Source organism: Amaranthus tricolor, chromosome 10, assembly GCF_026212465.1.
Source record: "Amaranthus tricolor cultivar Red isolate AtriRed21 chromosome 10, ASM2621246v1, whole genome shotgun sequence".
Taxonomy (NCBI): Eukaryota; Viridiplantae; Streptophyta; class Magnoliopsida; order Caryophyllales; family Amaranthaceae; genus Amaranthus; species Amaranthus tricolor.
Genome location: NC_080056.1, coordinates 9086400 through 9147347, shown reverse-complemented (window position 1 = coordinate 9147347; position 60948 = coordinate 9086400). Strand labels below are relative to the sequence as shown.

The 60948-nt window shown below is 33.5% G+C and overlaps 4 protein-coding genes across 11 annotated transcripts; 1 reads left to right on the top strand and 3 right to left on the bottom strand.

Annotated features, from left to right (window-relative positions):
- Positions 1–5195: 5195 nt before the first annotated feature.
- Positions 5196–14798, bottom strand: LOC130825288 (uncharacterized). 2 transcript variants are annotated; one of them, XM_057690436.1, is made up of 9 exons: positions 14386–14798; positions 12058–12600; positions 9597–10832; positions 8563–8887; positions 7717–7978; positions 7434–7626; positions 6628–6974; positions 6395–6538; positions 5196–5500 (listed from the first exon to the last, which is right to left on the bottom strand). In XM_057690436.1, exons 1-9 carry the CDS (start codon positions 14503–14505, stop codon positions 5461–5463), a joined length of 3210 nt encoding a protein of 1069 aa, XP_057546419.1. In that variant the 5' UTR covers positions 14506–14798; the 3' UTR covers positions 5196–5460. The 2 variants fall into 2 exon arrangements, with proteins under 2 accessions (XP_057546419.1, XP_057546420.1); XM_057690437.1 differs by lacking the exon at positions 12058–12600.
- A 1649-nt stretch (positions 14799–16447) lies between these two features.
- On the bottom strand, positions 16448–26134 carry LOC130825287 (uncharacterized). Of its 4 annotated transcripts, XM_057690434.1 has the most exons (13): positions 25927–26134; positions 25629–25808; positions 24062–24111; positions 23528–23580; positions 23291–23405; positions 22412–22476; positions 22223–22284; positions 20195–22137; positions 18702–19900; positions 18358–18479; positions 17536–18227; positions 17334–17449; positions 16448–17080 (listed from the first exon to the last, which is right to left on the bottom strand). In XM_057690434.1, the coding sequence occupies exons 8-13, from the start codon at positions 22079–22081 to the stop codon at positions 16759–16761; spliced, it is 4338 nt and encodes a 1445-aa protein (XP_057546417.1). In that variant the 5' UTR covers positions 22082–22137; positions 22223–22284; positions 22412–22476; positions 23291–23405; positions 23528–23580; positions 24062–24111; positions 25629–25808; positions 25927–26134; the 3' UTR covers positions 16448–16758. The 4 variants fall into 4 exon arrangements, with proteins under 4 accessions (XP_057546417.1, XP_057546416.1, XP_057546415.1 ...); XM_057690433.1 differs by having other exon boundaries at positions 20195–22284; XM_057690432.1 differs by lacking the exon at positions 22412–22476 and having other exon boundaries at positions 20195–22284.
- A 2527-nt stretch (positions 26135–28661) lies between these two features.
- LOC130825286 (non-symbiotic hemoglobin 2) lies at positions 28662–31773 on the top strand. Its single transcript, XM_057690430.1, has 4 exons — positions 28662–28971; positions 29364–29478; positions 30802–30918; positions 31507–31773. The coding sequence occupies exons 1-4, from the start codon at positions 28874–28876 to the stop codon at positions 31645–31647; spliced, it is 471 nt and encodes a 156-aa protein (XP_057546413.1). The 5' UTR covers positions 28662–28873; the 3' UTR covers positions 31648–31773.
- A 427-nt stretch (positions 31774–32200) lies between these two features.
- On the bottom strand, positions 32201–54360 carry LOC130825284 (vacuolar protein sorting-associated protein 54, chloroplastic). Of its 4 annotated transcripts, none has more exons than XM_057690427.1 (19): positions 53088–54360; positions 50076–50138; positions 49486–49565; positions 49150–49267; positions 48789–48863; positions 47639–47828; positions 47444–47532; positions 46602–46867; positions 43918–44089; positions 43728–43811; positions 43253–43638; positions 38903–39056; positions 38490–38571; positions 35914–35993; positions 34591–34734; positions 33896–33963; positions 33243–33323; positions 32906–33160; positions 32201–32546 (listed from the first exon to the last, which is right to left on the bottom strand). In XM_057690427.1, exons 1-18 carry the CDS (start codon positions 53904–53906, stop codon positions 33022–33024), a joined length of 3090 nt encoding a protein of 1029 aa, XP_057546410.1. In that variant the 5' UTR covers positions 53907–54360; the 3' UTR covers positions 32201–32546; positions 32906–33021. The 4 variants fall into 4 exon arrangements, with proteins under 4 accessions (XP_057546410.1, XP_057546412.1, XP_057546409.1 ...); XM_057690429.1 differs by having other exon boundaries at positions 47672–47828; XM_057690426.1 differs by having other exon boundaries at positions 32201–32555; positions 53088–54324.
- Positions 54361–60948: the final 6588 nt, after the last annotated feature.

The window sequence follows — 60948 nt, the reverse complement described above, 5'->3', positions numbered from 1 at the left end:
AAGTTATTAAATATTGAAGTGATTTTCTTGAATATATGAGATTTCATAATTAAAAAAAAATAATAATAACTTTTGTGACATTTAATTATTTAGTACAAAATAATATTTTATCTGCTAACTATTTGACCAAAATTTATATAAAAAGATGTAAAAGTATTTTTAGTAAACTTGTTCTTAAACTATGTGTGAAATATTGATTTTTTGTGAAATTATAAGTTTTATTTGTTTTATAACTAGAATGTTGATTTTCGCGAATCTAATAAGTTTACTTGTTTTTCCAAACTTGAAATAATTATTTTTTTTGGTAAACTTGTTGAATTTTGAAAACTTATCCAAAGGTTGCAGTTTAACTTGAATTTTAATTAGAATGTTTGATTTTGTGAGGAGAATAAAGTTTTATTTATTTTAAAGTTGGAAATTTTGATTTTGGGAACTTATTTCAAGAGAAATAGATTTTAGTAGCTACTTGTGGAAAATACTAATTTGGAGACTATTAATTAAATATTAAGCTATTAGTGTGAATTTAGTGAACTATTAAAATAAAGTTATAAATAAAATTTAATGTGTAAAAATTAAGTAATGAACATATAAAGACGTAAAGGTGAATTAAACGTTATGATTAAGAATTATATTAAATAAATGAAGTTACCACTTAGGTTGGTCAAATTCAAATTCAAAGTCAACTTGGAGTAATAAAAATGTGATGTACTTGTGTGAAATGTATTGATTGAATGACCCTGATAGTAAGGTAATGTCGAACTATGGACCGGCATGTAAAATCCCGGCGTCCGTGTTAGCCGGCACGTAAAATGCGGTGTAAGACAGGGGGTTCTCTACCTATCCTGTAGAGCTCGAGCATAAATATTGTATTGGAGGGCTGGGAAACACGGACACGTCACCTAACTGGCGTGTCCCGTGTCGGACACGTGTCAGACACGGACACGCGACGGACACGCGAAAATCCGTGTCCGACACGCCAAATGAAGTGTCCAATATTTTAATATTTTTTCGGACACGTGGACACGGCAAGGACACGCGACGTACACGGCAAGGACACGTGTGTTGTTTTTATTTAAAAAAATAAATTTGAAAACAAAATTAGTACACAGTACACAGACACAGTAAGCGAACAGCCGAACAATCGAATTCCTTTTTTTGCATTTCCCTCTCAATTCCCTCTCTTGCTCTCAGCCTCTCACTCCTCCTCTAACCCTAAAAACTCGAACTCACCTCTTCCTCCACCTCCATCACGCCACCGCCACCGCTGCAACTACTTGAATGTTATGTGAGTTTTATATTTTTAAAGTGTTTATTTACAAATATCAAATGAAAGATTGTAAAATTATCTTTAATTTGATATATTTATTATATTACCATTTACGTGTCCCCGTGTCCGTCATTTTTAAGTTGGCGTTTTCCCGTACCCGTGTCGTGTCCGTGTCCGTGTCCGTGTCCGTTTTAGTGCAACCTAGTTGGAGGGGTGACGACTCCCACCACAGTTAGGGTTTAGGACTACGGTTCTCACCTAACCAGACCCTTACATATATCAGGTGTCATATTGATGTGCTTGTTGATCACTGATAAACTTGATTAGTGTTGATGCTATAATGCATGGTACGGTTATGAGTATTAACCAAATGAACTTACTCAAGTGTTAAGATTACCGAATTGTATAAGTGGCAGTAACGTACTTCTGTCAAGATCGAGAATGGTATCTTAATGACTTAAAAGTATGTAACAGAAAAAGAACATGGTAAAAATATACGGTGGTGTCAATTAAGTATAAATTCGTACTTAAATTATTATATTGTAAATGTAGCGTATAATTTTCGTATTTTGAGCTGGATAGGAAGTTATGCTCGGCGTTAAGTGCTGACGGATTCAATCGGCTGTCATCCGTATCATGGATGGCAGCATTTTGCAGGATTTAGTTCAGGTTCCGATCCAGGCCGCAGCAATTACTATTTATCGAGAACTTAGCTGTTTTTTGTATCTTTATTGATCACTTGATGATGATGTATTTTTTTTTCTTTTTGAGCAAACAATATTTCTTATCAGAGGTAATATTTTACTTCTGTTTTAAACAGTTTAAGTTTTATGATTTAAAGTTTTTAACAATTCGGCATTTTGAGACTTCCGCAATATTTTTTTTGTATTAAACATTATTATTAAATGTTAATTATGTATCGAGATTGCCTCTCTTGTTACAATAGGCCTTGTGATACTTCACACTTACCCCAATGTCCCTAAGAATCAACTTCATGAAGTATTTGAGCTTCAGATTGGGGTCATCCCTAAAATGGTCTAAATACCTTTCAGCAAGAAATTCAGATGTAACTTTGGGGTTTGCACTATGAAATCCACAACTATGTTCACTGGTCATACTTTTAATCTGCCAAGTTTCCTCCAATTTCAATTTTCATCTGCGGCACCATCATAGAATACATCATCCTCTGGTTCAATCTGGGGTTCTAGTTGTTCAATGGTTTCTTGTTGAACAGAAGCCTTTGTTTTTCTCCTCAAGGTTGCTAGTTTTTCTGCTTTTTTGGACTGAGGGTTTTTGCTTTTATTTCCCATTTCATTGTGGTCTAACTCAACTTCTGGGCCAACAAAAGTACTTTGGCAACCTTCTAATACCTTAGGCCCAGCCCAACCACAATCTTTATTGTCCATATTCTTTCCATCATCTTCATAATCAAAATTGTCCTGACATCCATCATCATCATTATCCTCCTGAAATCCATCATGATCATTATCCTCCTCAACTCCACAACCAGCATCAAAAGATCCCACATCAAACATACTCTGATCATACTCAACATATACAGTAATGAAATCATTCTCATCTTTCGTTGCCAATACATCAACTAAAGGTGTGTTGGGTGTAAATTCAATTAAACCATTCATCAAGCTCCTCCCTTTACACCTATAATATACAGTAAAGTCAGCATCTTTCCTCTCAATCACCTTCCTAACTGATTGTACAATACCAAAATAATTAATTTCAAAACAACCCACTTTGATATCAAGGCACCCATCATCATACAACCTCGTTTTCTTCTTAAAAACAAACCGTCCCTCATGCCATATTTTTAGGTTGAAAATGCTTTTGATTCCAGTTGAAGGATTAAATAAAGGGTTTTTTGTCCTCATCTGCGCAATTACCAATTACAAACCCTAACTTCAGAACTCCACAAAAACAAACCGTAGCAATTGAACAATTCAATTGAACAATTCAATTAACAATGCAATTGACACCAAAAAGACATTAACTTTAATGGGAAAAAAAACCTTACCTTTTACTGTTGAGAGGAAGTAAAATCGCTACGAATCTTCGGTCACAATCAACAATGGTGACAAATGAGAAACCAGACAAAGTGAAGGGAAATGTGGAGGGAAGGAGATGGAGTTGAGGAAGAGGCAGTAGAAACTCACGAAGTATTGTGTCTCATTATACTTCCCTGCGTTTGCAATCACTCGCGTATTATGCAACTGATATACTATAGTCAACGCCAGAAATTACACAAAAGCCACCGAAAATTGAATTAAGGTATCTATTTTAAAAAAAAGTCTCTTAAAAGGTTTTTTACAAAAAAGATTATAAAAGGTGTTTTTTTACAAAAAAAAAAGGTTTTAAAAGGTGTTTCTTTGCAAATTTCCCTAAAAATAAACATATATTTTAACCAACCACACCCTACAGGCCCTACAAGCCCTATTGGCCCCTACCTCTAATCTATCCTACGAACCTTATTGGACTTTACTCCTACCCTACCCTACGAGCCCTGTTGGCCCCTATCTGTACTCTATCCTATAGGCCTTAATCGCCCTTTCTCCTACCCTACACTACAAGCCCTATTAGCCTTGTTGCGGTCATGCTCGTTTGAGCACAACATATGTTCAATCGAGCAGGTTTGAGCTAACAGCTATTGTTACCTTTCTTGATTGCTTCCACGTATCCATTTGGTCGCCTTCCTCCAAAGCATATTCAACAATTGTTCACGCATCCTAGTGCACCATGTAGTAACCCAAACAAATCAATCCACACTTGTTTCTTGTATCACCAAATCATGGTATAAATATTTAAAAACCAATGCTCTAAGCTTTGATTCAACTAGTTACACCTATCTTTAAGTCCAAAATTCTTCTATCAACAAATGCCATGTAATAACCCATTAAATAAAAGAGAGTTCAAGATCAAATCATACTCTAATTATCCATGATTCATTCATAGAAAATGGGGATTGTGTAAATAATGATGCTAATTTAGACATTTGTTACTTGTAAATTGTAATTCTCTTTTTATATCATTATTAAAATATTGAAGAAGAAAATTTATGAGCTAAAAGAATTATAGAAGCTAATAGACTTAATTTAATTGACAATTTAGAAATTTACTGAAAACATAGGCCATACAATTATAAGAGAGCATTTTAACCCCATTGAAGCAACTTCTTGGCAGGGTTGGCCCTGGGATAAAATTTATTGGCCTTAATTATATTTTTTTTGAAAGGTATAGGTCATAACTATATTATTCCTTTATTCCATATTACTTACAATTGATAATGTTATTTCTTCAAACAATATGTCGCTATCAAATAGAATTAAAATAGAACGAAGTAAATATAAGACATTTATAAAAAAAATTAAATCTATAATGTTGGAAAATAAAAATAAAGTATGCACTAATACATAATATAAAATCAAACAAAGATATTTCTAGTAGCAATTTTTGATGCAGAATCACTAATATCACAATGTCTAAATCAAAAAAAGTTTTCTTATACTAATTATTGAAAAACAATTAGTTAAATGGGTCTGCATTATATTGATAGAGTCAAGACAAAAAAAATATATGATTTAAAAAATGAGATTGCACAACTTAAAATTCACTTATCCTTACAATAATCAATCAAATATTTTATCAAAATATTACAACTTCAAATGACCACATAAAAATCCATATAACAAATTGACAATTCCAAATAGCAAAGAGAAAATATTACGCATTTACATGTTTAGCTTAAATCAATAAATATAAAATTAGTCAAAAAAAACACAATAGCAATGTATTATAAATATAATAGAAGGAAATAATTAGAAAAATCATAAATTTTGGAGAGTTAGTCACACAATGCAACAAGTAAACCTGCAAGAAAACTAAAAATATTATAATTGTTAAATAATATATAAAAATATTATAATTGTCAAATAATATTTATTGAAGGTGCGTGTTCCTTTGTGCTTATTACAACAGTCACTCTATTTAATTATCTTCAACTATGAAAGTTAGCTTTAACTTTGACGCAGCTTGATGGCAAAGCATTAAGCCTTTATACATGCGACTTGGGTTTAATTTCTGCCAAAAATAATAAGGTAATTTTTTTGGTGGCTCTGAGCGTAAGTCCAACTTATCCTTGCCGAGGGCTGGCACTGCTTCTTGGAATGGCTGCCAATGCCATTCTAGCGTTGTATTGGTTTCCATACTGCAACACAATTCTTTCTGCGAACGAGAGGACATAAAACAAGGGTAAGAAAAAAAAATGCATGTTAGCAAAGACTTAAGAAACAATTATGACAAATAAAATGATGTTAGATAATTTAATTTTTCACAAAAGTTTATTGGTTTAAGCTTAGTTTTCAACTATCAGCTTAAGCTTTTGGTTGAGTTGATTTGTTGGCTTAGTATCTGAAACCAACGTGATAAAAAGGTTACGAATTTGAATCTCATCCATTCCTTATTTCAAGTTGTAAATAAGGGCATGTGGTAAATCCATAATTCTAATCCAAAGCGCTTTCGTGTAAGGTGACTTATTATTATATAGTATAATATATACCAGGGCCTTTAAAATCATCTAGTATCATATGTGTCGCATCCACACTTCTAGCCAAAAGAAATACTGTATGAGGGCTTGATAGTGTATAATATGTCCTATGGTTGAACCATCAACTTAAGCTTTTGGTGGTGCATCTACCCTTCTAGTCAAAAGGACTCTCAATATTATAACATATTTTGGATCTTCAACCATCAGCTTAAACTTTTGATAAAGTTGATTCCATGACTAATTGATACAAAATTCATAAAAAAACCTGAATAATAATAAAATGTAGGAAAAATTATCGAGAATAATTTACCCTTTTACTCAACGGCCGCGAGTAATCCCACTTTTGATTATTATCTAATAATACAACATTTTGATATATATTTGCTCCCAGCAAACCCAGTGGGTCTTGACCACTACAACCCCTCCCCTCCTCTCCCACTTCAGATATGTTGGGAGCAAATACATATTAGAGATGAGATTATTATAAATAATCAATAGATGAGATTATTCGCAGCGAATAAGTGAAATGTTCGATTATTTTCAACAATATTTCCTGAAACGTAATAACATACCTAACGCTTGAACTTGGTTTTCCTGGATTGTCTTTTACATTCATGGCAGCAAATTGGTAAGACAAACAATCATCTACAAGATCAGTTGTAAGTGGAGCTTCACAAGAGGAATGAAGCTTCCATGACTTAGGCACAACCAAGTTCCTGTAACACAGAAAACATATTACCTTAAAACATAACTACATCTGCATAATTGCACATTCTTCTAGGAAATAATTAATTTTCATCCATACCCTTCATAAGATTTGTACTTGCACAGATTAATAAAGTTAACACTATATCCTTCAAACAGAATACTTAGATTCTTTGCAAGATCAGGAACCTTGGAATCTGGTAAAACATCCCAAACCTTGATGACTTGTATATAACTTGATTCTTCCTCAAGAATGTCGACTGTCCAAGCGAGATTAAGCGTTTTATCAACCTTGTAAATCACCAACAACTCATGGGTCGCGCCATCATCAGTGATGGACTGCCGCCAGCCATCAGCAATCTTGCGCAGCAGATTTTGTACGCGTTTCTGAGCCTTGACACTCTTTATGCTTGATATAGATTGTTTAAACTCATTGCTAAAGGTAACCTGCATAAAGATCAGAGATTCAGACTAGTGATGGAATAAATGCTAGCCATCTATGGTTTAGAGTAGAGGTGCCAGGTCGGGGCGGGGTGGGTCAAAATTTAAATGGGACGGGTCATGTCAAATGTTAAACGGGTTGAGCCAGGTTAAAGTCCGTTTAAACCCGATCCATTTTGACCCGTTTTTAAAAAGTTAATAAAATAATTTTTTTATTATAATTTTAAAATGATAGTAATATCCGGCCAGGTCAAATGTATATAATAGTAATATCGTTTTAAAATATATAAAAAAAATGATAAATTTTTTCCGGCAATTAATTATTATAATTATCCGGCCCGACCCTTTGCATCAAGGCCCGTTATTGACTTGACCCGTTAAAATGTGACCTGATCCTTGACCAATTGGGTCGACCTGCTCCGTTGAATTAACAGCTCTAGTTTAGAGTAGTGATGAAATAAGTACCTTCCATCTTGCTTCCTCGAGTTTAAGGTGGCTGAAGAAATCAAGTTTATCAACTGGTGTTTCGTGATTAAGATTAACGATCTCATCAGCATAATAGAAGCAACCACGATTTTTTGCATCGCGTATAAGGTTTTTCCACACTGAAGAGCTGTTACCTAAAGTACTTCCACTTCCAACTATCCAAAGACAGTACCTAAATTTTACATCGACATAACAGAAACTGTTGTTATTGTTCGTAATCTTCCAAGAAACGAAAACATTGTTAAGGCATACTGATTAATACCTCGCCCTGGTGAGAGCTACATTAGTTCTCTGACGATCAGACAGGAACCCTACCGATCCATTTCCATTGCTTCGAACAGTTGAGATTATTATGATATCCTCTTCACCGCCTTGAAACCCATCAATTGATCGAATGTTGATGCAAAACTTTTCCTTATGTTTCGTGTATTTCTTCTCCAGTTTTTCTTGAAGCAAACCTACTTGACCCTTATATGGCGATAGTACTCCCACACTCACCTTCTGTTTAGTGATGCAATAATGTTCTGCACATACAAGAAATGTTATAATAAAAGGCTCCAAATATTCTAGAGTATAAAATATATTCAGCACCGGGTATGAGGAGTTGTTAGAGTATATAACATATTATAGGGCCTCCTTAACCATTAGCTTAAGCTTTTGGTTGAGTTGGTTTCTTGATATGATATCAAAAGTCAACGTGACCATAGGTCACATGTTCAAATCTCAACTACCCCTCAAATTCAAATGGAATATTTCGCACTAGGTATGAGGAGGTCTAAGTTGCATCCACACTTTTAGCCTAAAGGACTCTCATGTAAGGGAACGTGTTAGAATATATAACATATCATAGGGCTTCGACCTTTAAACTTTTAGTTGAGTTGGTTCCTTGACAAAAGAGTAATGCGTTACATCTACACTTCTAGACTAAAGGACTTTCGTACAAGGGGACGTATTTAAGTATATAGCATATCATGGCGCCTCAATCACCAACTTAAGCTTTTAGTTGAGTTGGTTCTTTGAAGTATCATAATGTTGATTCTTGTACAATAAGGATATTTTCCATTCTTTAGAACATTCATACTAATAAAAAGAAGTTTCAGTTCCATACCTTTGAAAAGCTTTGCAATGATCTGATCAATAACCTTTGCCTCCTTAAAATTTCTAGGACTATGCCCTTTCTTGAAATTCTCCTTTCCATCAGTCACATGTACGAAAGAATAAGATCCAAACATGCTCCCTTTGAGATAATTCTTAACATAGTTTCTTCCTTCGACATTGGGTGCATTTACAATCTTGTTCTGATAAAATTCTTTATTCGGAAACAAGCTGATAGAAGGGTGCATCCGATACTGAATGTTCAAAAGATGCTTTTCTTTCCCTAACCCTGCCAGCCGTTGAAATAAACTCCTTCCGAAGTTCATCTTTCCTAAAACCTATATAAAAAAAAAAAGAACCTTAAGATTTTCATACTTTAAATGAGAGGTGTTCAACGGGGCAGGGCGGTCAAAATTTAAATGGGCAGGGTCGGGTCGAGTCATGTCAAATATTAAACAGGTCGCAGCGGGTCAAAGTCCGTTTAAATCCGACCCACTTTGACCCATTTTAAAAGTTGATAAAATAGTTTTTTTTATTATACTTTATAACCCGTTTGGTCGATCCACTTATGTATATAATAATATCATTTAAGAATATAAAAAAGTGGTAAATTTTTTTCCGCAATTAATTCTTATAACTATCCGACCCTGCCCGACCCTTTACACCAACGCCCACTAATGAACCGTTAAAATGTGACCCGATTCTTGACCTGTTGGATATACTTCACACGTGAGACAAGATCCCACATCAATAAAATAGTGGGTTGTTGACTTTGCATATATATTGGGTGAGCTAATCTTCCTACTACTATATAGTTTTGGGAAATAGTGAATCTCACTAAGTGTATGTGCAAGTAAACGCTCTTGACTCGTGGGTTTGTGGGCCCGAGCCCACGGGTTTTCTGTGTCCACACGAGTGGGCTACAGTGAGATTATTTGACAATTTGTCACGGCCTAATATCACCCATTGGGTCGACCCTCCCCGTTGAACACTTCTACTTTAAATGCTAAAAAGATGCAAACATTATGTAGGGAGACATTATCTGACCTTGCTCCGAACCATTGCTGGGAGTTGCCGATCATCCCCTATGAGAATCACAGTTTTCAGACCAAAAATCTGTAAAGGAATCGCTGACTCGCATTCTTTGAGCTGTGCTGCTTCATCTATTATCACTGTTTCAACATCTGAACCTATTTTAATCGCGCCTGAAGCAGTGCAGAATATCAATCGCGCATTATTCAAGCAAAAATCCTTAACACTTCCCTTAATCTTGGGCTTAGGAAATCTCTTATGAAGTAAATTCAATATACCCATCAATCCTTCTCTATTCATCATAACCTGTTCAGTGAAATTACAACTATTTTTTCGCGCATTTTCTACCAGGGTATTAAGCATACCAACTAATTCAATCATCTGTTTAGCCACACGAAGTGGTAAACTTGATGTCGGTAAGTGAGTATACAAATTCTCTGCACAAAACACTAAACGATTTGCTAAAGAAACGAAACTCTTCCTCACAAACTCATCAAATGTCGAAAATTCATCGGTTTTTATATCCGCCTTATCATTACTTGCTTGGCCCTTTTTTTTTTCCTTCATCTTATTTTTCTTCTTCTTTATTGGTATAAGTTTCCGTTTTTCTTCCCTCCCCAGACCCTGACCATAGTTTTTATGAGCAGAATAAACTGGGTTTGATGATGATGAATCTTCATTCATGTTATCCTCTTTCTCAACCTGTACTAAGTAAGTATCATGCTTCGCCTTAGGGTCTTCGAGTAATGAAATCATAGACTCCAAACTAGTCTTCCAACCAGTTAACGGTAAGATACACTCTTCAATAAGCTTCACACGATATTTGAGAAATATGTCGACTAGCTCAAAATCATCATCGATCTTCATTCTTTTTTCATTTCCGACTAGGACTATGTCTCCTAACCCATAAGTATCATAAGCCAAGGACTCTAAGAAGAGTGTTACTAGTCTTTTTGCAACCTGAATCACTGCTACATTGGTGGGTGCACAAGTTAGTGTCCTACAGTAGTTGAGTTTTAGTAGTACAAAAAGTAATGAAGCTAATGTCTTGGTCTTCCCAGTTCCTGGTGGACCCCAAATTAGCTTTGAATTGTATTGCTGGTGTGTGCATTTAGTCATGGAAATGCTGCTTAAAACTGCTTCTGTTTGAGATTTGTCTAATCCAAATGAACTAATAAGGTCAAACACTTCTGTTTGTGTAACATTGAAGTTTTCTTCAGAGATGCAAAGGGTACAATAACCATCATCCACCTGAGAAACAATTGAGAAATAAACACTATGAATTAGAAATGATACTTTGTCAACAAATATCCAAATTTTAGCAACTAGTAGATTACTTAACAGTTACTAAAAACAATTAGCAGAGCTAAAAAAACACTCTTAATTAGCTGGTGTATTGCAATTAGCTCTTAGTTGTTCACCAGAGGCTTTTCGACCAGATGCTACCATTGGTTGTTTGCTGTTAGCATTGTGTTGGTAAATGAGATCACACAGGGGTGAATGCTAAGTTAGAATGAGGGACACATGTGTAGGAGTCACGAGAGTTTAGTTTGAGTCGGAGGAAGACAGATTACATGAAGTAGTTACTTCAACAAAAAAGTGATGAACATTAGCGAACCGATAAGAACGATAGAAAGTTGGAACTCATTAGACTTAAAAAGAGGGTGAGGAAGACCGAAAATGATGTAGGAAAATAAAAAGTAGAATAAAGTAAAGATATTATATTTCAGAATATTATGTTTTTAGGAAATTAAAATCTTTTTTAATATTTAGGATATTAAGGTTATTTTGTTTCCTATTATTTAGGTTTATGTCAATATTTTGTTTCCTTATTTTTAGTCCTAATCTCATGCATGAATAGAGGTGTTTTCCTCATTGATAAATTAACAAAAACCAATTATTCAAAACTCAAATCAGTCTTATTTGTGCATTATGATTTTCTATAAATGACTTAGTGGACAAAAGTGTAAAATAATATGAATAACCTAGACTTACAAATTAAGATAGTAGAAAATTGAAATGAATGGAGAACCGGAGAAAAAATCCATATGAACGACTATTGGAATTAATATATTGATTTATGCAATCAACCCCAATCTTTTGAGAATAAGACTAGTATTGTTGTCTTTGTTACATGTTGGTGCTTCGGATACCTTATGTCAATATTCTTAAGTACTGGGGATGCCCAATTAAGTCAACAATAGAAACAATAATTATTTGTTTGACCGATCAATAAATTAAAAGTCAAAAGTAGAGGTGTTCATTCGAGTCATCTGGTTGATTTCGGGTCATGTGTATTGGGTTAATTCTAAATCGAGTTTTATGCTCACATTGATTTTTATATATTTTTACATACATTTTGAAGTCGGGTTAAATCAGATTCAAATTACAAAATCGGGTAAATATCAACTAATCGATCACTTTTAAAGACTTATTCAAAAGTCAACCAACAAGCAAAAACAATAGATATACTTACAGAAGAGTCATGTTGTAGCATCTTGTGAATGGGACCCAGTCTTCTACTATGAGGATCAGGATTCAATGCCCTCCAAATCCTCATATTGGTAGTAATATTCATCAAAAATGTAACAAAAAGCCTCACATCTTTCTTACTTAATATCTCCCGATCAATTTTTTGTGACAGTAATATCTCAAACTTAAGTTCATCTTCATCATACTCTGACACATACCCAAAATGAAGGGGTTTATCCGGTTTGATCAAATCATCAATACTTCTTGGCCTTGAATTTGTTATAGCAAATATATCACCTGTCTCTGGCTCGTAATGTGCGGCATGATTATTAACATCATGTATTATTTTCGTGGAAATGCCGTAATATAATTTTTTAGGAGGTTTGTATTTCTTAGAAAACGAAATAGATGATATCTCACAAGCAGGTGCATGGCCAACTGATTCTAAGCCTGAACAGAATTCAGCGCGAGTCTCCTCTATAAGTGGCAATTTAAATGAGTTCATGAAATGTTCAGTTGATGAGAATATGTTCGGTATGGGTTTGACCTGTTTATTGTATACAATGTAAAAAATTTGAGAAAACACAATATAATTCCAGCAGGTCTTGTGAATGATCGTTTTATTGTGAGACCAATAGCTTAATCAGTCCAATTATGATTTTTTACAATATGCGATCAGTGTTGGTGGCGCCTTATCCACATCTTAGATTACTAAACTCGTTCCTCTTACCCATCGTTTGTTATTGTTCATTGCCTTTAATCATTGCTCTTTACCTCCTTTACTTATCTTTATTTTTAGTTATTTATACGTATTCTATATTTCTATTTATTAGGTTTTTGTAGCTATTTGATTACAGGCTTTTGGGTAGTTGCAGGTTTCTCTCCCTTTGAAGACCCTTATCGAACCGAGAGATTCTTTGACCGCACTCTCCTCTATGGGTATAAACTGTCGTCTTTTTTCCCTCTCCAGACCCTGACCATAGTTTTCTTTGAGCGGGATACACTGAGTATGATGACGATGATGATCTGTGATTGATCGATTTAGTGTCATAATTGACGTCGTTAAGGTCAAAGTTGATTTCTTTTAAAGTTATAATTGATCATTTATAATATATAACTTAAAAGCATAATAGACTATTTTAAGATTATAATTGATGCTTTTAATGTTATAATTGAACTTTTCATTTTAATTGATCCATTTAAGGTTTACTTTAAGTTGAAATTAATCGTTTTGATGTTAAAATTGATACCTTTAAAGTTAAAATTGATTTTATTTTTAACTTTGAGTTTGGTCCAACTTATTAATACCCGCTTCATAATAAAACGGTCTCTTATTGCGTTTTTGCATATAATATAATTGAATTTGAAAATTGATTAGTTCTCTATGCTCCGAAAGATGGAACAAAAATACACAAAAAATTAGCATAGTTAAATTGCTTTTATGTAACAAGGGTGCAAATACACAATAAATTTGGTGTTTGCTATGCTCTGAGGTTGGAAAAAAAATATCTGTAGATATTTATGTAATTGGCATTATTGAATTATGGATAATATATAGTTTTTATAAGTGATTATATTCTTCATTTTATTTTTATGTTATTTGGGATGATATATTCTTAGCTTATAAAGATGATATGTGCACATATATTTACATGTAGTGTGATTTTAATAAATAGTTGAAATTATAGGGTTTAAATTTTCAAATTTTCATAGTTTTGTTTGGTAAATTTTATCTATACACGATTTTAACATTAGACCTTATTTAGTTCACTACAATCACATTCTTAATATTTGTTGTTAAATCCTCACTTTTGTAATTATAATTTATATTCACTTTTTTAAATTGGAGTTTTTAAATACTAAAGTTTTTTTTTTCCATCTAACTTTTAATAAACTTAGTTTTTAATATCTTAAGTATCAATTATAACATTCAAAATGACAATATGTGTTAATTATTTTGTGATCAGAGAGTATTTCAAAACTGAAGATGTAAATTTTAGTTCTTTTACTATCACCTTTTTTTGAATAACCATATGATGATTTTAATTTTTTTGTGTATGTTTTATATAAGCGTAGAAATATATTCAAATAACCAAAATTTTTAATAAACAAACAAAGAAATATATTTAACTAAGAAAAATATTTTATTTCATATATATATATATATATATATAACTAATTTCATAATTTCCTAATAATAATCAATATCAAAATAATTCCCAAATACATATATATATATATATATATATATATATATATATATATATATATATATATATATATATATATATATATATAATAAGTATTAAAAAAATGAGTATATTATAATTACCTTATTAACGTAGAGATTATTGTTAAGAACATCTTTGATTGACCATAAGAACACAAAATCTAAAATGTCAGGGAGTCGTTCCTTTTTTCCATTGTTAAACTTCTTCATTTTCGTATTCATCAATTGCAGAAAATAATCGAATTTGAGTAATATAAACTTCAAAATTAAAATAATTCTATATTTTTTTAGGTTATTTTTCCTTCTTTCAATACACAAATAACATAAAAAGATGCATTTGCATTAAACTTTATGTAGCTTCGTGAAATTAAAGAGGTTAGATTATGTAATGGAAGGTGCTTTACTTGACGGAGACTTGGTACTTGACGAAGACTTGGAGATTGCTTTTTTTATTTTGGAGTATAGGAAGGAGAGGGGTAACTTAGAGTCGAATTCAAAATCTTATTCGAGAAAAGTATTATATTTGTTCTAAATGACACCCTCCAATTTACTATTAATGTGTCATTTGCTTTACGCACTTTTTCTAATGTATTTATTCAGTTTTTAATATCTCCAATTAGGCATAATTAAAAATTATGAAAAGTTGATATAAATAATCCTTATATTAAAACGAATTAAACAAGATCTCACTTGACTATATTTTAACTTATAGATTAATTATAAAGTACAAGTTAAGAGTAAGCAATGAATAGTATCCAAAAAGCAAATAGAACATTAGTAATGAATTGGAGGGAGTATAAGATTTGAATCTCTCGGTTTAACTATTTCTTAATTCTTACCCTTTGAATTTTACTTCTAACAGTTAAATATTGTATGAGTTCGTTTCACCATGAGATGGATCAATAAAATCAGCTTACTTTTCAAAGTGGTCACTTTAAGATGGTAACTGAATAAGTGATCATTTGAAAATTGCAAGTGATTACTTTAACACTGTAAATGTACATTAGGCTAACTAAATAGAAAAAATCTTACCGTAAGATATTTTCTACCTTTTAATTATTGAAGCTTCATGCTTGATTTCTTCTCCTTTAGTTAATTTTAGCTTGCTTTAACTATTTCTTCCTTTAAATTTTAGCTTTACTTATTGAAGCTTCATGCTTGCATTGATTTCCTCTCCTTTAATTAGTTGTTTTGTTTACCACTTTTTCATGATGTGATTATCAATTGTTCATTTTGTATTACTAGTCATGGCGCAGTGTCGGCAAAAAAGGATCCTGCGAGTAAATTTCCTTTGATGCTCCCTCATTTTTTAAGAATTAATTTTTAATTGTTTTGAAGCTTTTACTTTTTTTGTTATTTAGGTCGGGAGTGTAAATAAAAATCAAACATAGGTCGCACCAAGAAAAATAGTAGTCACCATCAGTGACGCAAAATTTAATTCTCTTTGAAATTTTTATTTTTAAACTATCGTAATTGTAATTGAATCAAATATAAAATGAACCTTTTAAAATACTTCTTTTATATTATATTTGCTATATTTCACTTTTTACGCAATCTAAAATATTATTTTATTCATTTATATATTGAATTATACACATCTAAAAATTATAAAAAATTATTATGAAAGTATGCGATTAGACGATTCAAACAAGAATCCACTAGACTATATTTTTACTTACACATTAACCGTAATATATATAATAAACTTGAATAATAAATAGTGCTCATAACCAAAATGTTGCAAGTATTTAAAAACGGAGAAAATATAAGTGAAAGAAAATATACCTACTATGCAAGAAATTCTAAAATAGTTGGGCTAATATATCATGTATTCTCCACACTGTTAATTCAGATTACTTACACTCTCCTATTCAACCTACTTGTCTTGTCTACCTTATTTGTACTTATTAAGGTAATATTTTAATCCTTAATATTTCTAATTGTGAAAAATGAAAAATTATAAAAAATTGATAACAGTAATCTTTATGTTGAGACGAATTAAATAAGATTTCACTTAACTATATTTTAACTTTATCAATAATAAGACACAATTTAAAAGTGATTAATAAATAGTAACCAAAAAGTAAATAAAACAAGTAGCAAGTCATTCCTAATATTTAATATCAATAACCAAACAGACCGTTAAGAGTAATAAAACTAACAATGGAATCAGAAGTTCTCATATTTACTCTTTTTCATTGTATAGCATTATACCAAGCATCCCTCGGAACAAAAACAAGGAGCATGTTCGAAAAACCATACAATGTTAAAAATCTTGATCTGACATCTTTATGTCAATTCTTTCGGGAGCCTATTTGCTCAAGCTAGAACCTAACATCTAGTCAAAATAAAACTCGATCAGTTACAAAATCAAGAGATCTCATTCTATAACTTATACCGTAGATTACACGTAAAAGATAAAACTACCAGTAAAAATGCAAAATCGCCCTACTTACAACATGTAGGCAACATGAACTATGCAGCTAGTCCTGAATCAAAACTCAATAGACTAGCCAAGGAGGTTGCTTGTTTGCTGCTAAGAGATGAAAGAAATTTGCTTACAATATCATCAGATGGAGATGATGCAGAATGCCAATCTTTGGATGAATGAATTACATCATAAACCTTCTGAAAAATCTCATGACCTTTCGGACAAAGCCCAGTCACTCCATAAAGGATGGCCATTGGTACAGCTGAATCACACTTCGATGTGGTAGCCTGACATAAAAGACCTAACAAATGGTGTCTTATACCCTCAACTCCAGCGTCATTATAGCCACGTGCTTCAACTCCCAGTCTGAAACAATAATGTGTCAACGAGGTCAGAAGCGAAGGAAAAGTATCATCTTCCTTTGAACAGCTAAGTGTTACAAATTCCAGTAAGGCGGGCATAATAATTTCAACATATTTTTACAGTGTTCCAATTACATCTATAAAAATTATTTCGGGGGGAGTGGGGTTGACCAATGAGAGGTCCTGCACATATTGATATATATCCTGAAAAGGTGAATGTGAAATCAGCCAGAAATTATAGCCAAAGAAAACCTCACCTCCCGATATAACCGAGAAGCACCACAAGGGCAGTAGAAAAGACTTCATTCTGACAACTTAATTCCAACATGTGAAATAGCTTTTGTACAATGTTCTCGCATACCCAGTCCCAGCACTGCAAATTTAAAAATTAATTAGACACTAGCCTGATAGGTTTGGAAAAAGAACAAGGAATTACTAATGGCTGACAGAGAACAATACCATAATTGATGCAATGAGTTCCAAAGAAGACAGGACATCACTTAGAAGGCAAGAAACAGCTTTGCTGTTCAATGAATGAGCCGTTGCACCTGGAATTTGAGGGACAAGATGTCTTCGTAGCTCGTCCAACAGCTCTGAAGAAACAGCATCAAGAGTAACAGAGCCTTCTTTGAATGGGCATCTGACACAAGTTGTGAAATGATGCCAAGTAATATCCCCTGCTTGGAGATCTTTAATGGGACCCTTGGACAAAGAAGCCTCCATGAACGCCACCACAGATTTAACAACTTTCATAACCGAAGAATAATTGCTGTTGGTAAAATAATCTTCACCACATAAGCAAGCAAAATTATGAAGAATTGACAACGCCAAAGAATAATCAGCTCTGCCCATGTGCAGCAACTTGAGTGAAAATTCACATAAAGAGCCAAGATGACCAACTGCTTTATAGATAGAAGCCAATATGCTGCTCCCAGTAACAACCAGATCAGTTGGAGCTATCTTAGGCCACAAAACAGTATTCTCCCCTTGATGTACAATCCCAATACTTGAGCCACAATCAACAAGCAGTTCGCCGCTCACGTCAACATCGGATAAAACTTTTCTGTTCAGTACAAATTCTTCACCCAATGCAAGTACATCATGAAGGTTACAGATTTTTTTAAGCATTTCTCTGGTATCAGAGTTTAACACTGCATTATATATGTTCATCAAATAGTGAGCAACAAAAGCAAAGTGAAGGTGCAGAAAAGAAAACTGGTACATCATGATAACAATATAAAAGGAGACTTGTATTTCGAGGATGATGACACAGTATCATACCTGCGTGCATCTGTGCAGACAAAGTAACCATTTGCTCTTGGACTTGGAAGGTCACAGACTTGTTCGATGATATAGCGGAAAAATTAAGTAGCAGAAGAGAAAATAAAACACAGGCTTTTTCCCTGAAAATGCAAAAAAAATAATAAAGTAAAAATAAGTTAGCTAAGGACACCGTTAGGAACAAGATGAAATAGAAAAAAATGGAGAAAACAATTTCTTGAATCACGCTTTTTGCATAAACCTTCTTTTTCAAATATGAAGGCAGCAGCACGGTAACTAAATCAAAGGCTTTTAAGTATTAAGAGGTTTCATTTTATTTGTTCATCCTCAACAAAAAAAATTACCTGGGAGTCAGTTCGTTCTCCAATAGTAAGACCCCTAGTATATCTTGAACTGCCCAATTTGTTTGAAAAAACAGGCAGCATTGATCTACGCAGGTTCTAGTAGCACAAAATATCCTTGTTACACTGCCAATATCCTCCATATCAGAAAACAAAACAAAGTACAGTTGGTTTTTATTTTGTACTGAAAAACCACGTTGATACACAGCTTCAATATTTTCAGATACAGTCTGCGCTTGAACCTTTTGACTAAACTCCAGAATACCAAACTCGGGAAGGGTTGGAGACAGAGGCCTTTCCATCACCATTCGGAATTGTTCCTCAGCAACTTCATCATCCAAATCAAGTAGTTTCATGTAATCCCCATTCATCACTTCCAGAACGCTACTCACAGCATCTTGATTGTGTGTGCTTTGGCCTCTTCCAACATGTAATTGCTGGGAGCTTCCCCTTTTGTCACTTAGACCAGGTGCCACTTGCATCTGCACCTTAGATTCACCAGCTTGCTGAAGGACTACCTCTGGTTCAAGTAATTGCTTATTTTGAATGTAAGGCCTTCCAGGATTGGCACCGGTATTAGATTTACTGACAGGCTGTGAAAAACGTTCCTTCTCTATCTGCTCATTCATAATAGGTCTGATTAAACTATCGTGTAAAGAAAAAAGCTTTTTTTCTGCTTCCTGATAGATTCTTCTACCTTCCAAATGCAGATATTTGATAGACTCAAAATCATCAGAAATCTTCCTTCTCTTTTTAGCACGGCCAGTAGAAGTTTCCAGAGGGCTCAGTATATTCTGTTCACCAACAACGCCTATTTTCTTGCCACTCATTTGTTTGTAGGACTCGTCATTAGAGTATTTGAGCACTTGTGCTTGTTGGCTGTTTTGTTCGTCTGTGTTCTCAATGGAGAACCCTGCTGACCAACCAAGAGAGCCAGCAAATCTTTCCTGTGATCCTACCAAATGTTCATCTAAAAAAGATGACGTATTGGAGTAAGCGGCAGAGCTTGGTAAGATATCTCCACGAGAACCCCCTTGCAGAGAATCCAATTCATTCTCCATACCAGAAGTCGATTCTATATGAGGCGCTGCGCGCACAAATCGCATGTTTGGTTTAAGAAGACATGAAACATCCCTGGATGACAAGCAAGGCATTCGGAGTGCATCGGCATCACAGAAATTCATTTGAGAAGGGCCGAATTTCTGCAGGCACATAAATTAGTATTTAGAAACCAGAAGAAACTTAGATTCATCTATCATCGTCAAGTGGGGAAAATTTAAGCCAATAGAAAAAACCCCAAAAATAATGGCAGGGGAGAAAGCCAGTAGAAAGCAGAGAGATCAAGCCCTCATTTACTTGCAGAATACAAGTGCCAAAAAAATCCCATCTTCTCGCAAAGAGGTGGAAATTGGAAACATTGAAACAATGCAAAAAAATAGAACAGCATAAAACGAAAAAATTCAACATGTAAAAGGAGAAGTTATTCTCTAACAAACCTGCGGTACATGATTCCCGACATTTCTTGCACCAAAAACATCACTTAGCATACCAAGGTGATCCAAGAAACACTGGAAGTCATGTTTTAATCTCTGTAGCTCCTGCTCCAAGATCGTGTTGCGGCCTTTTTCTAACTTCACAACCTCTTTGGCATGCTTCGCTCGCTTCTTCTCAAACTTTAACTGTTCCTGCAAGAGATTAACTCTTGCAGTCAGCTCATTAACCGCAAAAGCAGGGGACGTACTTGAGGTTTTAATGTTGTGTAACTCGTATTCCATATTCAAAAGTTTCTGTTTGGCATTATCCAGCTCTTGTGATAAATTATCACCACGGCACTTCTCCTCTATAGCCCTCTTTTCATTTGCTATAGCAATTTTCCCTTGTTCTTCCGCCTTTAACTTCTGCAAGTCTGCAAGCCTATTCTCCGTGGAAACCTTTTTCCTCTCAGCTTCAAGCATACCAGTCACCTTATTCAGCTCCCCTTCTAAATTCTGAATCATTTCTCTGCTCTTCTCTAGCTCCTTAAATAGCTTGTCAGCACGACCCTTTTCCTCCATCTCATTTTTAAGCCTGGCTTCAGCAAGCTTTTTCTGCCCTTCATTTCTGGATAACTCAAGGTCAGCACGTTTTCTCTCCCTAGCAACTTTCTTCTTTTCTAACTCAAGGTTTTTCTTAACCTCATCTAACTTGGCGGAAAACTTAGCTTTTTGAGAAGATTTCACTTCCTGTATTTCTTTTTGCAACTTTTCAAACTTTTGTTTCTCCTCTTCCAACTGCATTAACAGGTTGTCAGCACGGCATTTTTCATCAACACAACTTTTCTCATAAGCCTCTGCAATCCTTCTTTGCTCCAAAAATATCGTTTTTTCTTCTTCAAAATGCATTTTCTCTTGAGCTATTTTCTTCTTTTCTTCCTCAAGATTTCTCTTTAGCTCCTCTAAATCAGAGGAATCAGCAGGTTTGTAAGATAACAAAACTTTTTGCATTTCACTATTCAATTCCTTAAGCTTCTGCTTCTCCTCTTCCAACAGCACTACCAAATTGTCAGCACGACATTTTTCATCTGCAAATCTCTCCTTGTTTGTCTCTGAAATCCTTCTTAGCTCAATAACTCTATTCTTTTCTTCTTCAAAACGTATTTTCTCATGAGCAACTTTCTTCTTTTCCACTTCAAGGTTTCTCTTGAGCTCCTCTAGCTCAGACAAATCCACAGGCATCTGAGACGACAAAGCTTCCTCCATTTCTCTTCGCAAATTCTCAACCTTCTGCTTCTCCTCTTCCAACTGCATCAACAAGTTGTCAGCGCGGCATTTTTCTTCGGTAAATAGCCTCTTGTTTTCCTCTGAAATCCTTCTTAACTCAACAGCTCTCATCTTTTCTTCTTCAATGTGTCTTTTCTCTTCAGCAACTTTCTTCTTTTCAGCCTCAAACTTTTTCTTAGCTTCATCTAATTCAACAGATTCAATAGATCTCTTAGACATGATTTCATGTATTTCCTTATGTAATTTCTCAGCCTTTTTCTTTTCTTCTTCCAACTGCTTAAGTAGAATATTATTAGCATGGCACTCTTCCTCCTTAACTCTCTTCTCAGAAGACGTTTTCTCTTGCATAGCAGTTTTCTTTTCAGCTTCAAGTTTCTTGTTTACTTGCTCCCATTTCAAATTTGTTTTTTCAACTTCACCTCTCAAAGTTTCAATCTGAACCCTATAGTCTTCAGCTTTCAAGAAAGCAGCATCAGCCATCTTCCTGGCTTCATCACATTTATTCTTTTCATATTCAAGCAATAGCTGTAATTCAGCAACATTTTTCCTCTCCAAGTCAGCTTCCTTATTCCCTGCATCTGCCCTTATTATCTCTTCAGCAAGAAGCTGTCTAAGGTGATCCATTTCTGCTTCCCTTTCAGAGAGACATGTCTGAAGATGTGTTGCTTCCTTATCCAAATCTACATTTCGAGATCCCACATCAGGGTTAGTGGAGGATATCTCAAGCTTCTGGAAAGAAATTTCTTTCTCCAAGGAGATTCTAACCGATGTTTCCTTTTCTTTCGCCTCTTCCACAGCATTTAACCGTGATCGCTGTTCATCATATGCTGCAGATACAAAATGATAATAAAACACCATCAATCAAATCAATAATTCAACTTTCAGTCCGTTCTCGGCACTGAGTGACTGCAGACGGTCAAAAGTACATAAATATGCAAAGATTCAAGTGTATACCAAATCACAATTCTGGCTCCGAAGGAAGAAATTTGTGCAAACTTCACAAAATAGTTGGTCTAATCCTATAAATGAAGAGGCTAATCATCAACATTTTCAAACTAATTATTTCAAATTTAAATGTTAAAGAAATCAAATAAATCTGTACAGAATTGAATTAGGTATCTAAAACAACCCACCTGTTTATTGATAAATTGTTGGAAGAGATAGGATAGTAATTCTTGGAGGCAAAGAAAGTTCAATAAATCAAGAAATTCAATGATTTGAAATGAAAATAAAAAAACAAAAAAAAATCAGCTCTTACTTCAGCAGATAAACATATTCAAAATGGGTTATATCTTTTCACATCAAATTAAAGGATTCATTATACCTCCATTCTTTATGAGTTGCAAAAATTCTCCCGAAAAAGCTCTCTCAATTTTGAAACAATTCGTACAACTAAAAAAGATTGGCGGAAATTTTTAGTGAACAACTTCATAGATACACGAAGGCTGATCATATAATAAATATCTAATTGGCCCATCCTCAAGAAATAATCAAGGAGCAAGTGACAACACAAAGACCATGAAAAAAACAGATGAAAACAAAAACAGCTGTTTTGTAGAATAAAGGAAGTACCCTTTATCTCCTACAGATATCGCCATTTTCATAAGTTGTGTAACTTAGAAAGTGCACCACACATTCTCATTTGCAGAAACATTCCCACTACTCAGTTTTTATCAATCAAACCACCTTCCAATTTTCAAATTGTCAACAAGTTGAATAGCCTTCACTACTTTCTATAAAAATTTTCTTCATGAGAGGCTATTCAGCAACTTGAACAAATCAGAACAAAACAAAAAAACCTCATCCTAAAAACGAAATTAAACAAGAAACTACCTTTCTTAAGGTTTTCATTTTCTTCTTGAAGACGATCAATCTGACCCTTAAGTATCTCAACGCCTTGACGAAGTGCATTCCGCTTCTCTTCAATCTTCATATACCTAGTTTTCCACTGCTCAATCAAACCAAATGCAATCAATAAGATAAACCATTGTTTAGGGGGATACTAAAGCAAAAGTCACCTATAATCACAAGTAAATAGAAATTACACGAAGAAGTAAAAAAGAAAAATACCCGGGCGCAGCACGGATTTAAGGCTTCCATCGACATCAATGATGAAGATATCACTGTCATAAACCAATGAACATTCATTTCAAGTAAGTAACTCAACAGCTCAAATTCCAAATTCTTATATACAAGAAATCACAAACAAATTTAAAAGAGATTACATTACTCTAACATTAGAATCAAAAGTTAACGGAAAGTAATTGGGCATTTTCATCACAATGGAAAAAATATATTGAAAAAAAATACTATTTAAAAGATTATCAATTCAAAAACATTCAGTCCATTGTTACTGAACATACAAAATCAAAATAGGTATCAAGAGAAACATAATGAATGATGACATCAACCATTTAATAGTAAAGTGAAATTATATGTGATGAGAGAATTCCAAAAGCTTTAATTTCCCATTTCGGTACGAACAAATAACCCGTAATTCTTACAATTCAAACACCAGTGTTAACAAAGTGCATTCTCAAACAGATCTACATTTTATGGATTTTTCTTAAAGGAAGAAGGGAGTTGGAGAGGAAAATTTGATACCTTGGTAAGATAATGAAGAACGAAGTTGTTGGTGATGAAATTTGATCAACCTTCACCAAAACACAAAATCATATTCCCAAAAGATGCGTTATTTACCAAAATTACAAAATTAAGGAGGTAAAAAAGGAAAGATATAAGCAAACAAAAATTCATCTCCAGTGTAAAAAGCATTGATCCACCCTATCACTGCCGATGCTCCTAATAATGCACCAAGTATCATCCATACTTTAATTTTCTTTTTACTCCTAGTTAATATGCTTCTTGCTCAAAACTCAACAAACAAAAACTAAGTATTTACTATATGAAACAATTTTCACCGGGAAATGAGAAACACTTAAGAGATGACCTAAGAATAGTTTCAAACAAAAAATTCATCCCATTCACACAAAACTATTTAATCAATTCAAATCAAAATTCATTCACCCTAACACAAATAAATCAAACAAATCAAACTTCAATTACCCAAAACAACACAATTTCGAATCACTTGACACCCAATTTAATTCAACCATATGTTCTTACACTAAATTAATATTGGTTCCTATTTAAGCCCCCAATTCTATCAAAAAACAAACAGAAACAAGTTCATTTCGAAACCCAAAAAACAAGTAGACCAAAAAAGTACCTACTTGCAGGGACGGATCCAGGACTCACACTCCTTGGGGCACCAACATATGAAAATTGAATTGAAGTTTTTACTAATGTTCAAGTATCATGTCAATAAATTCAATGAGCTCTATGTCTCTATCTACCAAAATAATAACAATTGGAGAAATTGGATTGAAGTTTTCAAATCAAGAAACCTGACTTTTCCCATTTTTAACATCCAAAAAATAGCACAACACCCTACTTAGCTACTAATTTGGGACGGATAAAGAATATACTTCACATATCTTCCTACGCGGACAGTCCTATAGGAATTGTTCTTTGTTGGGATGTAGAGTGGGGATAAACTTTTCTTTTAGCATTATTTTTTTAAAAAAAAAATCATGAAAAACAGGATTCTTACGAAAAACTTCTATGTTGTATAACTTTATAAGCGTCTTCATAAAAAATGTCACTTATCTTCAATAATTTGAGTATGTAATGCTGCTATCAAATGTGGAGTATAACTTAAAATTTTAAATTTTTTTATAATTTTTTCTCCTCTTTTTATAATCTTTTAGATTTCATTGTTCCGACCTAAAAAAAAAATGAAAATAACATAATTATATGCCCTTAAGAGAAGTTTTTTTTTCTTTTACCAAACATTCAATTGAATCAAGGAATTAAGGAATAATCAATTAATAATAAATATCAAAGAAGATAAACCAAAAAATTACTACTAAAATTTCTGTATTCAATCTACATCCTACAATCCAAAAAAAAATCAAAAGAAAATAAAATTAAAGATAAATAATCAATAAGAATATTCAATTGAAATGAATTTTTCCAATCAAGAAACCCTAATATTTGGAATTTTCAAAATCATACTTGGAATTGGAGATAAATAATCAAAAAGAACACTTAATTAAATTGAATTTTTTCAATCAAGAAAACCTAATATTTGGGAATTTCAAAACCATACCTGAAATTGGAGATTTGGAGTCAATTGAAGGTGGTGGTCTGATGGTGGTCAATAGGCGGCAACAGCAAATGCAAGTACGCTACTTGAAACTCGAAGGGCCTAACAATGGCATTACCCAGCGGGAACAGGGGCGAAATCAGCAGATTGACGATCAACGAGTGGCGACCGGAGAGCAGGTGACTGCGGAGGAAGGGAGAAGAAAGTATTGAGAGTTAAGGAGCAGTCGACCGAAAACAAACATAATTATAATTATTACAAACAATAACATTAGAAGAATATGAAAAATCAATAATCAAACCTAAGAATCAATGGAGAGATTTCACGAATTGAGAAGACATCGTTCAGGTAATTTCCTCCAAAATTGATGTCATTTTGGATTAAAATAACCAAATCGAGGTTTAAGTGTTACGCGGGCGTGAGATTTTAGCCTTCTAGGGTTTTAGATTTAACGGGAAAAGGAAAAACAACAGGAAACATGAGACGACAGATGACAATTTGAAGAAAATAAGCACATCTTGATAAACAATATTCTCAAAATAAGTTTCGAAAAAAATTATCAAAATAAATACCTTTCAATCTAATGTTAAGATTTCATTATTTGCTGTTAATAGCAGGCTTATAACGGGCTATTATTAAAGTTGAGTTAATAAAAGTCCATTAAAGAATTATTCGGTGTTTTTGAGAGAGAGCGATTCTTCGGCCGACTATTATTGACTCAGCTTACGTAATGTCCCGTTGTTGATAACAACAGGTCATATGCGAACAAAAGATTTAATTAAGGTACATGGGAAAACAATCATCCGGTGTTAGTAAAAGCGGAACATTAACATCCAAACTCAACAACGGTAAAAAAAAAAAGTTAATTCAATTGCCCTGTTAGTAAGAGTGGGTGATTGTTGGACTGACTTTTTTGATTCAGTTTTAGTAATTGTCCGTTGTTACTAATATTAAACAAACTTCATACCTTAAGAATGGGCTTGAGGCGCTTATTTTGGGAAATATGTTTTCAACTTTTCAAAACAACGGGTGGAATAAAATGGGCCTTTAAATGGGCTATTACCTGTTTTAAAAAGCCCATCATGACTTGGCGTCTCATATGCGACTGTCTCCATATTAGGATGTCGCATATGAGACAACTCACTATAACCACATACTGCTTAAAAGCGCTCACATGTCGCTAAAAATCCGTCACATATAGCTTAAAACTGAACACATAGAGTTTAAAATCATATAAACTTAAAATCAATTACATAGAGCTTAAAATTGATCACACAATGCCTACTATAGTACTATTGACTTCTTTCATGCTTCTTTAATTAAATGATAACAATAATCTATTAGTGGAAAAATTATATAGTAATAATGATCATTTACACTTTAATAATGATAACATATGCCTTAAGAATGTACACAGAGATGATAAACTGAAACAAAAAGTATAAACTTACATCTACAAAATCAATCTCATATAGTCAAAACCAATCACATATCTCACACACACACACTCATATATATATATATATATTATAACTAATCATATATAGATTGGACTCGTCCTATGAATGGGACGGTCCTAAACAAAAATTTGTAAAAAATGAATTTTAAACAACTCATCTTAGATGAGACCGCTTCACTTTGACACATGTTCATATAATTTGCGCATTTCACTAACTAATCATTTAAAGATTGTAAATTATCAATTTAAGATTTTAAGTGATCATTTTTAAGATTAAAGTGATCACTTAAAATTATTAATGATCACTTTTAGGTTGTAACTATAAGTAGTTATTTTAAGACAATAAATGTATATTAAGTCAACCAATCAAAATGTTCTCATCATGAGACCGTTATATTTTGAGCATTTGTGAATCTTAAAAAAGATGGTCTCCATTAAACACAAAATCTTGTATGACTTTCTTTTACTTGTGAAACGCATATTATTGGGGGACACTGTTTTTATATTATAAATAATTTAGTAGTATATTGATAATTTGGCTCTTTTAATTCAAAATCATGACTTCGCCTTTAAAGGTATTGAAATGAGTGATTTGGTGTTTGTGCGTGCTGACTTCATCAATCATGATGATGATGAATTTGATGCTGACTTATGGGCAATGAAAATAAAATAAATTTTGAGCAATTATTGACTTATTGTTGATGAGGGAAGTAAGAATTTTGAGTTAAGAACGGCTAAATTATCCATGTATTAATTATATAGATTGAAATGAATTTAAGTTATAGTAAAAATTATCTTTAACAAATAGAGTTGAAGCTTCCTTAAATTACCTCTTTTGAAAAAAAAAATTAAGTGTATTTGACTCCATATATTTGTCTACTAAGTCTCCAAAAAAAACTATTAAAATAAACATACACTAAAAAGGATGATTGTAAAATTATGAAAGATAAAAAGTAATGACATTATAATATAAATTTATTAGTGTATTAAAAAGTAGTAATAGTTCATATTTGAGTTTGATCTCTTAATCTTAAATGACAAATATGTTATTCTGAACCATTGAGCTAATAGTAATTTTTGTTATATAAATATTAATAAGAGTGGTCAAAGCCAAAATTACAAAGCATCGCATTTTCGGCAAGGGAGGTTGGGCCTCCCCCAGCCCCCGATGTGGCTTCGCTCGTGAATACCCTAAAATAATTAATACGAGCTACTTCCCTCGTACTTATTTTGCATTAATTGTCATTTTAGTTCGTTCTACTCATTTTATATCATTTTAATTTTTGGACAATGGCTCATCACTTTTTATATCTAATCTATACATTTTAACTCTCTTTTAATTTTGCCCCTCAATTTATTTTCTTTATCCATCTAGTTGCAAAAACCTCTCTTTTTGTGGATCTTTCTCGAATCGATGGATTGTTTGATCGCATCCTTTTTTTATGGGAATAAATTACCGCATTTTTTCCCTCCTCACGCTCTGATCATAGTTTCTTATAAGCAAGACACAATAAAATAAAATGATAATAATACTTCTTATTCATTTATTATATTATGAATTTTTAAAACTCCCACATTTTCTCTTTACTTCAAATTTCAAATCTATCGGCACATGAGACCAAAAAAAACAATGTTCTCAGCTAATTGAAACCTATGAAAGTTCCAAACCTCTATAAATACCCATCTTCTTAACTTGCAAGCCACCACCTCACATTATTATCACACACATTGAATTACCAAATTTATATAATTTATATTTATAAAATAATAAATTAATAAAGGAAAAACAATGGCATCATTCACAGCAAAGGAAGAAGCTTTGGTTAAAGAATCATGGGAAATTATGAAACTAAATATCCCTCATTACAGCCTTCGTTTCTTCACCATGTAAGTATTATTCCAATCTAACTCATTAAATTACATGCGCTTCTTATTATAATCAATTTTTATTATTAAAAGTTTACAAAACAACCTATTTCTTGGATCGTGAAATCGAGTATATTCGACTTTCTAAATTTTAATTAAATAAATGTTTAGATGAAAGTCACTTAATAACGTGAGACTTTAAAGTCCACTAATTCTTTTATTAAGACTGTCTCATCATGAGATAATTTTTATTGGGTCAATCCAAACTATTAAAAAAATGCTTTTTATATAAGTGTGAATTTAGATTTTATTGTTTATTTTATGTTTTTTTTAGCAATGAGTTGCTTGTATGGACATGTCTTGCCGTAAGATAATTTTGTATATAACTTAGTTGATAATTGTTTATATCTCAGAATATTGGAAATAGCACCAGCTGCCAAAGATATGTTCTCATTTTTAAGGGATTCTGATGAAATTCCACAAAACAATCCTAAGCTCAAGGCTCATGCTGTTAAGGTTTTCAAAATGGTGGGTTTTCTTTCTCACTATGTTTTCTTCTGTTGCAAAATTTAATTTCTTCAAATGTTTAATCAAACCATTAAATGTAGTGTGCTTGACTTCTACTCGCTCTGTCCCACTAAATTCGTCCTTAATCCACCTATTTTTCATATAATACCATTTTTACATCTATTTTAATTATCCTATTAATCACATTTTGGGCTAAATTGGTGGAATAGAGGGAATATTTATGTAATGGAAATTGGATAATAAACAAAGAAATATGAACCAATCAAAAATGAACGGCTACGCATATCTTAGATTTATTATAGGCAGCAACAAGCAGGAATCTGAGGTAGATGGCCCACTATGTTTGTGAACTTCTTTGCTTAAAAAGAAGAGATTCTAATTGGCTAACCTTTTGAATACCAACATTTGAAATAGTAATTCCTCCTATTTACTTTAAGACTCCCATTTGATTTTTTACGGATTTTAAGGAGAGTTAAAAGTGAAACTCTAAGACTAGAAAAGAGAGTGGTATTATGAGTTTTTAATGTAAGGGAGGAAAATTAGTATGGATAATGGAGGGTATAATTAGAAATAGGATAATGCTACTAAGGTCATAAAAGTCAAAAATCCATACCAAAAATAGAAATGAGACAATTAAGGTGACTTGACCATAAAAAAAATGGGACACATAAGCTGAATAGGAGGGAGTATTAGACTATTGGTTCATGACTAATAATAAAGTAGATAAAGTTAAAATGTATGAATGAAATTAAAAGTAAGTGATGAATTATTATAAAAAAAATAAAAATTAAAAGTAAGTAATTGATCATTGTCAAAAAAGTAAAAATTAAAATTAAAAGTAAGTATAAAATAGTAAGACAAATCAATTGATGTTAAATGAATATAATCGGAAATATCAAGTATAATAGGAATTAGTTTGAATTTGGTGACGGTGAAAACTTGAATGTTTCATAATGATATTTGGTATTTTAATAGTACTACTTTATGTTTTCATGATGATTTTTGTGCCTATTGTGTTTTAGGAATATTTGTACTAATTTTATGAATCAAAAATAAACTCTCAGTTAGTATTATCAGTAATAATTAGAGTAAGATTACGTATATTTAACTCTTCAAATTACATTTTAATTGAAAGTCACTTAAAAACATTAAGATAATAAAATGTTGCACTAATATTAAATGAAGGGCATACAATAGTATAGAAATAGAAAGATAAAAAAAAGATTTATTTAAGATTATAGTGTTCAATTTGAAAATTTCCCGGTGAAAGTAGAAGCTAAGTACTGCTAACGATTATACTGAATTGTTAAACTACTTGTATAGACATGTGAATCAGCAATTCAACTTCGAGAGAAAGGTGAAGTTGTGGTAGGAGAGACTACCCTCAAGTATTTGGGAGCTGTCCATTTGAAGAATGGTGTACTTGATCCCCATTTTGAGGTACGCTACACACTCCTAAATTATCTTTTTTTAATCATCCTCGAAACGTATTAATACTTTTACCGTATTTTAATTGCAATATTTTTTCCAAAAACTTAACAATTTAAGAAAATGTTTATGAAATACTATAATGGAAATTCATGTCAAGTTGTAAATATAAAAATAACTAAAGTAAGATAAAAAAAAAACATGTTTTTGTTATCAAAAATTAATATTTCCAATAATTAATAATCGATATAAAACTAAAATTTTAAGTTATAAATATATTTATTTGTTATTTAAGTTACATATATTTTTCTTATACTGCCATAATAACGCTCACATTAAATTCATAAATTAAATGTATTTTAATTAATATTTTATTCAATTATAACTAATGGAAATATTTTTTTAAAATTGTTCTTCATTCTAAGAAACATTTTTACACAGTTTTCATATATAGAAGTAAATAAAAATAAATCTTTTAAAATCGGTGTTTCTGATTTGACAAATAACATTTTAGAAGCAATAACATTATGACAAATGTACATCATTTATAAATTTGTCATTTGGAATTTTCGAACTGAAGAAAAGGTTAAATGTGATTAGGTTGTGAAGCAAGCACTTCTGAGAACAATAGAAGAAGCAAGTGGAGACAAATGGAGTGAAGAATTGAAAGGTGCATGGAGTGTTGCTTATGATCAACTTGCTGCAGCCATAAAGGCTGAGATGAAGGAAGAGACTGCTTAGTTATCTACAAAAACAATATTTTTATTATGTTGGTTAATTGGTTCTAATCAGTCTTTTATCTCTGTAGTCTGTAATTGATGTGAATCCAGCAATAAACATGGAAATGAATGAATCTTGTTAAGCTCATATGAACTTCTTATGGGCCCTTTGGTAATTGATATTAAATGGTGGAAATGACAATGAAAAGTTAACATAATTTTAGTAGAAATAACTCTTGACAAGTTTAACACTATGGTTATACAACTTCAACATTCTTATTTTCTTCGAAAAATTCATTCAAATGCATTATTACTTAAATATGTGGTATTAGGTGGTAATGGAAAATCGTGAAAAAAACTTTTTTTTATGATCAGTTTTTCATTACCATGGGAATAACATGATACAAATCACGAAATTTTACACTACAAACCATTCTTATTCCCATCACTTAATATTGTTTACGAAACAGACCGTTAAGGTTTTACATCTAGGTTACCATCGCCTGTTTTGGTTTTATATTTCATAGAAACTGGACTGCATTTTTCACTCTTACCACATGGAAGTACACAGAAAATGAAGTTAAATACTGGATGGAATAATAAAACATGTACTTTTATGCCATATCCGCTTATACTTATACAAACACCTCATATGAACATGAAGACAGTCACCAAAACGGCAACCAAATTGAGTGAAAGCAAAAAGAAGGGAAAACGGAAACACAATCGTTACACTGCTTTGTTCCCTGTAGATACCGTAATATATCCTATTGGCACTAATTGGTTCTGGGGAACAAAGCTTCGAGGATGCTATTCATTACATCTGTCGTATTGAGTGTACAAAAAATTCCTAATTGTGAAAATTGCTTGAAGTTTCTAAAATCCGAAAAAATGTATCTCAAATACCGAAGAATCACTCACCTGCATAAACTAAACAAAAATAATATCAGCAAGATGATGCACAGTTCCGAGTTCATAACCAGCATATCAATATTGCGGCTATTATATAATGCGTAAATGATTCAATCCATATGAAAAGAAAAGAAAAATTAGAGGATAGGATTTACTATCATGCGACATGAAGTAAAATTAGTTTGCATATTCCAACCCGAATATAAAAATAGAAAAAGGTCCAACCACAATCTTTCTCTTGCCTCAACAACGCTCCACATCTCACAAAATGGAGGAATACAAAAGACTAAAAAATAAAGAAAATGAAATATGCTCCATGAAGTGAATAAAATCAGTGGTATGTGTTTTCACAGGATGAAGAACCTGACCTTTCTACAGCTAGAATCAGATGCACAAGATGATAGAATAAATTGAACAGAGGATTTGATTCTGCTATGATGCCTTCAACGGAGGATGAGAAATTTAATAAACCACAAAACCACATCTACTGATCACCTTCACTACCAAATTTTTGAGCCAAAAGTTCATCAAGGTGCCCCCAATTTGCAACACCAGACTTGCTAGCAATATCAGTAGGGAGTGTCCGTATACACCCAAGAATATGTTGGATATCCCGGCTAACTCTGCAATTCCAGTAAAATTTTCACACGAAGTCTACAATCAAGGTTATCAATATAGTTACATGATGTAAAAACTCAAGTGTACCTTGTTTTTGCTTGAGGAGTATTGATCTCCATACGTGAATATGCGTCTGAAATTAGTGAATGGAAGATTATAACCACTTGCCTGCATATGAAAAGTTCCAGAAGATGTTACCTTATCAACAAAATTACAAGTCATTTCAATTTTTATGTTATATAAAAGAGAAAGAGGCAAAAAGTGGAAGATATATCTCAGCTAGGAAGGTTAAAAAGAGTACTATTTGCAATTTTTCCAGGTTTATCTTCCATCTCATATCTAATATTGAGAGTTTTTAGTCAGTTAGAAATTTCTTATGAAATTTTATCATGTGTAACAGTTCAAAAACCCTATCTTGATCTCCTTTCACAAAAATGCTCAAACCTCAATCCCAACCATACGAGGTCGGCTTGATCACCTTTCAAGTAGGAAAAAAACCAAAACAAGTGAATTGCAAAAGTACTGATGGGCATGCATGTAGAGGTATTGATATTTGCTTATTGATGTCCCTGCCTTCACAAAACTATTACTAGTTATGAATCTATCTTCTTAGCTGGTGATACCTTGAGAGTAAAATTGTGATCTTGAGAATCAAGATCAGAGCAACACAAGAATGCAGTTAAATTGTGATAAGCTAGCAACTATAAAAAACAAATTAAGCTACAAACTATCAAACTCACCTAAAAATTGCTTGAACGTCTGCCTCATGAAGCGTCCGAGATAAGACACGTTGAAGAATGCCAACCTCCTAGAATAAATTACAAAAAAATAATCAGTTGAAGCAAACAAATATATTCACAATTTCACATAAGTGAAGTTCAACACTCGCTCAAACGAAGCAGTTTCATGATGGGCAGAGTCACATATCTAACATAGCATCTATCATAGTGAATACAGGGCATCAATTCAACACATTATAGATTTTAAAATTCAATAAGTCTGGACCAAGCATCCCATAAAGAAATTTTTACACCGAATCCTTGGTCATCACTTTATTTACTTGTTAACCATCAATATTTCTATTATTAATTTGTTGAATAATAAAGAATGAAGATCATATTTCTATATACAGAAACTAACATCATGGACAGAACCATTATACTGTTCTGGATAAAGTACTGCTACATACTGTTAAGAACAAGAATGGGAAGCTTTTATGATAAGGAGAAAAAATGTACGCAATCTTATCCTAATAACAAAGAGATTGTTTCGGATTAACCTTTGATAGGAAAGGTCATCTATTGCTTTACATGATAAGAAGTGCACATAATTAAAAAGCCATGTTTCTATAGTCCATTATAATCAAAAACCAAAGAAACATAAATCTTCAACTCCATCGAGAATGGACAACAGAAGGGTACGGAAATATATTCACCTTTGTAACTGATTTTGCAAACAGACTAGGTTGTGTTTCATCTTCTTCAGGCTTGTTCCAACTTTTTTGCAAATGATACAACAATCTCTCTCTCATAATCTGAACCAGCTTTGAATGTATCTCATCCCGGTGAACTTTGTAATCCTACAAAAAAGGAACATAACTACATAAGAGTTAAAATCTAAAGATTTCAACTGGATATTCTTGAAAGAAGATATATAGTCTGAAAAGCCATGCCATGCAAGAATATTTTTAATGGATTTGTAGAATTAAGAAAAAAATTCTACAGAAACGCAGGGCTTGAATTGAACCCCAAAATTCAAAATATTGGCAGGGACAGAAGAGGCTCAGATAATTGTGTCTGATTTGGGGTTTATGCCAAGCAAATTCAACTGAAGGCCTTAGGCAACTACAATACTAAACAAAAGTCCTAGCCCTCATTTTACCAGTAGTCTTCTCTAGGGTACACTACAAGCAGTCGAGCACTCCAAGCATTTTCTAAGGTTACATAAACTCTGCCAAGGCATTAGAATGGGAAATCTAGAAGTCTTCCAATAACATAAATATTTTGGAGTGAAGTTTTTTTACACTGAAGCACAATAGAAAATATATTAATGTATCATTTCCCCTTAGTTTACTTTGCATGTATAGTGGAACTTATTTTGTTTCCTACATTGAACAGCCATTGAAAGACTACTAAAATGTTCTTGAGCCACATTTCAGACATGTTCTTTTCACAACATTCTTAATTCACATATAAGCCAGTAGCGTTTACACAAAACATTCAAAATACCAAACAAAATATTAAATATTAAAACATTTCACAAACTATTAATAAAAATATATGTCTTATAAATGGCAGACAATTTTACTTCGAAGAGACGAACAACTTTACTCGTTCTCCTAGATTGTATATTGTTAAAACAATGGTTTTGGATGAGAAATAAAATGTTTAATGAGTATTACTAGCAATACAAGAGACGACCCAACTTCAAAGAGATTGGAATCCCAAAGAAACAAGTTCCGAACAATGGAATTCCTCAAATGTCCACATAAATTGCTCTATTTCTCTTCTGCTCTGATATAATACGTCAACAAATAGTCTATTTAATCAAGGGTAGCTCAATTGAAACAGCTCCTTTATTGTTTACTATATGTAGACAAAGCTGCATAAATTTGAAAAATGGCACCCTATTGCCTCACTCAAAAATAGGGAGCGTGTGAGCTAGGAGGGATCTCACTAAAGGCACCAGAGAAGTAGTGAAATGTGAACAGTAGTACGCCAAAAGGAAATTCAAGGTGACAACAAATTAAAATTTATACCTGCGCCACCCGATCGATCTCTGATTGTAATAGCAACTTTCTGGTCTCTGGTACATTGAGAAAAAGAATCTGCTTCAGATCTGGAAATACATAGCAGCATCACATCAAATGTTTTCCAGAGAAATTGCACGTGAATAGGATAATGTCAAACCTAGACATCGCTGACACGCTCAGGGTACAAAAAACAGAAAACAGATTATAGTCTAAGAAATTATACATTCATTTTAGAGCAGTCTTGAAAAGAATAGGGTCAAAAGACAACTAAATAATAGCATAAATCATATAGTATTACATCATATTATTATTTCAATAACCATAATCAGTAACAACAGCAATTAATACACTTACACCAACTCTTCAGCTGTAAATTAAATCAAAAAAATTTCAAGAAAACTATCCTTCTCAAAAACCTTTGTACAGAAAACAGCTTAATTTTTTTCCTCAATAAACTATCTTTTTCAGCTTATCCCTTTCAAAACCCTACTAATTGGCAATATTGGTTATAGTTGACCGTTAAATAAATCTTGACCCATTCGAGTATCTCTGCTGACATGCAAAATATTAGTTATTAGATCTTTCAAATATCTTTTCCAATTAAATTCAAGGCCTAAAAATCTCTTCAAAAGTGCGCCAAATGCCATATGTTTCCAGTTTCTCTTGATGCACAGCCTTTATACCGTGGCTAAATTGTACCCAATGATCTTATTAGATATTAAGATTTGATTTCAGCCATTTGTTTGTTTTTAGTCCCAGCACCAGCTTCTTTCTTTTTTTTTGAGCATCTTAAACAAAAAGAAAACATAAAAACAGTTCCTCTGGTTGTTGTTCACAAGTCTCAACAGGTCATAGCTGATAGCACTGACACAGTGTCACTCACACTTTGGCTCATCAAACCTAAAGCTATGGCTGGTAGTGTTTTGAAACGAAATTCTTTAAAAAAAATAGCTTCAATTGAAAGTAAAAGGTGAGATTATTGCTTCAAGATGAAAACAATAAAAGATTAACACCCGAACTTGGGGATTCAAAAGGAATACATCTCCAGAAAAAAGAAATTTTATTCTCCTTTTATTCTATATTGTTCTAAACTAGGTTGCAGTCAGTCGGGTACAAGAACGAAGACGAATAATAATACGGGGAAGGGCATGAATGAAGTACAAGGGCTAGATAGATTCTTCACACTTTTGTCTCTCCATTTCATACTCTCTTAATTTCTTTACAAACACAAAGTGAGAATGCAAAATAATAAGAGACCAAAGAAGTTTAACCAGTGAATTTCACCAACACTAAAGTGGTGTCATATTTGCAAGGGCTATGTTGGACAATCAGCTTAGTAGTGGGTCATTGCCTTTTTTCAAGGTCCAATGGCCAACAATTATGTTTGTCAATGGTTTGTAAGCCAAAATGAGTAAGTTACTAAACAACTTCATTTGTAGATTTTTTAAAACCTTGTTACCTACTTTTTTTTAATTTCTTTTTACTTTTTGTCTAATAACCAATCAACTAATTTTACCAAACTCTACAAACACTCGACTTCAAAGCCAATAAAAACACAAACACACCAGCAGGTCAAACAACCAACAACCATTTCCAAACAGGATTAAGTTCTTAGCCTAGATAACACTAACGTTCTTTGTTCAGCATTTCTCTATTAGCTTAGATATCTGTCAAAAAACAAAATCAACCTACAAACACAATAAGCCTTTTCACATATAATTCTTAAGAGCATGAAACATAAACATAAAAAGTAGTTCATGCAGCGGGCTTCATATTTTGAATTAAAACTTTGGGCTTGTTGTATTTTCAGAGAAATTGGTTATTGCTTTGTGCCTATAACAATCAGACATTTTTTACTTACGACAAGAACTACCAAGTAGAAGAATATGTTTAACCTACCTTGCAACACCTAAAAAGAGAAACCAAAACACAATGAAATATTGTAAACGAAAAAATAGAAAGCCAGAAATATAAGGCTATAAATAGTGCTTCTCCCTCTACTTGAGTATTTTTGGAGGGATGACCAACTTACTATAAAATTCAAACAATTAAAAAAATTTAGGGGGCCAAATAAGAATTTTAAATTATTAAAAAATAACTTAAGAAGGGGCAGCCCTGGTGGGCCATAAAGAGGGTCTGCCTTTGTCTGTCTCTATATTGTCGACACATAGGGTTTTGGGGTAGGGTTATATAATATTCGAGCGTTGGTTTAATTAGTAGGTTAAGAACAAGAAAATTGAATTTATGATCCAAAAAAAACATTGAAATGTGAAGATGGCGAAAGGGGGATAGGCTAAGCATATATTTGATCACTTGGAATGGATGGGATTCATAGGGTTGGATGTGGTAGGAGTTTAGGGTTAAAAAAGAGAAGTATTCCATTCAATGAAAAGTGTCAACTATATTGGGACGTCTCAAAAAGAAATATGCATCAACTAATTTGAGAGGGAGGGAGTAGCGTATATAATGTCCAGTAATAGTCGCCCAAAAGAAAATCAGCATTCTTAACCTTGTTTTTTATCAATATCCAATGTATAAAGATATAACCATATCTTTTGCAACTGATTATTGGGATTACTTACCGGGAATAATAGCATACGTAAAACTGATGACTTGACTTGCCAATGCCAAATGCTTGGAAGTGATCGACTTTAAACCAGAAACCTGCAATCTCGTAGAAACCAGTAAATTATTAATATACTTAAAAGAAAGGTCACGGCCTCACAGGTAATGGAAAGACAAGTGTCAAAAACCAACATAATGGTAGACAAGCAGACATCTCTCCCCAGTACCTAGTCCCCACTACTTCAAATAGGAACAAAGACACGAGCACAAACGCTTTCAAAGGAGAAAAGACACGAGCACAAACTATCCACAACGGGGACTTCACAATTCAATGTGAGTCTGAATATTCCACAAAACACAGAAAGATAAAAAGGGAAAAGCACTCAAAAATATTTAGTAATTGGCAATCAGCAACAAAATAATATTTTACCTGCATAGCACCAGCCCCAAGAACTAGCTGGCAAGTTCTAGTATTAAAGCATTTCAAAATTCCTACAACACGGTGGATTATTTCTGATGAAAGTGTTGGCAAACTATAGTTCATATCAATATACTCCGACAGCATCTTGAGCAGTATTAAGCCACTGGAATTCACAACATTAAAAAAAAGTCAGTTCAAATATCCATTTGCCCTAAAAAAGGAAAAGAGACTTGACTCCTCCCCCCCCCCCCCCCTCCAATCCTTTATCAATAGCAAGCACAAGAACCTATTAGTAACATAATTTAAACTATGTCTTACTTGAATTTCTCTCTTTCAAACAGTAAACAATTTCAATACTATATAATGAGATTGGGGAAAATGTCTAGTGATTTTAATAAGACAAAAGAGCAGAAGAAGCAGATCACCTGCCGTTCAAACAAAAAATTAAAAGAGTTGTTCCGTCCCCCAGGTACTGGATTATATGGAAACTCAACAATTTCGGGCTCATTCACCCACATTTCCAATACCATGGAGCATAGTGTAAAAAAACAGTTTCAGTCAAGGTTAAGGTCACAGTAACAGTCGTGAAACAGATTCCGCAGCCAGTGCAGATTGTATAGCCTCGGCCAGTATCTCTATTGTGGTAAGCTCAAAAACCTTTAAAATATGGTCGCAATACGGTGATGAGGGCAATATTTTGCACCACACCCCAGAGAACCCTCATAATTCTAAAAAAAATCACATGAAATTATGAGTGGATCTTGTATAGAAGAAATTGGAGGGATAAAATATTCACTTTATGAACAATCTATTTAAGAAAATGATGGCATCTCTGATGAAGATACCCTTGTATAATGTGACTCTGACAAGAAATGCTACCCTACACATCTTCCCTGTTCCCTCTAACAAACAAGACTTTATAAACGATAGAGGAACTCTCTAATCATCATAATTTTGAATAAAAACAGAATTTTATTCTTTATCTTTGCTTGAAACTGAAATGCAGTCAAAAGGAACATTCTTCCTCATGGATCTTTGATTCTCCTATTACATTGTTCCTTTTTCCAATATATATGAGTACTTTTTGACCTTTATTCAAGCCTCAAGGTCCATAACTAAATGATGATAGTTATCTCACAGACTGAAAACGGGTATGTAACTTCATCCTTGATGAAGTATCTATCAATTTTCTAACAGCATGTACATAATCTTAGGTAATCAGTTGAGTATTAGATACCCTTTCCTCCCATAAATTAGTGCAAACAAAAATTATTTGTTAATTTGTGATAAATTATTCCTCCATAGAGATGATTAAAATCTATGCAAAGTGGTACACATTGATAGTAATGAAACATGGACAAGAGGGCAAGTACGTACCGAAAGTGACATAACTAAACCTCTGCTTTCTAACTATCAATCGAACAAATTGGAAGAATTTCGTACTAAGTTACGAACGACTTACACAAATCTCCATCAAACGCGCATGGAAGATGTGTTATTGTTTTAAAGGTGGGTGATTATTAGTGGACGTTTTGTTTTACAGAGTAGGGTCAAGTGTCAAAATTAGCGTATATAGGGTGTGTGTGTCTCGCCTTTTAGATGGATTTGGGAGAGGTTACTTAGCTTCATGTCAGCCCTTGTTGCCATTTCTAAAGCATAGTCAAGTCATTTTAGGTTGAAGAGTTGAACTTCATCGTTGATATCTCTTTTTGGTCCATTGATGAAGGTACCTAAGAGTAAGGCTTCGAAAAACTCCCCATCAAGGCTGCCGTTTCAACAAATATTCTTTCAAATCCCCTTTTGTATCAGGTACCTTCTTTATCATCTTGGTGGAACCATCTGTTTGATGTGTTATTTGTTTTTATCTTGGTATGTTTGGTTCAAACTCGCTTTTTCTTATTCGCTCCTTTATTTCTATTATTTTCATTTGCAGTGCCATTCTTCAGAATACTTTTGGCGTTAGTTTAGAGTTCTTGGATTTGATTCTGAAATTGTGTTTGGAGTTGGATTTCGGATTCTTGGATTTCGATTTGGGACAGGTTTGAAGTTGAGCAAGGTGTTTGGGCCATGAGTTTCTCAAGTGAGTTGTGCCTCTGGGTTTGGGAGGATGCCATTAACTAAACTCATTGCAATAGCAATAACTGAGCACAATTCCTTTAACTAATGGCTCAATTTAGCGATCTGAACCTAATGGAAGCATGGGACAGCAAAAGAATAGAAGAATAAATGAGAAGAATAAGACAATGTACAATAAAAGATCCATAGAGGAGAATTCAAATGAAATAGGTTAGATTAAGGAGCAATAGAGATGATTGTATTGCTGCATGAAGAACTTCCAAATGTAATCCTTTTTCTGAATGCTCACTCCTTCTTCCCCGTCTATTTATAAACACATTTTAGCTTCTTTCCAAATATATTCAGACCATACTGGTTTGTTGCAAATTGTTCCTTTCTAGAAGATTTATTTGCTGACATCTTTATGTACACCCAGGGATATTCTGGTAGTCCTTAATAGCCTCTTACTGATCATATTTTGGTAGCCCTTGGTAGCATTTAATTGAGCATCTTTTGATCATTCACCTCAGCATATGCATTGTTCCGTTTACTTGCTTGCTCCTTCATACTCACTTGTGTGCAATTGGAAGTTTAGTCAAAATCCAAAATATTTCCCTTGCTCGCCCTTTGCCACAACATTTACCATCAGTAGGAGTTCCAGCCAACTCTCATCGGTTTTTGATTCAGAAATACACCCAAACATAGAGCTACAAATGTAGGTGATTAGAAATCCCAGCCACAATAGGATGAACGATCGTTATGCAATATTTTGAATCAGGAAACACAAGATATTGATTTGCAAATTTAGCAACTAAATTAACCTTAGAAAATTCACATGTGAATATGTAAAAAAGAAGCACCTGCTTTTTCTACAATCAATTCATAAAAAACGATGAAGAGATGGTGAAAAACATGGGTCAAAGTTCAAACTAGAAATTTAGGGATAGGTTAAAGATTATGGTTTAGTTTAAGCATAATCCAAGACACACACATCAATTTGTGGCAACTCAAAAATCTACACGATGGTATGAACCATAGTGCATATACAAGGCTGCATGCCTGCATCACACGAGCTGTGAAGGTTTCCAAATCTATTGGACGAATACTGCTCGCGTTATAAAGGTGTAGAAAACCATGTTTTAATCGTTTCAAAGGATATCTCAGTAATTGACCGACATTACGCGTTACTACAACCACATCAACCTCATAACCGCATCAACGTGACTTACTGCAAATGCATTTCAGCAACCGCACTTTTGCACAATTGTATGAGCTCATTGAGCCAAAGGACATTTCCCAATTTTAAACATTATCTTCCTATACCCAATAACCTATTTGCAACTTGCAAGGCATCTTTCCCTACAGTGAAATCCTACTCTCTGGAAGAAACAATCGAGCACATAGAAAGATATTTACAAGGAACTTCATTATTTTTCAAACGCTAAGATATATAAATAATATATGCAGAAAAAAAAAAAAAAAAAAAACCTTCCCTCCATAAAACAGATTATGTACTTAATATACCACTCACTGTTCTGTCTATGATAGTTCACTTCATTTCTCTCTACCATAGCACTTATGCATTCTGAGAGCATCAGATTCCTCCACCTACCAACATATTTCTTTCAATCTACAATGAGGGGTTCAATTCTTATTTACCGTTTTCTCAAACAGTAGATGACCTCTTGAAAGATTTCAAGAAAGAATTGATAGCCACGGTATCCCTCCAATTAAAACTTCTATTCGAATATCCATACTAAAGTCTAGAAATACTCAAATCACAACTCCAAAATATCATTTATAACTGTTAATTTATTTTAGAATTTTAAACCTATTTGTTTTACCTAGTTTCTTTCTTTTTTGAATAATATATAATTGCTACATCAGAAATCTTTTTCTTGTCACAAGAATAACGTACTGGCAAACTAATTACAAAAGACATTACGTTATGTTTGGGAACAACGATTTCATTTGGAAATATAGAATTGACTCGAATTCAGTGTTTGGTAAATAAAAAAAAATCAAATTTTGATTTGAGTCAATTTCACCGTTGTTTTAAAAGTAGTTAAAGTTGAAAGTTTGAGAATTACTTCTCAAACCTTGTCATTCTTAAAACCTTCATTCATGATTTCATTATTGATATTTATAATTTGAAATGAAAGACTTGTTACCAAACAAAACCTTAGCTAATTATCAAGTTAGAACAAAACTGAGCACAAAACAGTACATTACTAGATATGCCAACAAAAAGTACTCAATGACAGCAAAAGGAGTAATGATTTTAAAAAAACTAATATAACTAACCAGTTAACCATGTGATATCCAACTCCTTTGTATATTAAAGTATGAGGAGTTGATTTCCCACGGTCCTTCATGTTGCTATTTTTGCCATCGCCTGAAGAAGTAGTAGCATTAGCTACATGTTGAGATTTCTTTTTAGAGGAAGCATCACCAGAGACATTGTTCGAATCAGTTTGCTCCATTTGCTGCTCAGCATTGGATTCTTTAATATTGTTAACTAAAGTTGACACACCATTGTTTGGTCTCATTTCACTGTCCTCATCATCACCAGATATTTCTGTAATTTGAGAACCTGAACTAAGCATTGACGTGACGATGGCCTGAAACTCTTCAGGAACATCCACTTCAGACCATGTCTCTTGATCTAACACTGCCTGGATTTTTGACATCTGCCATAGCCAAGAAAGGTCAGTTCATGATTTTGAGATATTACTTTCGATATTAAATGCCAACCATTTAAGTGCCAAGGAAATCTTACACGTGATTCATGCTGAAAGTCAACAAAGGCTTTCGCTTGTGACTGTAATGTGCCCCGTATACTATATCCCAATCTTCCACCAATCTATATATAATTAAATTATAATAAATTAACAACACAACCAGAAAAGATCACGTATTTGTAACTGAAGACACGAATGGATACATAGGGCCACATAACTTCATATTACCTTTTCTGTAGCATTTATAAACTCTTGTGTAATGCTGTATATACTAAGAAATTCTGACAACCGTAATTTGGGATGAAGTAGAGCACGGACACCTAGAAGTTTTGCCCACCTTCCATGGGCAGCATCACAAGCTGCAAAGACAGCTTCAGCATTTTCTCGCAACACATCAGCACTGTCGAGAAATAGGTTTATTCATTACAACTTTTAAAACAGGGGAAGACTTGAACTGATCATACTTATGCTCACGCTCTACAAAGAGACCTGCTAGTTGAAATCTGATAAATTCTAAATTGATAATTGGCCGAAGGGTATGATTCCGTTCTTTTGTAATTACTATTGATGAAGCCAACAACCACCAACAAAATTTAAGAACTAGTGATCACTTTAAGATGGTAATAAGAATTGTTTAAATGTACGTATCTTCATCCCAAGATGATTCAGTTTGATGATAATTTGAGAGGTTTGTTCTAAAAGGAATACTAATTTCTTCCAACATGAGAACACAACAGCATTTATTAGAACAATCAAACAAATTCTATTTACTAGCAATAAGACATAGCAATGTTATGGTTCACAAAATTCAAATTACCACTCACAAAAATGAAAATTATAACAATAAAAACAGCAATGGGTTGATAAGAAAGATTACACAAATGCAAAATCAAAACAAATCAAACATGATGTACGGACTAAGAAGACAAAAACAAAAACTTTAGCCGGACTAACTGACCAAATATGATTCAGTACAATTTGTTAACTAGTAATATTAAAAAAAAAAATACCTAATAAAGCCAAAACTGTAACTGACCAAAAATTTCTAATAATGGATAGATCATAGCTAATGTTATGAAATCAATAGCTTAATTTTGCAAGGAAAAAGCAATTGTAATGAGCGACTTCTAATGAACATGGTTACTTGTAAAAAAAAGCATAATTAATATTACAAATTAGGACTACGAGAGAGATGCCTCTATTTGTTACTCTATGTTTATGTAGTTTCAAATACAAAGAAAATGGCCCAAGAGATGTAGCAGTGATGTAATTTGCATGTAGCTAGGCCTTCGAGAGGAAGTTTCTATGTTAATGTAAGATTAAAAAATTTAATGGAGAAAGGTGGGCCAAAAGATACAAAAATCAAGGTAGGATAAAGAAAATTATAGATCAAAATAGAAAGATTTCAAAGTGCACTGGGTGAAACGTAGAGCATTTTGGATCTGGATGGAACTTCTTCTACAGTGGCAGTAGCTTCAAGAAGGGAGCTTCAATGGTAGAGCTTCAAAAATCACATCTGAGTCTTTGTAAGATAAAATCCCCTTACTTTAAGAATGTGAATCAGGGCGAAAGTACTCGAGTTGGGGATGAACCAATCCAATTGGGGCTCGTGGGAGAAGTGAGCGAATTATGTGACACTGGTTCAGCCCAAGAAAATTTGTTCAGACTCCAATATAAACTCAGTAACACTTCTTCATTAAGCTATCTTCTAGCTCTCAATCTCACATGAAACAGTTTTCTACTTGTTTCCATAAAGTAAACGGAAACAATTATAATATGAGTTCCCTTAGATGTAATCTTATGAGCTACTACAAGTTAAATGCAATTATAAGTGAAATCATACCATGAAATAAAATAAAATTTCACCCTAATTTGTAGAGTTAACCACAACCCATATTGAAGTATGCAAATAGAATAATTAATCTTCAAACTACTTTTTCCATTTGTATCACTTGCAATCTGGAAGCTTCTTAACTCATAATTCGGTGATGCTAGAGATGACCCAAGTAAAAGCAACAATAGTAACCCACAACTATCACCATAATGACACTAACACCAACTGCTAAGGAAATGCAAATATCAAAAGTAAACTATCATACCAAAGAAAAAAAATGTGGGGGATGATAAGAGAAAACACACCCTCTTATACCTAAAGACCTAAGCTAGGAACATAAGTACATAACTTATAAGGCCCTCTTACTTGGGATAAACCGTAAACTACACAACGGCCTTAACACCATGAAATTACACCAAGAGAATTATGCTACAAACTAACGTATTGCTAAGATAAATTGAAGAAAATTTCCATGGAGTGACAATAGGCAAAATAATACAAAAATGAAGACAGCTAAAAGCTAAAGATAGCAAAAAACCTAAATTTGGATCGTTAAATCGATACTGTATTTTAGCTATCTAGTTTCGCGACCGTTACCGATACTGTATTTTTGCACTGTGTGAAGGTGGTACACGTGAATACTGTCCGAGAAACACTTCATTGAAAATATTGACATGGCGAGGCCCACATAAACAAAATTTTCCAACTTTATTTATCCCACATCTCTACGAAAAGGAGAGGCGGCCAATAAAAGCACTTATCCCACACATCCAGAAATAACAGCACCTAACTTGGTTGAGGTGACTTGCCCAACACTGCAACACCACCATACACCTTGGCATGCTTTAACAAACCAAGGACCAATGGTCAAGGGGCTAGCTCTGCATGAATGTAAATGAAGAGCAGGTGTCCACAAGCAGAAAAATGTTACTAATCACATAGAAGTATGTAGTATGTAATAAGAAATTGATGTAAATGACTTTTTTTCAAAAAATTATGATCAACATCCATCACATCAAGCATCAAGATAAGGGCCATTATATCATACTTTGTAAAAGAAAAAAGTGAAGTAGCTGACCGGAAATTTTTGGATACATTTGATGGACTTGTTAGTTCATTTGCCTTTCCTTGCACGTGAGGATTTTTTATAGTATTTCTTTGGGAAGAATATGCAACTGCATAACTATTGACTTGATTTTGATTGTGATCGTCTTGTGCAGCTTCGGAAGCTGCAGCACCATGTGCAATAGCAGCAGCAACAGACTCTGCCGCATAGTGACCATCCAGATTAGACATGATCCACTCTATAGACTTTTTGACTTCAGCTGCTCGCACTAAATGTGCCTGTATCACTGAAGAAATAAGTGACAGAATACTTAACAAAGAAAACAAACAAATAGTTTTTGTCAAAAAGTAAACAACCATATATGATATGCAAACATATTGCAGACAGTGCCATTGTCGAAAAGCCTGGGTTAGCTCACTTGAAAATTACTAGTGCTAGTCGTGAAACAGCTTACCTGTAAACTTTAAAAACATTATCCTTTCTATATCTATGTTACACAAACTCATGTGTCATATCATGCTGGGCACCAGAAGGGATTGAAGGGTCTGAGAAACAAGGTACAGCTAAAAACTGCTTTTTGATGCAAAGGCCAAGAATCTGACACACAGCACGTGGGTGAGTACTCACTAATAATGTTAAGAGTATAGTTTCACATTAACTTTTTTGAAGAAGGGGGGACCACATTAGCTAACTTTGCACGTCAAAAAAACACTAATTAGACCTCAAGCACTAAGGGCCATGGAACATATGTACTAATTCTTATGCCACATTTATACAGTCATGCTAGCTCTAAGAAAATTGAAAGAAAACATCAATAATGGTTTTTTGATGGACATCACTTGAGCATACATTACCAGGACAATATTGAAAACAGCAGCCAACAGTTGAACAAAGCTTTCAGATGACAGGCTTCTCAACCTGCTTGCAAGAGACCCACCTCCACCTAAATCATACAAAAAAGTTTTTCTCATTCCTTTATCTTTTTGAAAGGACAAGGAAAACAACATATTTTCCATTTCAATAAATTTTCAATTAAACATGAGAAGTACAAAAGGGGGCAGTGGGCTTGGGAAAATTTTCACCATCTGCATCACCAGTCTTTTCTTCAGCCGTGAAATCTTTCTCCAGACCTCGAGCAACTAGAATAGGCAGCAGCTCTGCTACAGCAGTCTTAATGGCTGTTTTCATATCAGCAGTAAGTGTGTCACGATACATTCTCAAGACTGATGGAAGCTTTGCCTGTTAATTAAACCCCATAAGACATTAGGCCAATTCCACACACAGAATAAGCATATTAATATAATAACTGCACTTTTGAAAAATAAGCCACAACACTATCAAAAGGTATTATACATGTCAAACAATTCAACAAACAATATGAAGCACATATAGCAGAAATTTCAAATGTTTCTTTTAATCCATGTACAAACATTCTGCAATAATTGAAAACATAAACCAAGTCATCTATTCATAGGTCAGAATCATCAATTTACAAAACTTGTCTGCATCTCCATTGCCTTTCTTCCATCATACTCCATATATATGTTCTAGAACATTATTAACCGCCATGCAGTAGTCATACATACTATACAAAGTTGGAATCAGTACATTGATATCACCCCAATGCCTCATAAAATAATTCTAGCCCAGGAGATGAGACTTGTTTTACACTCAGAAGCATGGAGTTAAACATCTGCAAGTAACCCAAGACTCCAATCTCCAGTTAACCTTCAATTTCATCACAGAATGACTGTTCTATTTCAGCATAATTATATGAAGTTAAAATAATGCAGGAAACTATTTTAATTTAATCCACTGGATTTTACAACTCAAAGAACAGTGTATCCTTTGACATCTTTACAAAATGAAAATATCACAACATTAATTAGAGCAAAGTGAAAAATCTCTCAACTGAAAACCACAAACACTATGAAGTATAAGCTCATACACCACCTAGAGCCCATAACCAGTGGTAGGAAGTAATCTTAAATCTTATATTGACTAAAAATATCATAAGAAACTTTCAACTTTAGAATCTGGGCAACCAGACACTGAAGAGTGCCACAAAAAATGAACATTGCAATGGAGGCCAACAGATTTATCAGTCATGGAATATAGAACAACGAGCGGACATCTTTAACAAACAATAAACCAATAATCAGACAATATTTTCCCTTGCTAAGAGGGAAACTAACTCACCGTCCTGAGCAATCCAATTATAATTGGTAAAAGACAATCTCGAAAAACAGAAGTTTCTTCTTCATCTAACTTAACCTGCAAAAGGGAGATCTGAATCAGGCTTCTGTGAAATAGCAACAATATGTCGAGAAGTGTAAAAAAACATAAATAGTATTGACCAAAGAAAAAAAAGGATGACACAATTCTGTCAAGAAAGGGTAACCCTAACCCTAAACTAATCAAGGCAAGTGAAGAGATGATTTCTACAAGCCAGTCACAACCAAAAAGTTATCTTCAGAACAAAATTCCTCTAAAGAGGGCGAAAAAGGAATCCAGGCTGAGGTTTAGACAGGTATAATATCCAAAAAATTGCCAGACTTACGTCACCAAGTCTTCCATTACTGGGATCTGAAGCTCTTTCTTTTGCTTGAGAAATGATTACAACATCCAAATCCCCAGCATCATGTAAAGATGCACGCATAAATTCTTCTGAAAGAATACTACAAGAATGAATTTGGAGTGTTAAAAATAGACCACAGGCATCAGTCATGACATTAAGATTGCTTAGAGTATACTTTTGCATAACAACTTTAAGAAAATCAATCAAGAAAGCTAAACCAATGGACTCTTCAAAACTAACAGCAAAATGATCAATGAAAACCTATGCACTATAAAGTATACACTTAAACTCATTTTGATACCATGAGAATAGACCAACCTGTTTACAGTTTCCATTGATGCAGCAACATGGTCCCGCAGATGACGAAAGCAGTGCAGACCTGTTAGCTCATCTCCATCCTAGAAACAGAGAGATGTGATCAAAAGTTGATAAGCAACATAAATCGCCTCCAGGCTTCACTTTATCCTTTAGTTAAAGAAGTTGAACCATACAAATTTTCAAATTGACGAAGTAATAAATAGTTTACACCGAAGCAAAGATTTTTGCTAGTTGCAAGCACCATCCCTCAATGAAAATGATGAAAAGAAACGAAAAGGCTGGCAGTCAACAAAAAATTCAGATGAAAGCAAGCGTCACCCCTCAATATCTTTATGTTTTTACTCTAATAAATCTCTTACTCTCTCCTTTATGAGCATATTCAACAAATTAGAAATTACTTCAAATGAATGATGTAGGGTTTGTACTGGCTCAGATATTTAATCTGACATATACACAGCCGGAAATTTATGATCAATGTTGTATTAGAAGTACAAACAGAAGATAAAAAGAACGAATGGATAGAAAATGAGATAATATCTGTAACCGTGGCAAATAAACAAACACAAAGTACAAGGTGGATTGGTCTATACCAGTAATTGCCTTAAATCATCAGCAACATCTAAAGCTCCGGCACAATCAGCTGATGATACAAGCTGAAACAGAAACATGGGACATTTGGTTATGAATAGAAGCAAAAGAGTAATGTTTACATATTGTTAGTATCAAACAACATAAAAATAGAATTATTCCAAATAATACCAGCAGTTTGTACACAATAACTAGACAACAAGGATCTGAGACTAAGATCCACATTTTCCAAATGGATTTCAAGTGAAACATATCAATTCTCCATTTTGATGGGTAGAACTAAAACAAGTCCTTCATCTATATGTACTCACAACAACCCAAGGAAGGAAAAACTCGCAATAGCAAACAACAAGGCAAATACAGTGAAATCAATATAAGCTTCTAGGTAACTTCAAATTATTTGACTTCCATTCACAGTTATTCAAAAGGTAAAGTTCAAGGAACAAAATATTAACACCCAAAATCCTTCTTAACTGAATGTGGAAAGTATCTGAGCACCTCGAAATGTATCAAGATCCATCAATCACCATAACATCACCTATTCTCACACCTCTTCACAGGCACATTCATTCTCCTTTGCTCATAATAAATCATTGCACAATGCAATTCTAATTATAAAACCGACCTGATGAAGGCAAAACAACCATTACATTACTTCAATGCCATTAATTGGCTCCCAAGTCTCGACTAGGCGAGAATTGGAGTTCAAATGAAGGCAAAGCCCACAAGAATCAAAATATTAGTAATCAATCCCCCATATAACAACGATTATTGATGCATGTGAAAAAAGTAGTTTTAAAGTCTTCAGCCATAAAAATTGAGGTCTTAAATATTTTAGACCGACAATGTACACAATGCTTCCAACCCCACCCCACCCCACCCCACCACACACACACACACCAAAAAAAAAAGACCTTGCAAAGATATAATTAAAACCTATTTATTTAGGAAAAATACTCTTGCATAAAATATAATGCATAAAAACCAACAACCACAGTTCACAAACACCTTTAAAGGAATAACAACTGTAAAATTTCCACAAAATCTTAAAGAAAAAATGTCAATGAAGTAGATCATATACTCCCTCCAATTTCTAATCACATGCCCCATTTGTTTTTTGGCACTATTCACCAATCACTCTTAGTTTGAAATTCATTCTCAATCTATAAGTTAAAACATAGTCAAGTTGAATCTTGTTTGATTCGTCTTAAAAGTGTAAATTTTATCAATATCAGTTTTTTATAATTTTTAACTAAGCACAATTAGAGATATTTTTGATTGAAATAATGCATTGGTAAGATTGTAAAACCAAATGAGATATTTCATGTGTTACTTTACAAAAATGAAGCTAATAATTAAGTGCCTGACAACTCATCCTCAACAATAAAAGCTTCATCTTATTGCCTTCCATAGGCCTGCTAATTAAGCGGCAAAACTAAGATAGAACTGCCCAAAAAGTAATCTATGAAACCACAAGGCTGACTGATAGCACATTCCTAACGTTCCAGTGATACATTTTTGTAATTTACTATAATCTGAAGAGGCCAAGATTTTCTTAAAAGGTCAACCAACATAAAATTTCAATCTTGATCACTCATTAAAGAGTAGCCAAATCCTGATCATTCTCCAAAGAGATTGAAACTGTCAATTTCTTTCATTTATGATATCTTTGAAAATTCATTTTGAAAAAAACTTAGTATTCTGTAAATATAACTTGCAACTCTTTTACCAACCACTCTACTGCCATCTTAGTATTCCACCTTTCACTACCAGCATACCCACATCTGTACAGATGCTTTAACTACTTGATTCATTGTATTTCAAGATAGCAGAAAGCTAACACTTTTGTGAATAGTTAGTAGTCCCAACTCCCCACCAACAGTGTACTTCCTCGATCCTCACCAAGGTTCAAACACACACACACAGCAGGATCAATATTCTGACAACTACCACCAATGGGCTAACTGATGATAATGCATATCTTTATAAACTTCTTCTCCAAGAATAAAGCACTAACTCCACTGGTCACTTGAAACAGAAAAACACCATCCTTAACCAGTCAATACTTTAAACCCCTTTCAACCATCTAATCTACCTTGTCTCCTCTCTTCAAACAAAAAATTGATCACTCACTTCAAATTTCCAACCATTAAAGTTGGTGAGCATGTAAATACAGGGACAATGGAGTACATAAGAGGTTTATTTGAGTACATATAAGCATTACAAGGTTGCACTTATTTTTATTGTCAAAAAAAAGTTTTCAATATTTATGAAAATGCCATTAATGCACTGATACACTCTATATAACCTGATATGTACCCTATTTCAATTGACCTAAGTAATTTTCACATGATCTTATTCCTAGGGGTTAAAAGGAAGTACATATGAGGTTGTAAAGGGGTATACATAAGGATTACAGGGGTATGCGCGTTGGTAGTGTTAGGAAAAAAGGTTGCAATACTTACGAAAAATGTTATTACAGAATTTGGTACCCCTTTAGCCCGATATATACCGTTATTCAATTTCACCAACTTATGTGGTTTTCACTTTTCACAATCCTATCCTACATAAATATACTTATATATTTATGTATATGAGTATGCGCGTGTATACATGATCCAGATTTTTCCCCACAAATCAATAAGTCCAAGATTATGAGATAGCCATTGTTGCTTTAAAAAAATGTAGTACATTTTGTCCACAAAATTCGGATTCCGAAAAGGCACAAAATTTTGGCCAAATACTTATTACATCACTGAGAAACTTCACACAAAATATGTATACACAAAATCTTAATTCTTAGATACTATAGGTGTGAATTAAGCATAATAATATTGCAATTACTACACCCTCAAATCATTTCAACAACTACATATTTTTGCTCATGAAACCAAATCAAACATACCTCTGGATTCAACATCAATCAAAATACAAAATTTATAAATTATAATACTCGTGTATGCCCTTGTAAATAAAAGAATGCCAAGGTCTCTACAGATTAGCCAAGAAATTACCAGTTTGAGAGCACCAAGAGCTTGATTAACAGACAATATAAGCCTGAGTTTCTGTTGAAGCTCTAACAAGTTGTTCCTCATTGAACTAAACTCCTGAATCTGCCTCGCAGACCCAACCACATCAACATCCAACAGCTTAATCATCTCCTTCAACTCCCTAATCCTCTTACAACCTTCAACAATCTTCACATTCAAATCCCCAAGCTGCTGCTGTGCTTCAAAGAATGAATTCGACCGTAATGAAATCTCCTTCACTAAATGCATTTCAACCACATCCAAATACTGCGATAGTCTCTCTTGAAGCACTAAATTCTCATTCATAGTCGAAAATGGACAGGCGGCTCGAAATGTAGCTCCGTCTTCAAGCTGAAAATCCTCCTTAAAATACAATGCTGGCACTTCTCTTAAACAAGCAACCAATGCTTCTCCTTGACCTCCAATACTCTCAACAACATCAACACTCTCCTTACTGCTATGATTACAAATGTCCTCAAATCTAGCGTAATGCTCAGAGATCGAAGCTATATACGGTTGAAAATCAGATTTATTAGTGTCTAATTCAGGTTTAGAGGTATTAATTGGGGAAAATTCAGGCAAAATTACGGAATTTGAAGAAGACCACCATCCGAGCCATGAAGAAGCATCGCTAGATCGAGAAGAATGCGGATTATTAAGAATTGATGATAGATTATGCTCGAAAATTGATTTACTTGAACTTGTTCGTGCAATACTGTTTTCTCTTGATGGAGATGATGATGAAGTACTCGTTGTTGCTGCTTCGAGATTGAACCTTCCCGAAAGGGAAGGTTGTGCCTCCATTATTCAATTGATCTTCTTTCGCGCACTTTACAGTTTCGTTACTCAGATTTCGATCGTTTTTGAAAACCCTAGGATTCGGCCGCAGTGATGATGAAAGTTTGGAGGTTTTTGAGGTAGAGACCGTTACCAATGAGATCAAAAATGGAGATTTCGAGCTTGATTGATTTGTAGGTGCGTATCAATGGCGGAGATGTTCTTGGAAGGCGGAAATGGCGATGTAGTAGTAGATCTGAGAAGTGAGAAGTGCTCCCAGGGAACTACAGCAATGGTGATATTATTATTATTCCTGCCTGAATTTCTCACACTTCATTCCCTGGGATTCAAAAGGAAGGAATTGGTGTTAGTAAATTGTTGAATTGTACATTTGGCTTTTTAGCTTGGTGATTTGGTGTGATTAATCGCTCCCCTTTTTTTTTTATTGATTGATGAAATTGTTCCCCTTTTTTGTTTGGTGAATTTATGAAAAAAAAATTTAAAGCTTGTGAATTTGTGAAAATAATTTCGTATAAGTTGATTATTTGGTAGTAAATTATAAAATAAATTGTTATAAGAGACGGTATGCGTGTATTTGAGCCGGCCCAATATATTATCAGCAAAAAATTAACAAATGTGCGCTCATTACCAGTGTTAATCTATTGAAGTTGATTAGTTGGTATTTTAACATATTGAAGTTACAATTTTAACCTATTTGAACTGGTGTTTTAACCTTTTAAAGTTGTTATGTTAATCTATTTGGAGTTGATGTTTTTAACATGTTAAGTTGTTAATCTACTATTAAAGTTGGTATTTTAACATTTTGAAGTTGCTATTTTAAAGTTGATATTTTAACCTATTTGGAGTGGTGTTTTAACCTGTTAACACTGTTAAGTTGTTAACATATTAAAGTTGGTATTTTAACCTATCAAAGATGGTATTTTAGCCTATTAAAGCTAGTATTTTAATGTTTTTAAGTTGGTATTTTATGCTCCTTAAGTTGTTACTTTAACTTATATAAGTTGGTGTTTTAATTTGTTAAAGTTGGTATTTTAACCTATTAAAGTTGGTGTTTTAACCTGTTGAACTTGATATGCTAACTTGTTGAAGTTGATATTTAATAGTTGTTGTTTCAACCAACTACAAAAGGTTAAAATGTCAACTTCAATAAGTTAATATACCAACTTTAATAGTTTAAAATTGTAACACCCCAGAATTTCCGACCCTTAACGAAACCAAAACTGTAAAGGACGGGAGGAAGTTCGGGTGTTACATAAAAGAAAAAAAAAAGAATTTAGTTAAACTTTAATTATTAACTTTAAAAAGGTGAGTAAAAATTTTGGCAGCATCTGCCTTGAAATTTGACGCGACGAAGATTTAGACAAACGTTAAATCATCATAATGAAGAGGCATCAATGGCCTCGTAACAGAATCACGGCGGAAAGGTCATCGCCAAGACCTCTGTCGACATGCTAAGCATGGATCGTGGTTCCCATGTAAACGCTTGGGTTTTCCAAGCAAAAAGATAATCCACTGTACAAGCCATTCAAGATACTATAACAAAATATAAAACGATATAACTCTTTGCAGCGGAACGAATTACATCAAAAGGAGGACTCATGCCTCAACCAAAACATACACACTTTCAATTCGAAAGCACATGTAGCGTCAAAAATGGTTCGAACAGGGCACGCGTCAAGGTTCTCACTCGATCCCCCCCCCCCCCATATGCAATGCAAGGAAACTCCAAAACATGCAAGACCTATCTACGACGCCCCTGCTGCTCAACGTAAAGTCATAGACCAAACGTGTCATAGCAGGGCCATCAGAGACAAGCCGTCAACAAGGAAACAAGCAGTACACGTCAGTATCTAGCAACAAGTTATACATGCAACCAACAATCAATTCAACAAAACAAGGGAAGAAAGACACTCCAATGTATAAAAATCTACTCCAACCATTCCTCACTTCTGTGCACTTCTCAATGCCTTCACCATTTTCTATTTCTTCCTTAATTCCACGTATCATCTTTTGTGACTAGAGGCCACCATATTGGGGTTTGTAAGACCCACATGGCAACACCTCAGCCAAGGGCGGTGACGGCCATGCCGGCGCCCAATGGCAAAGTATGATCATACCCCCGTACAGCGACCATATATAGATGATCCATGCCTCTGGGAACTAAACCAACTGGGGTACCAATCCAGTGGAGTCACAGTAACATCCAACTTAATATCTCATCAATAAGGGACTCATTCCCATTCCATCTCATATAATCCAACATTCTACTCTTGCGATATCAGAACTCAATCTCTACCATCTTGACAACTGATTTTCACTTGTAACACAAACTTAACAGTATTTAAATAGCAAATCATATTCAACCTAGCTCGTATAATATTATCACGCAAGGAAAATATATTGAAGATGCATGCAAGAATCAGTTACTGCGTGTACTTACCTGCACTGCAAGATGACAAGCCACAAAAATCGCTTCGAAGGGGTTCTTACGCCCCTCTTATGAACCGGGCACCTATACATGTTTAAAGTAAGACTAATAAGCCTACTTCACATCATTTACGAAGCACCGACTCCATACAAGCTACGCTATTAGCCAATTAAGTTTCGATTCAAGCTAATACGCATTCTACGCATACTCATGCAATAAATTCAACCCATGTTCATACATGAACTACGCCATCAATTCCAATCAAACCATAACATTAGATTCTAGTCAGGTTTATATCAAGATATGTTCAAGAACACGTAATACATGACGTTACACTTAATAACAATCATATCACCTATGATAGTAGTGGTTTATTATTTTTCCAAGGTTTTTAGAGTGAAACGATTAAGAATAAATTAGATTTGTAGCTTGGCGAATCAATAACGATTCGTATAATTTGGGTCAAAGTCACCCAACTTAGCGACACAATTGAACATATCAGTATAGCAACCGAGCTCAAAACTAACCACCTCATCAACGACTATAACCACGATAATACTTCCATTAATGACAATCGCTACCTTAATCCGTCTCAGTAATTATTATTATCGTTTACTCTACAACAATGGATATTAACAATACTAGTCACCATTCATCCAAAGTGTCACATACACAAGCTTATACAAGATTTCCAATACAAAACATCATCCAAGCCACAAAAATAGTATATACTACTTTTAATTCATCCACCCCTAACTTATTCAAGTTCAATTCACACTTTCAAATGCTTACCCACTTTAAATCCTATTAAGATATAACTTAATCCAAGCTAAGATTCGTGAATTTACCCAAATTACTACCTTTAAATTCATCATAATATAAACCCTAACTTATCTAATTTCAGATCACCATAATAATCAAACCCATAACAAAATCAAGATATTCATACTCCAATTTAACAAATATGAACTCTAAATAATAAGAAATCAAATATCAACACATACAAACTTAATTTGGGTAAGAGATTGCTCACAAGGGGAACTAGAAATGGGTGAGGGTATAAGTGGTGTTGTGGTGGTGGTGGAGCACGAAGGTGGACAGCTAGACACGGCTGCTGCTGCCGGGAAAACCACCACGAAGGTGGCTGCCCTTGTTGTGGGTTCACGTTGCTGCAACAGGGAGGAGGAGGATGAAGCAGCCACTGCTGCTGCGTGTCGCGAGGGAGGAAGGCAGGGCTGCTGCTGCTACGATGGTCGCTCACCGGTGGAGGAAAATGCGGCTGGTGGTGGTGAAGAGAGGAGGCACGGCTGGGGGAAAAAGGGGATTGAGAGAAAGAGAGAAAGGAGAAGAGGGAAGAGGAAGACGGCTTGTCTTCAGTGTTAGGGTTTCGTGGTCTTTAACACCGTTTTCTCTTTTTTTTTTTTTTATTATTTTTTTTTTATTTTTAATCTCGGTTCATTTTGTTGCGAGATCCAATTAAGAGACTCACCTTCGCGGCCTCACACATTTTAATAAAATAATCATTTTGATTCGAACCTCTTTATTTTTTTGAATCGTAATTATATTTTTAATATATATATATATATAAGTTAACATTTAAATTCGTATACGAAAGAAATTTATTAAAATAATTTCATAAATAATTGTAAAGTCTTTAAAAACTATTAAAATATTAAATAATTACTTCATTAAAATCTCTATTAAAATATTAAATAATTACTTCATTAAAATCTCGGGGTGTTACAAAAATACCAAATTCAATAGGTGAACAACTTAACAGGTTAAAATAACAACTTAATGAGTTAAAACACCAACTCCAAATACTAATTTTAATAGGTTAAAATACCAACTCAAATAGGTTAAAATTCTAACTGTAATAGATTATAACAACAACTTTAAATAGGGTAAAACAGGTAATAGCACGTGGGTAAGTTTTTTTTTTTAATTGTATGGACCTTGAGAGCCATCTATATAAGAGGCGGTTTCTCAAGAGACTACCTGAAATTAATATGGGTAGTAATTTATGAGTTTAGGATGGTCATTTATCTCAGCACTCTAAATCGATCCCAATTGTAGGATTTTGTTCAAATCTATTAAGGCTTAAGAGTTTATGTTTGGGTTCGAATCTAAAAAATAAATGGTTTTAAATTTGGTTTTGGATTGAGTTTAGGTTAAGAGGGTTCAGACCTAAGACCTCCCCGAAAGACCGAAACTCGACCAAGACTCGATCCATGATCCACCTATAATCAATTTAAGACTCATTTTAAACCTATTTTTTTTATTTGTTTGAACTCATTTTAAACATCTATTTCATATAACTTAATGAGAAAATTTAAATAAATGAGTTTTTTTAATAAAAAATGGAAAATTCCACGTGGTAACCCTGAGGTATTGGGTTTTCCACATGGTACCAAAGATTTTTAAAAATCCACGCGGTAACTCTGAGGTTTATCAAATTTTTGCCATGAACTTTTTACACAGAATACGTTTGAAAATGTTAATTACAAAGCTTAAACCTTGTTGTACGCCTATCTATTCGTTTCACCAAATTAAATTGCATCAGTTTCATAATTTGATAGTAGAAGAGAATTGGAAAAAAAAACTAGGGTTTGAATTTGGGGGAAGAAATGTGATTTGGAGGAAAGATGATTGAGTAAGGGTTTATGTATTGGGGGAAATTTATGAAATTGATGCAATTTGATCTAGTGAAACGAATAAATAGATGTACAACAAGGTTAAGCTTTATAATTAACCTTTTCAAACGTTTTATGTGTAAAAGGTCACAGAGAAAAAATTTGGTAAACCTTAGGCTTACCACCTGGATTTTTAAAAAGCTTTGGTTACCACGTGGAAAACTCAAAACCTGAGGGTTATCACGTGGATAACCCAATCTCTTCTTCCAATTGAGCTTGAAGAATTTGATTTGATGATTTAAAAAAGGTTTGATTTGATGATATAACAAGGGTTTTGTTCTCACCAAAAAGGATTAATCCCCTCTACCAATTCACTAGTGGAAAAAAACGTATCTGTTGCTTGACATTTGCTGCGGTTTTTAGCAAACGCGGCATTAAATAACATAAAATAATTAGGCAAAAAAAAAAGATCAAATGCTGCGGTTCTTAAAAAACCGCAGCAAATAAGCGTTTCAAAAAAAATGCAAAAATCGAAAAAATGAGTATATACTGCGGTTCATTAAAAACCGCAGCAATGAATAAGTTATATACTTCGGTTCCAAGGAGCCTGCAGCAAATAAGCGTTCAAAAAAAATGCAAAAATTAAAAAAATAAGTATATGCTCCGGTTCCAATAAGCCCGCAGCAAATCAGTGCCCTTTAATAAATTAAAAACCCGCTTTTTAACGTTCCATTTTCATAAACCCTTATACTGTTGCATAAACCCACGAAAACACACGCACTGTTTCATCATATTCTTCTTCAAGCTTCAATTTTTCTTCAAACCCACAAAATTTCATTATCTTGATCTTCTTCTTGCTACTGTCTTCGTGCATTTCTTTAAGCTACAATTCATCTTCATTCTTCAAACCCACGAAAACACACGCACTGTTCCACCATTGTTTGCTTTAAAAACCTATGAAAAAGTTTGCTTCAAACCCACGAAAAATTTGCTTCTTCTTCACTGTCTTCATTCTTCTTCTTCTTCATTTTCTTTAAAAACCCAAGAAAAAGTTCAAGGTATTTCGGTTTCATTTGGTTTTTGTTTTTTTTTCTTTTTTTTTTGAGAAATGGTTACAATTACTAATTTTGTTTTTCTTGTTTCATTGTAGGTTACATTGTAGCTATTCTTCATCTAGATACATAAGGTAATTTCTTTTAATACCAATTTTCATTGTTTTTTAAATTTTTAGGGTTAAATGATGTTGTTTATTATTTATAGTTTAAATGTGATTTTATTTAGAATGTATTAGTTGTTAATATTACATTTGTCCAAGTTTATATTATTAGTATGTTAATTATTTTGTTTTATATGTATGAATATTAATATGAATGTTAATTAATTAGTTGTCCAAATTTATGAATGTGATTTTATTTTTATTGTTTTTATATGATGTTAGTATTAGTTGTTAGTATGAATGTTAATAATGGTTATTAGAATAAATATAATTTGGACAATTTAAAAAAAAGTTGTATTATTATTAAGGTTAATCAGGGTTAAAACAATGTTTTTATTAGAATATATATATTTTTTGAACAATTTATAGAGTATGAAATTAATTATTGTAAATTAGGGTTAAATTGAATGATTATTACTTAATTTTGTGGTTAATTAGGGTTAAGTATATATGTTAAAAGTGATTATTAATTTTGTTTTGAATTAATTAATCACACTTAAGATGACAAAAGATCGTTCTTGGATGTATAGAAGTATTGAATCGTGAGAAGTTATTGATGACGTATTAGAATTTTGTAGTATTGCCATTGAACATCAAGTTAGGACGGGGGGAGTTGGTTTTTATTGCCCATGTGTTAAGTGTGGCAATGTACCAAAGGTAGATAGTGTTGATATCCTTAGGGAGCACATACTTCGACGTGGGTTTAGGCCACAATATCATGTTTGGGTTTGGCATGGTGAGGAGGGAGTTTACAAAGAAAAAAGTATTTTT

Excerpts from the sequence above, each read along its gene's own strand:
- LOC130825288 (XM_057690436.1), bottom strand. The coding sequence starts at position 14,505 with ATGAATACGAAAATGAAGAAGTTTAACAATGGAAAAAAGGAACGACTC. Across the intron at positions 12,601-14,385 it reads ATAATCTCTACGTTAATAAG|GTCAAACCCATACCGAACAT; the intron begins GTAATTATAATA and ends TACAATAAACAG. Across the intron at positions 10,833-12,057 it reads TGCTACAACATGACTCTTCT|GTGGATGATGGTTATTGTAC; the intron begins GTAAGTATATCT and ends ATTGTTTCTCAG.
- LOC130825287 (XM_057690432.1), bottom strand. The coding sequence starts at position 23,563 with ATGTCGATGGAAGCCTTAAATCCGTGCTGCGCCCGG. Across the intron at positions 22,285-23,290 it reads AAATGAAAACCTTAAGAAAG|CATATGATGAACAGCGATCA; the intron begins GTAGTTTCTTGT and ends TTGTATCTGCAG. Across the intron at positions 18,480-18,701 it reads GAGAACGAACTGACTCCCAG|GGAAAAAGCCTGTGTTTTAT; the intron begins GTAATTTTTTTT and ends TTGCATTTTCAG.
- LOC130825286 (XM_057690430.1), top strand. The coding sequence starts at position 28,874 with ATGGCATCATTCACAGCAAAGGAAGAAGCTTTGGTTAAAGAATCATGG. Across the intron at positions 29,479-30,801 it reads CTGTTAAGGTTTTCAAAATG|ACATGTGAATCAGCAATTCA; the intron begins GTGGGTTTTCTT and ends CTACTTGTATAG. Across the intron at positions 30,919-31,506 it reads TACTTGATCCCCATTTTGAG|GTTGTGAAGCAAGCACTTCT; the intron begins GTACGCTACACA and ends AAATGTGATTAG.
- LOC130825284 (XM_057690427.1), bottom strand. The coding sequence starts at position 53,906 with ATGGAGGCACAACCTTCCCTTTCGGGAAGGTTCAATCTCGAAGCAGCA. Across the intron at positions 38,572-38,902 it reads TTGGGGCTGGTGCTATGCAG|GTTTCTGGTTTAAAGTCGAT; the intron begins GTAAAATATTAT and ends ACGAGATTGCAG. Across the intron at positions 33,964-34,590 it reads TTGCAAAATCAGTTACAAAG|GAGGTTGGCATTCTTCAACG; the intron begins GTGAATATATTT and ends AATTTATTCTAG.